This window comes from Ovis canadensis, chromosome 3 (genome assembly GCF_042477335.2).
Source record: "Ovis canadensis isolate MfBH-ARS-UI-01 breed Bighorn chromosome 3, ARS-UI_OviCan_v2, whole genome shotgun sequence".
Lineage (NCBI taxonomy): Eukaryota > Metazoa > Chordata > Mammalia > Artiodactyla > Bovidae > Ovis > Ovis canadensis.
Genome location: NC_091247.1, coordinates 99,178,869 through 99,244,839, shown reverse-complemented (window position 1 = coordinate 99,244,839; position 65,971 = coordinate 99,178,869). Strand labels below are relative to the sequence as shown.

Here is a 65,971-nt window from a genome sequence, read left to right as displayed (position 1 = left end):
TTTTGTGTAGCATTTCGTGATCATCTTTTCATGTGTTTATGGGTTATTTGCATATCTTCTCTGAAGAAATGTCTGTTCAGACACTTTGCCCATTTCTAAACTGGTTGTTTATCTTTTTATTACTGAGTTGTTAGACCACTTTGTATATTCTGGATACAAGTCCTTTATCAGATATATAATTTGTAAATATTTCTCCCACCCTGCAGTTATCTTTTCACTTACTTGGTAGTTTCCACTGGTGAACAAAAGTTCATTTCATTATTGTCCAGTTTATCTAATTTTTGTATTGCTTGTGCTTTTCCTGGGTTATGTAAAAAAAATCATTGCCAAATTCATGGTCATGAATGTTTATACCCACGTTTACTTCTAAGAGTTACATGGTTTTTGTTCTTACATTTAGGCCAGTAGTCTGTTGTGAATTATTATTTTTTGTGTATTTTGTGAAATAAGGAGAGAGTGGGTCATGGCTAAAATGTCAAGGACACTTGGTGTGCTTATAAAAATCTAAGTAGTCTTTTTTTTTTTTGACTAATGTTCTATTTGTCTTTAGGACAATTTCCTTAGACTTTAAATGTTCAGATGTTTGAAATAGATTTCATGAGTTACAGAAGTTTCACTGGGGAATGGATCCATGGAGCTGCCCAAGCTACCATTCTGGAAATAGAGCTCAAGCTGGTTTTTCTTGCTTTTTACATGTCCCGTGGTATTTTGTTGAAAGTTTGGCATGCTGTAGAGGACAGTAGGTAGTGAAGTGATGCTATTAAATACTACACGCACACACACACACACACTCACACACACACACACACACAATTTTCCTTCGGCTAGTCATTCAGTGTGAGGGAGGTATGTGTTAATCGGGTCCAGGGTAGTGTGAGGGTGGTTTGTTGCCGTGGTTACCCCATTGCACCATAGGACTGACGTTTCTCTAGCTAAGTGCTTCTCACCTGAGGGTGACTTTGCTTCCTAGGGATATTTGGCACTGCCTGGGGCATGTTGGAATTCGCGGTGTGCTTCTGACATCTAGTGAGTAGAGGCTACAGGTGCTGCTGAATATCCTGCGACTCACAGGGCAGCACCCCAGCTTCCGCAGCAGAGTGATCCAGGGTCTGACGTCCGTGGTGCCGAAGGTGGGAGGCACTGCCCTGGTGCTACCTCATGTTTAAGGTGCGGGCCAGTTTGCTTCACCTTTTACTTGCAGGAAAGGTGGCAGAGTGCTCTTTCCAGCTTTCTAAATTTCAAGATGGAAATGGAAGTCTTACTGATTTTGTCACATTGTGTGATTTATTTGCCAACTGATACTGAGCTGAGCTATGCCCAGACATCTCACTCCTGACTTTGTTTCCCTGTTCCGGGGTGATACATTAGGGCTCCTTCCTTATGACTTCGTTTAACCTTAATTACCTCTTCCACAAGTCCTAAGTCCATGGAGGTTCATGGATCAATAAACCCAAGGCTCCTAGACTAGTGTCTCGGACAAAGAGTGCTCTGTGTGTGCCCGAGGGGTCACTGTTTTGTTGCTGTGGTCACTGTTGTTATTTAGCTTTTGTGCTACTTGAGTATCCTGGTAGGTTCTGACTTTATCCCGTTGGCATGCATGCCAGTTACTCAGGCATGTCTAACTCAGTCCATGGCGACCCCGTGGACTGTAGCCCGCCAGGCTCCTCTGTCAGTGGGATTCTCCAGGCAAGAATGCTGGAGTGGGTTGTTGTTTCCTCTTCCAGGGGATCTTCCTGACGCAAGGATCGAATCTGTGTCTGCTGCATCGATAGGCAGACAGATACTTTTACTGCTGGGCCACATGGGAAGCCAGCTTTATCCCTTAGCACATGTGTGGTCAAATTAAATAGGACTTAAACAGGGACTTGGCTGAGCAGGACATGAAGAGAAGGCTGAAATACCTGCAGCAGTTCTGACTGTGTTCATGTCAATACACCGCCAGCTGTTTCCCCAGCAGAGACCTGGGGACTCTAAGGTAACAGGGTTGTGTCTCCCCACCCTGCCACTCTCTCCTGAACTGGACTGTCTTTCCTCTGTGGGTCAACTTGAACTGGCTCACAGACCCTGGACTCATCTGAGCCTTCTATAAGTCTCTTCTTGGAAAAGTCTTTGGAATGGAAATTTTAAAAGTCCATCTTCATCTTGATAGGTAAAGAATGACCCAGTGACAAAGGTTTTTAAGGGGAAGGCAACATACCCCAGAGGCAAGGATAAATAAAAATGTCTTTCTCGAAGTTAAGACCCAAATCGTGTATACAAGATTCATGCAAGGCGCTTTCACAGCGTAGGGACCAGAGAGGGGAATCTTCTCATTCACAAGGCTTCTGGTATAGGGAGTATAATGTATTCCTTCAGAAAGAAATACAAGGAAAGAAAGGGATGGGTAAGTTAAAATCAAAATTGCCATCATCAAATCTGTATTTGTTTATATAATACATGCATTCCTATAAGTTACATTTTTTTTCATTTCTGCTTTCATATATCAAAAAATTTCTCCTTTGGTCCCCAGTTTTATTTCTGAAGTGGGGTGTGTGTGTGTGTGTGTGTGTGTGTATGTGTGTGTGTGTGTGTGTTGATTTTAATCAAAAGCAGGTTTTAAGAAAAATAAGTTCCAAGTTTTTTTCCCCTTTCAAGAGTTAATGCACTTCAGCATACTAATGGAGTTCTTTGGGGAACTCAGCGTGGAGCTGGGCATCAGACCCTTTTTCAAAGTGGAAGATAGTTGTGTAATATAACTCCCTTTGTGTGAGTTCCTTGTGTAAGTAGCTCTCAATTCAGTGGAGTGTAAACTGCCCACATGAATGAGTTAATGAGCCTGTAGATGGATCCTGATTCGCTTACAATCAACGTAAGCTATTTATCAGAGCCTTAGTACTTGGATGGCACCATCTTAGTTAAGGCTGGTCAGCATCAAACTCTGAAAACAGCAAATCCTCGCATTGCAGTGTCTGTGTGATAAAAATCCCAAAGGACCTTGTGTACTGTGGAATGCAAACTTTACGTGCGGCCAGCAGATGGCACTGTTCAACCCAATTTAATTCAACTCTATCAGATGGATCTTTGGTCAGCCACGTTTTTACTGGGAAAGTGAAAGTTGCTCAGTCCTGTCCAACTCTTTGAGATCCCATAGACTATACAGTCCATGGAATTCTCCAGGCCAGAATACTGGAGTGGGTAGCCATTCCCTTCTCCAGAGGATCTTCCCAACCCAGGGATTGAACACAAATATCCCACATTGCAGTCGGCTTCTTTACCAGCTGAGCTACCAGGGAAGCCCAAGAATACTGGAGTGGCTAGTAGTTTATTCCTTCTCCAATGAATCTTCCCGACCCAGGAATTGAACCAGGGTCTGCTGCATTGCAGGCAGATTCCTTACCAGCTGAGCTACCTACTAAGAACCTACATAAAGCATTGTGCTAGAGTTAGGGATGTAGCAGTAAACAAAGACAGAACCTCTATCACTCCCCCCCCCCCCAGAGTTTATTTGTTGTTCCTATATTATGTGCCTGCCCTCTGATGCCCTCTTGCAACACCTACCATCTTACTTGGGTTTCCCTTACCTTGGGCCTGGGGTATCTCTTCACGGCTGCTCCAGCAAAGCACAGCCGCTGCTCCTTACCTTGGATGAGGGGTATATCCTCCCGCCGCCCTTCCTGACCTTCAATGTAGGATGGCTCCTTTAGTCATTCCCGCGCCCACACAGCCACCACTCCTTGGACGTGGGGTTGTCTAACTCAATGAAACTAAGCCATGCCCGCAGGCCAACCCGAGATGGGCGGGTCATGGTGCAGAGGTCTGACAGAATGTGGTCCACTGGAGAAGGGAATGGCAAACCACTTCAGTATTCTTGCCTTGAGGACCCCATGAACAGTATGAAAAGGCAAAATGATAGGATACTGAAACAGAAACTCCCCAGCTCAGTAGGTGCCCAGTATGCTACTGGAGGTCAGTGGAGAAATAACTCCAGAAAGGATGAAGGGATGGAGCCAAAGCAAAAACAATACCCAGCTGTGGATGTGCCTGGTGATAGAAGCAAGGTCCGATGCTGTAAAGAGCAATATTGCATAGGAACCTGGAATGTCAGGTCCATGAATCAAGGCAAATTGGAAGTGGTCAAACAGGAGATGGCAAGAGTGAACGTCGACATTCTAGGAATCAGCGAACTAAAATGGACTGGAATGGGTGAATTTAACTCAGATGACCATTATATCTACTACTGCAGGCAGGAATCCCTCAGAAGAAATGGAGTAGCCATCATGATCAAAAAAAGAGTCCAAAATGCAGTACTTGGATGCATCTCAAAAACGACAGAATGATCTCTGTTTGTTTCCAAGGCAAACCATTCAATATTATAGTAATCCAAGTCTATGCCCCAACCAGTAATGCTGAAGAAGCTGAAGTTGAACAGTTCTATGAAGACCTACAAGACCTTTTAGAACTAACACCCAAAAAGGATGTCCTTTTCATTATAGGGGACTGGAATGCAAAAGTAGGAAGTCAAGAAAAACCTGGAGTAACAGGCAAATTTGGCCTTGGAATGCAGAATGAAGCAGGGCAAAGAGTAATAGAGTTTTGCCAAGAAAATGCACTGGTCATAGCAAACACCCTCTTCCAACAACACAAGAGAAGACTCTACACATGGACATCACCAGATGGTCAACACCGAAATCAGATTGATTATATTCTCTGCAGCAAAAGTTGGAGAAGCTCTATATAGTCAATAAAAACAAGACCGGGAGCTGACTGTGGCTCAGATCATGAACTCCTTATTACCAAATTCAGACTGAAATTGAAGAAAGTAGGGAAAACCACTAGACCATTCAGGTATGACCTAAATCAAATCCCTTATGATTATACAGTGAAAGTGAGAAATAGATTTAAGGGCCTAGATCTGATAGATAGAGTGCCTGATGAACTATGGAATGAGGTTTGTGACATTGTACAGGAGACAGGGATCAAGACCATCCCCATGGAAAAGAAATGCAAAAAAGCAAAATGGCTGTCTGAGGAGGCCTTACAAATAGCTATGAAAAGAAGAGAGGTGAAAAGCAAAGGAGAAAAGGAAAGATATAAGCATCTGAATGCAGAGTTCCAAAGAATAGCAAGAAGAGATAAGAAAGCCTTCTTCAGCGATCAGTGCAAAGAAATAGAGGAAAAGAACAGAATGGGAAAGACTAGACATCTCTTCAAGAAAATTAGAGATACCAAGGGAACATTTCATGCAAAGATGGGCTCAATAAAGGACAGAAATGGTATGGACCTAACAGAAGCAGAAGATATTAAGAAGAGGTGGCAAGAATACACAGAAGAACTGTACAAAAAAGATCTTCACGACCCAGATAATCATGATGGTGTGATCACTAATCTAGAGCCAGACATCCTGGAATGTGAAGTCAAGTGGGCCTTAGAAAGCATCACTACGAACAAAGCTAGTGGAGGTGATGGAATTCCAGTTGAGCTGTTTCAAATCCTGAAAAATGATGCTGTGAAAGTGCTGCACTCAATATGCCAGCAAATGTGGAAAATGCAGCAGTGGTCACAGGACTGGAAAAGGTCAGTTTTCATTCCAATCCCAAAGAAAGGCAGTGCCAAAGAATGCTCAAACTACCACACAATTGCACTCATCTCACACACTAGTAAAGTAATGCTCAAAATTCTCCAAGCCAGGCTTCAGCAATAAGTGAAATGTGAACTTCCAGATGTTCAAGCTGGTTTTAGAAAAGGCAGAGAAACCAGAGATCAAGTTGCCAACATCCACTGGATCATGGAAAAAGCAAGAGAGTTCCAGAAAAACATCTATTTCTGCTTTATTGACTATGCCAAAGCCTTTGACTGTGTGGATCACAATAAACTGGAAAATTCTGAAAGAGATGGGAATACCAGACCACCTGACTTGCCTCTTGAGAAACCTATATGCAGGCCAGGAAGCAACAGTTAGAACTGGACATGAAACAACAGACTGGTTCCAAATAGGAAAAGGAGTACATCAAGGCTGTATATTGTCACCCTGCTTATTTAACTTATATGCAGAGTACATCATGAGAAATGCTGACCTGGAAGAAACACAAGCTGGAATCAAGATTGCCAGGAGAAATATCAATAACCTCAGATATGCAGATGACACCACCCTTATGGCAGAAAGTGAAGAGGAACTAAAAAGCCTCTTAATGAAAGTAAAGGAGGAGAGTGAAAAAGTTGGCTTAAAGCTCAACATTCAGAAAATGAGGATCATGGCATCTGGTCGCATCACTTCATGGGAAATAGATGGGGAAACAGTAGAAACAGTGTCAGACTTTATTTTGGGGGGCTCCAAAATCACTGCAGATAGTGATTGCAGCCTTGCAATTAAAAGACGCTTACTCGTTGGAAGAAAAGTTATGAGCAGCCTAGATAGCATATTCAGAAGCAGAGATATTACTTTGCCAACTAAGGTCCATCTAGTCTAGGCTATGGTTTTTCCAGTAGTCATGTATGGATGTGAGAGTTGGACTGTGAAGAAGGCTGAACGCCAAAGAATTGATGCTTTTGAACTGTGGTGTTGGAGAAGACTCTTGAGAGTTCCTTGGACTGCAAGGACATCCAACCAGTCCATTCTGAAGGAGATCAACCCTGGTATTTCTTTGGAAGGAATGATGCTAAAGCTGAAACTCCAGTACTTTGGCCACCTCAAGCGAAGAGTTGACTCATTGGAAAAGACTCTGATGCTGGGAGGGATTAGGGGCAGGAGAAGAAGAGAACGACCGAGGATGAGATGGCTGGATGGCATCACTGACTCGATGGATGCAAATCTGAGTGAACTCCAGGAGTTGGTGATGGACAGGGAGGCCTGGCGTGCTGCGATTCATGGGGTCGCAGAGTCAGACACAACTCAGCAACTGAACTGATACTATGTACAGGATGAGAATGCTTATAAAAATAATCTCATGAGATTACAGACTGTGGTCCTGTTGTCATAGTGTTGGATGGGGGAGGGAGCAGGGAGGAGGACATACAAGAGACTCAAGAACCACAGCACAAAACAGAGACTTAAAGAGGTCCTTAGAGCCACAGAGACCGGCAGTGACGGTTCATGGGCAGTAAAAATCTGTCTCAGTAGTGATCAAAGGGGAACAATTGATTGTAGGGTCATCACTCAGCCTATTGTCTGTGTCTAGGACTTGGGACCACAAACCTTTATATAGAACCTTTAGGGCCAGGTGTGTTTAGAACTCAGAATTTGGGGGATTTTGAAAAAGTAGCAATATGTGTGTGCTGTACATTACCTGCCACCCCCACCACCACACCCCCGTGGAACCTGGTGAGCACTGTAACCAAACACGTTTGTTCTCGTGCAGTCAAATGTATAAGAACTCACAGTATCGTTTATTTGCATCCTCGTGCCAGTCAGATTTGGTTTGCTAAAAGCTTTTGTTTTTCAGAAATTTTGAATGTTGGAATGGCAGATAAAGATTGTGGATCTATAACACAATATTCCAGGACAGAAATGAATTTACCCTCAAATCTGCACAGAACCACTTTGGTTTCTGAAAGTTAGACTTCTTTTTTTATTTACACATTTGTTTGCACTTTTGGATGTTAAGCATTGTCATTCCTGTATTTTTTAAGAATAAAGTAAACCAGAATTAATTTTTTTTGTAGAATGTTTAGATAGCTTCAGTAGATATGTTGAGATAATTAAGACTATTGCAATATCAAGATTGGAAACTATGACCTTAAAAAAAATGTTTTGCTCCTTATCACTCACAAACTAAACATGACTTGGGATTTCTGCTAAGTTGTAGTGTGTTTACTGATTTAAAAAAAACACAGTTAAGTAAATAAGAAGACATTTAAACCAGTTAAATAGCTCAGGCTGTGTACTTACATTACAGCCAAGAGTCATAATACAAGTAGATTTTTATTTTACTTTGGTGCTCCATGTATGTCAACCACCATGATAAACACTGAGGATAACGATAACTGAGCTAAAGGAGTTAAGTTTTATGAAATCAGAACTAGTCTCTAGTATTTTTCTCAAATAGTTGCCCATGAATGAATGGTTGAAAACAATTAGATTGGTTAATTAGTAGCTGCTTTGATATACATATACACACTCACACGTGTGTGTGTGTATATATATATACATTTTTATAATGATGCTTATTCACTTTTGGATAAACCAAAAATGGTGAAAAAAATATTAGTTGATGAACCTCTTCCAGAAAGGTGATGTTTTGTGTGTGACAGAGACAAAAATTGAGATGAATTGTAGCAATAACAAAATCCTACACTCTTTTTATACTTATTTTAAAAAATCTAGTTGTTTGTATATATATGTGTGTTTGTGAATGCATATGCTAAAGATTTGGTATTAATGCATAGGTTTTTTATCATAAGCCATTACAATATTAATAAAATAAAGTAAACTTTTCCTATAAAGATTCCTTTTCCTTTCCAAATAACAACATCGTCACCTACAACAAAACTGCATGACCACAACTACTGTTACCTTGGGAGGGGGTGTGGGGTGACCAGAAGCTTATTACTACAACCTCTATGTACCTCATTCCAATGAATCATTTTTTCCCCACTAGCTCATGAACTCCTCATGGTCAAGGCCTGTGTATCTAATAAAATGCCTGGACAGTCACAAGCTCCCAATAAGCACTTCTTGAAGATGCGTTCTTCCTAGCCATCCCCCAAGAAAAACCCCTTAATTTGATCTTACATTGCATTAACTATAGAACAGCATCTTTAATAGTTTCCTACTGCTGCCGTAAAAATGTGACAATACAACGTTAGTGGCTTGAAACAATAAGATTTTCCTCTTCTGCCGTTGCAGAGGTCAGAAATCCCCAAAGTCAAGGTGTTGGTAGGCAGCATTCCTTCTTGAAGGCTCTTGGGGAGAATCTGGTTTTTTGTTTGTTTTTTGTTTTTACCTCTTCCATGCTCTACAAGCTGCCCACATTCCTTGGCTTGTAGCCTCTCTCCTCCGTCTTGAAACTGGCAAGTCTCTAACTCTTTCTGGAGTCACATTTCTTTCTCTGACCACTGTCAGGAAGGATTCTCTACTTTTCTTTTAAGGGTTCATGTGTGTAGATTGGGTCAACCTGTATAATCTAGGTCATTGCTGTGTAAGGTAATGTATTCATAGATTATGTGGTTATGTTTAGGATTAGGGTGTGGACATCTTTGGGAACCCATTATTCTGCCTGTCGGGGGCTTCTCAAGGGGCTCAGTGGTAAAGAATCCACCTAGGAGACACAGGAGACGCAGGTTCGATCCCTGGGCCAGGAAGATGAGTAGAGGAGGAAATGGCTACCTGTTCCAATATTCATGCCTGAAAAATTCCATGGACAAAGGAGCCTGGTGGGCTATAGTCCATGGGATTGCAAAGAGTCAGACACAACTGAGTGACTGAATGTGCACACAGACACACACACATGCAGACACACACACACACACACACACACACAATTTCGTTTCTAAGGATCCATCCCATGTCAAACAAAAGTGGTGAAGGAAGCTGGCAGAGGTCAGATGCCTCTTCAGAAGATGCAGAAACCCATGTTACAACTGAATACAAAAGACAGTAATCACTAGAGACAGTGAAAGTTTTCAAATATTGCACAAATACTTAAAAAATTCTCTCTGGCATATTTAGACATGGAGTGAAAACAAAGAAATGAGCCAGAGATGCTAGACATGAAGAATGTGTAGATACATTGCTATTCGGTGACTTCTATGGGTGTCAAGTAAGACCCCCTGTTTTAAGGAGGTTGAATATTTAAAATGAAAGAAACAAAAGAAAATGTGGGCTGTATTTTCTTATTTTAATCTAGAAAATAATATACTTTTGAGACTTTTTTCGTGAGTCTACTTTGGGGATGATCATTTGGAATACCTTGTATAGCATCTGGGAACTGCAATTTATGTCATAGCATGTGCTACGTAAAAGTATTTTGTTCTACTTTAAGAGTTTATGTTACCATATTCTTGATCTTTTAAATATACTTATGAATTTCTAGGTTATGAACCTGAACTGTACTTGGTGTTATGTTAGATCAATTGACCCACTATTTTATATTCCAAAAATATCCAAAAAAAACTAATTGCGATCCTCAGAGGACCTCACCAGGCTCCGCTGTCCCTGGGATTCTCCAGTCAAGAACAGTGACTGGAGTGGGTGGCCATTTCCTTCTCCAATGCATGAAAGTGAAAAGTGAAAGTGAAGTCGCTCAGTCCTATCCGACTCTCAGCGACCGCATGGACTGCAGCCTACCAGGCTCCTCCATCCACGGGCTTTTCCAGGCAAGAGTGCTGGAGTGGGGTGCCATTGCCTTCTCCGGTGATTGAACTACTCACACCTTTCTTCCAGTTAAATCCAAGAGAGGTCTTTGTGGTTCTTTACACCTGTGATTTATCTACCCTTGTAGCGGGTCTTCAGTGTCTCCAGGGTTGTCTTGGTCATTCGGGATCAAGGGGAGCCTGTTCAGACACTTAAGACTTTGGGCCAGTGTGGCCGTGACCTCACACCATTCTGTCATCTTTCCACTCCTCTGGATTGCCCCACAGCAATAAGGATGATTCTGGCCAGTTCCTGATACTACCCCCTCCACCGTCAGGGGAAGGTCAGCTATTTTTTGATCCCCTGGGGAGAGAGGCAACTCCTCAGTCAGTGTCCTAAAATAGCCTGCCATTCTCAGCTGCCGGACTGGAGGCCCTCCAGGGGAACGCAGAGGCAACACGAATCCACTGCCCGTGTGAGTGGGACTCCACTGAAACACCAGCTAAGGGCCGCTTCTCAAGAAGATCCTGCCTGCTCAGAAGTCTTTATTCTTTTTTTTTAACTGAGGATCTGGGTGTCCGCTCTCATTTATTTTCTTATTTTAGTTCAACAGAAACCAGTGAACTGAAAATGAGACTAAATATTGCCATCTTCTTTGGGGCTCTCTTTGGTGCTCTGGGGGTTTTACTCTTTCTGGTGGCTTTTGGATCAGATTACTGGCTTCTCGCGACTGAAGTAGCAAAGTGTTCAGGTGAACAAAATGTGCGTTTCTGCTTCAAAATATTGTTGTACTTGGTGGTAATGAGGATAGCCTCATGTATCTTCTGAGAATCCAAAAATAGGAGTGGAATGTCTATTTCTTCTCAGAAGAGAGATGTAGAAAGCTAATGATCATCATTATTTGGGAAACAATACGTTGCTTAAAAAATTTCCCAGATGTAATTATTCAGATTGTGTTCCTTGTGTTGATACCAGTTACTTCATTTGTGTTCTGTACAGGTAGAAAACGTCACTTTCCACCATGAAGGATTCTTCTGGAGATGTTGGTTTAATGGGGTTGTGGAAGAGAATGATTCCAATATCTGGCAGTTCTGGTACAGTAAGTACAATTCAGCCTTATATCCCCCCCACCCCGACCCCTGGCTTGTCAATAAAAAAGAACAGTTTCTTATTTTGGTGCACGTCACTTACAAAACAAGATTGGATTCTTAGCTGTGGAATCTCAATGGGGTATCTTTCAAAGGTTCCTTTCAAAGGTTCCTGATTCTTTTTCAGTAAACAGAATTGGCTATAGAAATAACTATTTAATTTTCTAACATAAAAATGTAGTCCATATTTACGGCAGAATTGGACAATCCACTGTTTCCTTGCTCACATTTAAAATACATCATCCTTAACAAACAAATATTCTCTATAGTGTGTTTTTGGAATGTCTAATTATTGCTATGTTGCAAATAAATGTTTTTATTTTGGGAGCTATGAATCCTTGAAGTCACAAATTTAAAAATTCGGAATTAGAGATGTATTATTTTATAGTAATAGCTTCAAATTTTAAAAAAATCTTTTTTTATAATGGAACAGTTATGAGCAGTGACAGATGAAAGCTTGCTCTATTAAGGCTTAAACCAAGTTTGTGGGCAATATCAAGAAATGCTTTGCTTTTGATGTTTCCATTCTCTCACAGAAACTTTAAAGTTCTTTTTTGAAATAAAATAGCTCCTTAAAAATAGAGTTGCATTCTTTCAACTGTATTTTCTATATTGTTATTAATCTTTGAAAATCAATTCACTGAAAATAGCTAGCCTTTATCTTATTGCATCCAACAATGAAAGAACTGTTTATTACCTTCTGACTTACTGTGGGTTGAAATTATTAGTCTTCTTCTCAAAACTACTCCTGTGATAAATCAAAGTATGGCACTTAAGTCAAGATTATGGAGTATATCGTAAAAATTTGAGATCACAGAAGATAGGCCAATAGTAAATTGGCATATGTTAAAGGAACAAAGTTAAGATGAAATGGCATTTTGAGAGAAATATTTCATAGAGTTTCTGATTGTCATTTGAGGGAGGAGAATAAGCATGTGATCTGCCGATGAAAATTATCTAGGCTTTGCTAAAGTGAAGTAAGTCAGACTTTGCAAGAGGAAGAGTTTGCCAAGACTTAGAGAAGGAAAAAATATTTTACTCCTTAAAGGGTATATGATGAAATCATCAAGATTTCAAACAACATTAAAGTTCTTTCTTGTGGTTTCTTCAAATACTAAAAATAAACTTTAATCATTAACTTGTATGGTCTATCATCTACATCTTTTCCCTGAAAGTAGAATATAGAAGAAAATTTGCATTAGTTAGAACCAATCATAGTTAGATCTAAATTTATTAGATTTTTAAACAACAACATTGTGTGTGTGTGTGTGTGTCTGTGTCGGGCATTATGTTAGGAACTGGAGAATACTGTTGTGAAAATGAATGAAATCTGGTGATTTCAACTGTAGGTGATATTAAGGGCATTCTCTCCACTGGATTAGGTCATGAGCTAGATGTTTTAGATGAATCCACTTTCCAGGTCTCCTGTGCTATTCCATGTGAGACTTTTAAGGAAGTTCCTCCCTATTCAATAATTCTCTGAGTTTGTTGATCTGTAGTTTTATTTTGCTTGTATACCCCCCACAGCCTGTATTTCTCTTCTACTGGGAACAAATCTTCAGGCAGCCTCTCAGTAACAAATACGTCTGTCTTGCTTTCCTTCCCAGCCAATCAGCCCCTGTGGAAGAACTGCACCCACGCTTACCTGTCGCCATACCCCTTCCTGAGAGGCGAGCACAACTCCACCTCCTACGACTCTGCAGTCAGTAAGTACTCAGTCCTCAGGGTGCCTCCGGAAGGGTGGTCTTTCTGAAACACTCCCCCCATAGCAGCTTTGTGGGCAATCAAAAAATAATTTATAATTTCAATGTGTTTTTTAATATCAGTCATGTATAAAATAGTAAATAAGATGTCATTTTTATTTATTTATTTATCTTTGATATGGACTTAAAAAAAATCTTTATTGGATTTGTTGCAGTAGTGCTTCTGTTGTATGTTTGTTTGGCCATGGGGCATGTGGGATCTTAGTTCCCTGACCAGGGATTGAACCCACATCCCCTGCATTGAAAGGTGAAGTATTCTCCCTTGGACTGCCAGGGAATTCCCAAAATGTCATTTTTTAAAATACCATTTATAATCTTAATAAAATACAACTTTGGTCCAAAATCAAAGCCCATTTGCTTGTTGCTTATCATGATAATTTTTTACAAGTGTGTTTGTTTTCTGATATGAAAATAATGGTATTCATCAGGAAGATGGGTTTCCCGGGTAGTCCAAATGGTAAAGAATCTGCCTGCAATGCGGGAGACCCAGGTTCAGTCCCTGGGTTGGGGAGAACCCCTGGAGAAGGGCATGGCAATCCACTTCAGTATTCTTGCCTGCAGGCTACAATCCATGGGGTTGCTAAGAGTCGGACACGACTGAGACACGCATCAGGAAGAACTGCTGTGGAAGATGTAAAACTTGTCCTACAATGGAAACCACTGTAATATACACCCTGATTTTAGAACATTTTTGCCATTGTCATACATAAGAACATGATTGCGTGCTAAGTCATTTCAGTCATGTCCGACTTTGTGACCCTGTAGACTGTGGCCCACCAGGCTCTTCTGTCCATGGGGATTCTCCAGGCAAGAGCACTGGAGTGGATTGCCATGCCCTGCTCCAGGGCATCTTCCTGACCCAGGGATTGAACCCACGTCTCTTATGTCTCCTGCATTGGCAGGCAGGTTCTTGACCACCAATGCTGCTATTGCTGCTAAGTCGCTTCAGTCGTGTCCAACTCTGTGCGACCCCATAAACGGCAGCCCACCAGGCTCCCCCGTCCCTGGGATTCTCCAGGCAAGAACACTGGAGTGGGTTGCCATTTCCTTCTCCAATGCATGAAAGTGAAAAGTGAAAGTGAAGTCGCTCAGTCAGGTCCGACCCTCAGCGACCCCATGGACTGCAGCCTACCAGGCTCCTCCGTCCATGGGGTTTTCCAGGCAAGAGTACTGGAGTGAGGTGCCATTGCCTTCTCCGATGCTGCTATTAGGTTACTGTATTTCTACCAAGTGATGAAACTTCATTGTGTGTGATATTCCGCAGAAGAAGGAGAGCCCTGTGCTGTTAACTAGGAATCATGATTGCCCAGCTTCTTTCGTGTTTTCATACTACTTTTTCTATAGAAACTGTATAAACTTAGTTTCTGTAGAAAGTATACAATATTTAGCACATAAATCTAATTTTTAAAAGTATATAAGCTCAGTATGTCAACTCTATTCTCAGCTGGTTTCATGAAGTTTTTCATAAGAGAGTGCTTATCCTAAGCTTAAAACTAAGGGTTGGTACAGAATTTAGTGGTGTCATTAACAGGGCCAAAAAAAAAAAATCTGTTTTTCAAAGAGAATACGTAACATTTAATATTCTGGATAAATGTGTATTAGTCAGGATTCTCCAGAGAATCAATAGGAATTGTATGTGTGTGTACAGAGAGGGAGACTGAGGTTAACTGATTGATTGACTGAGGGAGGGATTTTAAGGAATTGGCTCATGCTGTTGTTTGAAAGGCTGTTACGTTTGAAATCTGTGGGGCAAGGCTGCAGCTGGAGTTTCAAATAACAGCTGATGTTGAGGCCTTGACTCTGAGTGCTAGAGACTTGGGTAGAATTTCTATGGTGCAGTCCAGAGGAGGGTTCTTTCTTCTTCAGGAAGCCCTTTTCTGTTCTTTAAATCCTTCAGCTGATTGCACGAGGCCCAGCCCCTCATGCCGTGGGATAATCTACCTTACTGATAGTCTGCTGATTGTAAACACTGACACATCAGAATGCCTTTATAGCTGTTTTTAGGCTACTGTTTGATCAAGCAGCTGGGCGCCATCGTCTAGACACATAAAATTAACAACCACAGGACTCAATGAATTTTTACATCTGTCATCCATTTTTTCGTCTTTATGTACAATATGAATTTCCATACATTTTAATTTTGTTTTGAGTTTGTCAGAGGGGATAGCAGCTGCTTATATCACATTATTAACATGACGTGTTATGGAGCAGGTGTGGATCCAGGTAGGAAAAGGGGTGAAGCTGTGCTTGTCCACCAGACTTGCCTGGGCTCAGAGGGCCTGTGGCTGCTGGTCTTGATAATGAGTGTGGTGCAGATGCTCTTTCCCGTAAAAATCTGCTTGGCTGCAACCAAAAATAGATAAGTACAGTTCCCCCATCGCTTCATCATTGTTTTAAAAAACAGTCGTCTCAGTCACACTTGCCAAACCTCCTCTACACCATTTACGATGTGGACCTTCTCACTGATGATAGAGGACGTGGCTTGGGGAACAGGCAGATACACTGCTTTATGTTATAAAAAGTTACATTACAGAGAGTTACGGAAACGCTATCCCTTGCTTGTCATTCTTTCTAGGACATTAGCTATTTGCATAAATATTTGCATATTGCTGTTGCTGATACTCGTGTGTTGGGGTCCTGTGATAAGATAGGTGCGGTAGGCTCCATATACTTAAAAGTGAATCTGCATATTTGAAAAATTTGCACCTCAAAGAGATAGTGTGTGTGTGCTAAGTTGCTTCAGTTGTGTCGGACTCTTTGCGAGCCCATGGACTGTAGCCTGCCAGGCTCCTCTCTCCATAGGATTTTCCAGGCAAGAATACTGCAGTGGGTTGCCATTTTCTCCTCCAGGGGATCTCCCCAACCCAGGGATCAAACCCAAGTCTCTTAGTCTTCTGCATTGACAGGTGGATTCTTTGCCATTAGCGCCACCTGGGAAGCCCTAAGGAGATGGTGGCGAACTTGCAAAGCAGGGTAATGCTATCTGTGCATAATAATGATGGGGAAGGGGTGAGTGCATGTCAGCGAAATTGCGCTGCAATTATGTTTAGAATTATGCTGCGTTACGTATAATTACTGTGTCACTTTTTGGATCAAGTGACAAACCGTGTTCCATTTTTTTTAAGTTGTCACACTCCTCTTTGGCATACATATTGCAACTTCTTACTTTAAGCAAAAACACTAAGGAAAAATGACTGAGGTGAGAAGAGGTACGTCCTATAACAGAAATAGTATATGCAGGTGATACCTGACATTATATTTGGGTGATTATTTTATTGTTTCTTTTATCCAAGAGAAAGATACAGACTTCATCAAAAAGATTCAATCTGGTTGAAAGTGTGTGTTTCCTACTTGATAAAGCCACGAGATTTCACTAGACTCCAGAACTATCTGTCAACTTCATAGCTTAATAATTATCAGGCATTATACATTTGCTGGGATTTCCTGATGGCTCAGATGGTAAAGAATCCACCTACCGATGTAGGAGTCACAGGTTTGATACCTGAGTTGAGAAGATCCCCTGGAGAAGGAATTGGCACTCCTGTATTCTTCCCTGGGAAACCCCATGGACAGAGGAGCCTGCTGGGCTACAGCCCATGGGGTTGCCAAGAGTCGGACACGACTTAGAAACTAAACAACAACAGCGGTGCCTTTGTCAGCTTATCTTGGGAAAATTCAAAGTATTGTTTGTGAAATCTGATGTATTGTGGCCAGGCAAATTATTGGCAGAATTGCCATTAGCTAGCTACAGTTAGCTAATATTGAAATCACTGAAAATGATACAGTGGTGGATAGCTTTCTGGAAAGACTATTTTAGAATTATTGGACATTACTGATGAAATTATTTTATTTCACGATAAGGGGGCTGAGACTCAGAGAGACCGTGTGATTTCTGTCTTCACACAGTTGATCACTGGCAGAACTAACCTAAGGTCCAAGCCTCTGGGTTTTGTTTATTGATGATCTTATCAACTACAGTGAATGAAAAAAGGCTGAATGAAAAAAGTTCTTATTATTAAATCTTTTAAAGTAAAGTCTTTTAGTTGGATCTCAATAAAAGAACAAAGTAAACTTATGTTGGCTTTTTTTACCTTTCTGTTTGATCCTGACTTGTATGTATGTACAGTCTGGTCTAATTCACTGTTTCCTTTATTTTTCTTTTAATCTGAAATGCATATTCTAAAATCCATTTATGTTCAAATCTTGTTATTTGGATGGTTGCCCAAGCTTAGAGGGGCTGATCTAATTCTCAGAATTGTTTTCTGAAGTAGGACTGTGTACTTCGAAGTCCATTAAACAATTTCATTACCTCTCGATATCTGTCAGAATTCAGATTTTCTGGTTTGTTTCATGCTTAAATTTAGTCATAGTCCATTAATTTGCTAACATGGGGTGATGGTGTACTGAACGTAGATTAATTTTCAAGGTAACTCAACCCTTGAGCGACTCAGTCATTTCTGTATGGCGTCCCCTTGGCCTGTAACCACACCCACCAAGGTGCTCCTTGTACCTAACTGCAGCTGTTCATGAATACTCAGCTCTTTCATTGTTTATTGCAGTTCCCCGAAGGCACAGACTGTGACCTAGTCATGTTTGTATCACCAGCACTTAGCATAGTGCTGGATACTTAGAAGATCCTTCAGCGTTTGTATGACATGACAGTGCCAAATTGCAGTTTGTATTTTCAGCGATAAACTATTTTAACTTTATTACTTCCAAGTGGAAAGGGCTTCCTTATGAAGTAGAATATATTGAACATAATTTGTTTTTCCCTGATGAGTTGGAACAAATGTGCGGACACAGGCCGGCCACACGGCCTTCTTTGCGCTGCTCAGAACCAGCATTTGCGCTCTCACTGCAGGGCCCCAAGGGTGTCCACCCTTCTCCCCAGGTGCTCCTCCCTTCTCCCACGCCCTCCTCCCCATTTCCTTGATGAAGCAGGATCACCCACCGAGCCAGTTCAGACTTCAGCTCCTAAGGAAGACGTCCTTGCTGCCCTTGCCCCCTCTAACACGGAGGCTAGACCAGGCTCTCCTTTATAAAACCCAGGCTTTCATTTGATAATTTATAGCGCAGAGTTTAAATATTTACTGCAGAATTATTTTGTTCATATATCCCTTCCCGATTTAACTCTAGGCTCCACAACTGTAAGGTCTTTTATGTTTGACTCACCGCTGTTTCCACTCTTGACTGAATATTTTTGTAGAATTAGTTATTTCTTGAGAGTCTGCACTAACTAGACTGGACTGTGTGCTGACACTGATGCCTTGAATAACTACTGACGTGTGTAGGAATTTTTAAACCTTTACTCAGTGGACCTCGTTTACTCTGAAAATGGTTTTTTCATACTTCTGGTAAATTTTTTAGGTCTACACCATTGTTTTCATGAGTCAGCTCTCTTTTACCTTTATTGCCAATATTTATTTACTACTCTTTTCTGGTCTGCTCATTCTTCAGTCTTATAGAAAAAAGGTAGGGTGCTGTGAATGATACAAGACTAGAAGCAGGAAGGCAACTAGGCAAGGTGTTAGTCAGCAGCTCATGAAGCTGGAAGTAGCCAAAAACAAATAGCAACTGGAGAATGAGGGTTACTTTTGTCCCACAGTAAGAAGGTCAGAAGCAGCTGCTGTCGTGATGCTATCAGGGACCCTGGCCTTTCAAAGCCTTTTCTTCCACATCCTTGGCAGATGGACAGCCCCTGTCATCTTCTCCCATCTTTAGGAGAACAGGCGTGTCCCTGGAATTCTCCAGTAGATTGCTGCCGATGCTTCCCTTGTCAGAACCATGTCACATGGCTTTGCTGGGCTGGGGCTTGGGGTTGCTTGCTTTCCAGGCTCTGTGGCAGGGGAGGAGAGGAAGAGGAGAAGGGGAAGGGGGAGAAGAGTTCAGAGGGTTGATGGACCAACCTACAGGATCCTCCTCACAGACCAGCATCTTGGTCCTCCCTGGATATTATCAGGGCAGGACAAGGGATGGGGCAACAAAGGGCAAGAGGAACTTGGGCATAAAGGATATTAAAGAGTTAACATGTAAGTTAAAGAGTTAACATGTAAATTTCAGAACCAAACAGAAGAAATCTAGGGGCATCTAGGCTGATAAAGAATCTAGGGGCATTTAGGCTGCTCTCTAAATAAGATGTAATTCAGTTTATATAACATCAGTTCAGTTCAGTCCCTCAGTCGTGTTTGACTCTTTGTGACCCCATGGACTGCAGCACCCCAGGCCTGCCTGTCCATCACCAACTCCGGAGTTTACTCAAACTCATGCCCATTGAGTTGGTGATACCATCCAACCATCTCATCCTCTGTCATCCCCTTCTCCCACCTTCAATCTTTCCCAGCATCAGGGTCTTTTCCAGTGAGTCAATTCTTCCCATCAGGTGGCTAAAGTTTTGGAGTTTCAGCTTCAGCATCTGTCCTTCCAATGAATATTCAGGGCTAATTGCCTTTAGGATGGACTGGTTGGATCTCCTTGCAGTCCAAGGGACTCTCAAGAGTCTTCTACAACACCACAGTTCAAAGGCATCAATTCTTCTGTGCTCAGCTTTCTTTATAGTCCAACTCTCACATCCATACATGACTACTGGGAAAACCATAGCTTTGACTAGACTGACCTTTGTTGGCAAAGTAATGTCTCTGCTTTTTAATATGCTGTTTAGATTGGTCATAACTTTTCTTCCAAGGAGCAAGTGTCTTTTAATTTCATGGCTGCAGTCACCATCTGCAGTGAGATTGGAGCCCAAGAAAATAAAATCCGTCACCGTTTCCACTATTTCCTCATCTATTTGTATGAAGTGATGGGACCAGATGCCATGATCTTTGTTTTCTGAATGTTAAGTTTTAAGCCAACTTTTTCACTCTCCTCTTTCACTTTCACTAAGAGGCTCTTCAGTTCCTCTTCACTTTCTGCCGTAAGAGTGGTGTCATTTGCATACCTGAGGTTATTGACATTTCTCCTGGCAATCTTGATTCCAGCTTGTGCTTCATCCAGTCCAGCATTTCTCATGATGTACTCTGCCTGTAAGTTAAATAAGCAGGGTGACAATATACAGCCTTGATGTACTCCTTTCCTGATTTGGAACCAGTCTGTTGTTCCACGTCTGGTTCTGTCTGTTGCTTCTTGACCTGCATACAGGTTTCTCAGGAGGCAGGTCAGGTGGTCTGGTATTCCTATCTGTTTAAGAATTTTTCACAGTTTGTTGTGATCCATACAGTCAAAGGCTTTGACGTAGTCAATAAAGCAGAAGTAGATGTTTTTCTGGAACTCTCTTGCTTTTTCAATGATTCAGTGGATGTTGGCAATTGGTGTCTGGCTCCTGTGCCTTTTCTAAATCCAGCTTGAATATCTGGCAGTTCATGGTTCACGTACTGTTGAAGCCTAGCTTGGAGAATTTTGAGAATTACTTTGCTAGCATGTGAGATGAGTGCAATCGTGTGGTAGTTTGAGCATTCTTTGGCATTGCCTTTCTTTGGGATTTTTAGAATGAAAACTGACCTTTTCTAGTCCTGTGGCCACTGCTGAGTTTTCCAAATTTGCTGGTATATTGAGTGCAGCACTTTCACAGTATCATCTTTTAGGATTTGATATAGCTTAGCTGGAATTCCATCACCTCCACTAGCTTTGTTCATAGTGATGCTTCCTAAGGCCCATTTGACTTTGCATTCCAGGATGTCTGGCTCTAGGTGAGTGATCACACCATCTTGATTATCTGGGTTATGAAGATCTTTTTTGTATAGTTCCTCTGTGTATTCTTGCCACCACTTCTTAATATCTTCTGCTTCTGTTAGGTCCATACCATTTCTGTGCTTTATTGTGCCCATCTTTGCATGAAGTGTTCCCTTGGTATCTCTAATTTTCTTGAAGAGATCTCTAGTCTTTCCCATTCTATTGTTTTCCTCTATTTCTTTGCACTGATCACTGAGGAAGGCTTTCTTATCTCTCCTTGCTCTTCTTTGGAACTCTCCATTCAGATGGGTATATCTTTCCTTTTTTCCCTCGCCTTTTGCTTCTCTCCCTTTCATAGCTATTTGTAAGGCCTCCTCAGACAACCATTTTGCCTTTTTGCATTGGTTTTCCTCGGGGATGGTCTTGATCACTGCCTCCCGTATAATGTCACAAGCCTCTATCCGTAGTTCTTCAGGCACTCAGTCTATCAGATCTGATTCCTTGAACCTATTTGTCACTTCCACTGTATAATCATAAGGAATTTGATTTAGGTCATACCTGAATGGTCTAGTGGTTTTCTCCACCTTCTTCAATTTAAGTCTGAATTTGGCAATAAGGAGTTCATGATCCTAGCCACAGTCAGCTCCCAGTCTTGTTTTTGCTGACTGTATAGAGCTTCTCCATCTTTGGCTGCAAAGAATATAATCAATCTGATCTCGCTGTCAACCATCTGGTGATGTCCATGTGTAGAGTCTTCTCTTGTGTTGCTGGAAGAGGGTGTTTGCTATGACCAGTGTGTTCTCTTGGCAAAACTCTATTAGCCTTTGCCCTGCTTCATTCTGTAATCCAAGGCCAACGTTGCCTGTTACTCCAGGTGTTTGCTGACTTGCTACTTTTACATTCCAGTCCCCTATAATAAAAAGGACATCTTTTTTGGGTGTCAGTTCTAGAAAGTCTTGTAGGTCTTCATAGAACTATTCAACTTCAGCTTCTTCAGCATTACTGGTTGGAGCATAGACTTGGATTACTGTGATACTGAATGGTTTGCCTTGGAAACGAACAGAGATCATTCTGTCATTTTTCAGATTGCCTCCAAGTACTGCATTTAGGACTCTTTTGTTGACTATGATGGCTACTCCATTTCTTCTAAGGGATTCTTGCCCACAGTAGTAGATATAGCTACTAAATAACATACAGTCAAGGTAAAATGGTCACTTTCCTCCAGACAATAAATATTATTTTAGTGTATTTCTTTCCAGTCCTTTTTACATGCATATTGTACTTTGTTTTGATCCTTCTAAATAAAAACGTATATCTCACTTTTTAATTTTTAAGTTAGCTAATATTTCTCCATGTTTGTGCCTAATAGTTTCTCAGATTTTAAATGTTAGCTGCCACCTCCACATTAAAAATACTTTTATGTGTATAACATTTGTCATAATTTGTGTTAGTTCTTTGGATTATATTTGCATAAATGTGAATCAAAAGGTAGGAATAAAATTGCATTTTTATTATTTTGCCAAGGTGCCAAATTGCTTGCCAACCAGTACTGTACCGTGAAGTATTTCAACTAAGAACATGTGGTAGGAAGATGGAAATATGAGAATCAGGAGGAGAGGGCCTGTTTTGGAATGAAGACTGGGAATTTAGTTTGGATTTAGACACATTAAATTTGGGTTGAGAGTGGAATACCAATTTGAAAGAATTCAGCCAGTAGCTTGATGTGCAGGACTGATTTAAAAGACTTTAATTAGCATAACAGATACCAAGAATTGCAGAGATGGTTTTTGATACAATATGATCTTTAAGAGAGGTCATAGTAAAGAAGGTGGTAAAATATCAGTTATCTTTAGAAGGAAAGAAGCAAAGGCAGTCCAGGAAGGAGAAAGAGAGAGAAGCAGGGAGAGGCGAGGCGATGGCTGGCTGGTGTGCTGTCAGAGGGGTCTGCACAGGCAGCAGTCTTGGGAAGGACAATGCTGACCTCAGTGCAGGCATGGAGTGAATGAGGATGAGAACAGGCAAGAGGGGTTGGCAATACCCTGGTGGTGCAGAGGTTCTGCTGAGCTCTGGCAGCTCCCTCGCCACCAAGGTGAGGCCCGTGAAGCCAGCTCCTTGGAAGTCTAGACCTGTAGGTGCTGCTGGCTTGGCCTGAGACCCCAGCCCTTCTGCTCTGTGTCCTCCTTTCTGTGCACGGGCCATCCCTTGGGGCTGAGCCCAGGCCCAGCTCTCTCTCCCTGGCAGTGCTTTTTCTCCATCATTTTCCTGCACATTCTGACACCGGATCCTCCTGGGAGCCAAGCCCTGCCCCAGGCTTCTCCTCCTCTTCTCCCGAGAGAGAGGTCAGAAGGCAGTGATCCTCCTCATGGGGCAGGGCAGCAGAAGGACGGAACGTGAAACCTCACACCGGGTGTCCGGGGAGCCCGGCAGCGAGGAAGTGGAGAGCTTTGCCGTTAGCCAACCCTGGGCCTTGAGAGAGCAACTCAAAGAGCACAGCCTTTTAGAAAGCTGCTGCTGCTAAGTTGCTTCAGTCATGTCCGACTCTGTGCGACCCCATAGACGGCAGCCCATCAGGCTCCGCTGTTCCTGGGATTCTCCAGGCAAGAACACTGGAGTGGGTTGCCATTTCCTTCTCCAGTGCATGAAAGTGAAAAGTGAAAGTGAAGTCGCTCAGTCATGCCTGACTCTTTGTGACCCCATGAACTGCAGCCTACCAGGCTCCTCCATCCATGGGATTTTCCAGGCAAGAGTACTGGAGTGGGATGCCATTGCTTTCTCCTTAGAAAGCTGCAGGTCCCCACAAAACAGCCCCATGCTTTACTCTGCAGGGCAAACTAAACCATAAAAATGCATGCCCTTGTACTGGACAGCTTGAAGCAGTGAACAACTGAATTAAGGTTTCAGTCTAGGGTCAATATAAACGCTTAAACAATTGAGGAGACAGATCAACATGTCAGAGGAAACTAATCTCATTGGAATGTCTCACCGCCCCCCCCTCAATTCTACTTGGAGTTCCAGTATGCTAGTGTAGCGTATCTTATTTGCCAATTCTTTTGTTTGCATACAATGATTCTGGACATTGTCATAAATTTACAAGATAGTTTTAAATACTTCTGCTCTGTGTTAGTTATGTAGGGGAAAAAAAGCATGCTCTGCAAAGTTTAATAGAAAATACAATTCAGTCTTTCTCTCTTTTTTTCCTTTTCTGGTCACAAATGTGAAGCACCTAGTTATTTGGAAATACGTTCTGTGCTCAGTTGCTCGGTCATGTCTGTCTCTCTGTTACCCCATGGACTACAGCCCGCCAGGCTCCTCTGTCCATGGGATTCTCCAGGCAAGAATACTGGAGTGGGTTGCCATGCCCTCCTCCAGGGGATCTTCCCACCCCAGGGATCCAACCCAGCGATAGAATCCGCATCTCCTGCATCGGCAGGTGCGTTCTTCGCCACTGCGCCATGTGGGAGGCCCCTATTAAACAGGACTGCTGGTCATTTACATCAGTGTACCTTGGCCTCCCTTCCCAGAGGACACGCTGCATGCAACCTGGACAGAGGGTGTCGGTCATATCTGTGACGCTGTCAGCTACACGCACAAGTAGAAACCCCCTCTAATGAAAGGGCACCTCCTGGCACCATGGACCAGGGTTTCTCAGCCTTGGCACGTAGACACTGGGGCCAGATGACTGCGGTGGGAGGACGGACCTGTGCATTGTAGGACATTTAGCAGCATCTCTGGTCTGTACCCACTAGATGTCAGAGGTACCTCTTGGTGTGACCATCAAAAACATCTCCAACCATTGCCAAATGTCCTGGGGTATCTGGATGAGCACAGAACCACCTCAGTGAGAACTACTAGGACACTTTAGACATTCATCCCCAAGATTCCGACCCAGGGCCCAAGCTCCTCTTCAGAATTATACCTGTATTATCCACACTCTGTGTCCAATTCCAAGTCTGGACCCCAGATAACGCTTAGTTTCCTCTGTCTTCTTTTGTATTGGATATTTAAGCCAGAAAGGAGCAAGAAGACCACCTTGGCCTCAATTTCATCTTTAACTAGCATCGCTTCTGCCTCAGGCTTCAGACCTTTTTTGAGAAAACAGTATTAAGTAGATTTGATGAAAAAAAATTTATTGAGTGTTTGCTGTATGTTGGGCACTGTTCTGAGTGCTCTAGAGCCAGCCCTAAATTTTTGCCCTCATGGGGCTTTCATTGCAGTGGGAGGCAAAAAATAAAGTAGTCACATACTCGGAGAGAAATAGAAGGAGAAAGAGTGTGTGTGGAGGGGACCTCAGTATTAACTACAGTGACGGGGAGTCTGCACAGAAAAGGTGATGTCTGTTTTGAGTTGACAGCTCAGAGTTGGATGGGGCTGCCACCAGCTAAACTGTCAGTTTCCTGACCCCTCTTTTGGGACCTAGGTAAATGCTGTTTGGAGTGCTCAGCACAGGGACTGGCTCTTGGCACAGGGTCTGTGGGCGTTACAAGCTGGGCTTTCGGTCAGCAAGTCTGTGCTCACTGTCTGGAGCCATGACTTCCTGTCTCTGGTCTCCCCCAGATTCACCTCACTTGTCTGTGAAAGGAAGATAAGCTTAATATCAATCTCATGCTGTGGTTAAAATAGAAAGAGAGAATAGTACAAATGCTTAGCATAACGGTTGCCATGTCTTTGGTATTCAATAAATGTCAGTCATTCTTAATATGCTATACTAACTTACAAGACCCTAAAGAAGTCATCCCCAAGGCATGTCAGTTCATCCTAGCTTCTCCCTAGTGGAATGCTCTCTGCTCTCTGAGTGCATGCGTGTGTGTGTGTGTGTGTGTTTGTGACCACATCAAGCATTTGGTACAGTTTCTGGTCAAGAATAAGAACTTCATAAATAAAGCTCATTATTAATGTCATGATCCCCATCATCCTAGTACATGAGAGTTAATATTACCACATGTACTGGCCAAGATTGGCTACTATTTATGTGACAATGTTGATTAAAATGGACTCAACAAACACTGTGTATTGACTGTTCTAAGTTCTGGGAAACAACAGTGAACAAAAGAGTTGGAAATCCCTGCCCTCATGGGGTTGCCATTCCAGTGAGGGGAGGCAGAAAAAGTGGCATAAAGGGAACCAATTTTGTAGTATGTTGGGAGATGACAGGTGTCCAGAGAAATGCAAGATAGGGAAGGAACCTGGAGACTAAGGAGCCTGGGGTTGCAGAGGTGGAGGAGATATGAGCTCTGTTATGTGAGGTGTCTATCAAGGTCTTTGGACCATTTTTTTTAATGTGTTTGTTTTCTTATTGTTGAGTTTTAACAGTTCATAATCTACTTCAGATCAATCAGTGTTTTTATCAGTTGTCTTGTGCAAATATTTTATTCCAAGCTGTAGCTTGTCTTTTCATTCTCTTGCCATTGTCTTTTCCAGAGCAGATGCTTTTAATTTTAATGAAGTCCAGCTTATCAATTATTTCTTTCATGGATTGTTTCTTTGGTGTTGTGTCTAAAAAGTCACCACTATACTCAAGGACATCTAAAAAGTCATCACCATACCCAAGGTTCTCCCTGTAATATCTTTTAAAGATTTTATAGTTTTACATTTTACTTTTAGGTCTGTGACCCATTTTTAGTTAATTTTTGTGAAGAGTGTAAAGTCTGATCCTAGATTCCTTTTTTCCTGCATGTAGATGTCCACTTGTTTCAGGAGCATTTTCTCTGCTCTGCTCCTTTGCCGGCTGTCAGGTGGTTATACTTCTGTGGGTCTATTTCTAGGCTCTCTGTTTTGTCGTTGATCTGTGTATGTCTACGCCTTTGCCAGTACCACGCTATCTTGATTACTGTAGCTTCACGGTAAGTCTTGAAGCCGGGTAGTGTCAGTCCTCCCACGGTGATTTCCTTCTTCAGTGTTGTATTATTCTAGGTCTTTTGCTTCTCCGTATAAACTTTAGTATCAATTGTCTATATCTACAAAATAACCTGCTGGAATTTTGATTGGAGTTGTACTGAATGTCTGCTGCTGCTGCTGCTAAGTCGCTTCAGTCGTGTCCGACTCTGTGCGACCCCATAGACGGCAGCCCACCAGGCTCCCCCGTCCCTGGGATTCTCCAGGCAAGAACACTGGAGTGGGTTGCCATTTCCTTCTCCAATGCATGAAAGTGAAAAGTGAAAGTGAAGTCGCTCAGTCGTGTCCGACTCTTCGCGACCCCATGGACTGCAGCCCACCAGGCTCCTCTGTCCATGGGGCTTTCCAGGCAAGAGTACTGGAGTGGGGCACCTGAATGTCTAGATCAAGTCAAAAAGAACTGACAGCCTGATAATGTTATCTTACTACTCTAGACATGGAGCATCTCTCCATTTATTTAATTCTTTTCTTTTGTTCATCAGATTTATAGTTTTCTTCATATAAATCTGATATATATTTTGTTAGATTTAAACCTAAATATTTATTTTGGAGGGCTCTAATGTAAATGATAAGGTTTTAATTTCAAGTTCCACTTGTTTATTGCTAGAATAAAAAAAATTTTTTTTGTATATTAACCTTATATCCTGCAACCTTGTTATAATCACTCCAACAGTTTTTTTTTTAATGGATTCTTTCAGATTTTCTTCATAGACAATCATATCATCTACAAAGACAGCTTTATTTCTTCCTTCTCCATGTTTACCTTTTGTTTCCTTTTCTTATCTAATAGCATAATTAGGATTTTCAGGGCAGTTGAAATGAGTGGTGAGAGGAGACATCCTTGTCTTATTGCCGAAGTTAGTGGGAAACTTTCCAGTTTCTCGTCATTAAGAATGATATCAGCTGTCTGTGTGTGCTTATAGGGTTTCCTAAATATACATTATCAACTTGAAGAATTTCCCCCTCGTTCCTAGTTCACTGAGAGTTTTTATCATGAACTGGTGTTGGATTTTGTCAAATATTTGTTCTACGTCTACTGATATGATCATGTGGTTTTTCTTTCTTAGCCTTGTTGATGTGGTGGGTGATGGGTCATAGTAACTGATTTCTGTATGGTGAAGGTGTCTTGAATACCTGGGATAAAGTCTACCTGGTCATCATGTATAATCATGCATTGCTGGATTCAGTTAGCTAATATTTTATTGATGATTTATGAGAGATAATGAGTGTAGTTTTCTGCCGGAGCCAGCACAAGGAGTCCCGCCCGTGGCAAAGGTCATGAGGTTAAGGGGCCTGACAGGCAAAGGCGAGTCGGGCCTTAAGGGAGCCTTGCTGGATCTGCTTCTGCATCTGCCCCAAAACCAGAGTCTGCCTGCCTTACTCCATTGTGCTTTTCGCCCACTCTTCTGACATTATAAGGGGGGCTATTCCCCACCACCTCTCACTGAAAAGGAGTTAACTTAGGACTCCAGTTATTAAACCTCCTAGGCGTGACAAGGGCGTTTCAGTCCAAAAACCTCTCTGCTGGCAGACTAGCTTGTGTGACAGGATTATCCACACTCTTGCTACTTCTTACATGATTGTTTACAACCTCTCAACCATAAACAGCACAGAGAGTTTGGAGTATTTTGAAAGTCTTAGTTAGCATAGGGTTTCTCTAAAGATAAAAATCATGTTGATGAAGGGTTTCATTGCTGAGTTAATGATTGCTGCCAGGCCTCCATATCCTTAGGCACCTGGGAGTATGTTAATCGATGTAATTGGAATGTAGAAAAAGAAATATAGTAGTTTTGATGTTAGCAATACTAGACTTTTGAGTTAATGAATTTTCTCTTTTGTTATAGATCACTGTACTCCTCTTTCTTTGTTATAAATCATTGTGTCCTTGCTATGTAAAAATGTAACTTGATCACTATCTTAAGACTAAAATAGATCTTAAGGGGAAACAAGTTTTCTGATCAATTAACCTTTATCAATAGAAAGAAAGGTGGGGCCATAAAATGTTAATCGGTCTCCAGACCAGAAGGTATCGTAAAACAAATGTAAGACCCTTGTAAGAACAAAGATCTGCTGAGAACACTGTCTTTAGATAAAGGTCGGAGCAGCTGACCCTGCGGGACTCTGTTTCTTACATTTATCTCTATGTATAACTAAAAGTATAAAAGTGGACCTGAAAAATAAAGAAACAGATCAGTTCCTGGAATGACTGGTCTCCTCATGTTGTTCTTTCTCTCACCTTCTGGCTGAATTCCCATCTGGAGCGTGGAAGCTTGCCAAGCCTACTAATTTTGCCGGGGCTTCTAAGATCTGACCAGGGAGGCCTTTGTGTCTCCTCTCCTTCAGGAGAACGGGAAGACGCCTGTGGCCTACGTAGGTGGTGCAAACTCCTTGTCTCGGAGTTTTATTGGTTTTCCACGTAAACCAAGTTATTCAGCCTCTTGTCTCCACTAATATTTCCTACTACACTGTCCTTTTCTAATCTCTCTTTATATATGTAATCAAATAAGTTCTTTCCTAGGACGCCGACTCTGTCCCCGCTTCGAATTCCCTGGATCCACTGGGGCTGGACCCCAGTGGTTTTCTTTCCCTATAAATGTCTGGTTTTGATATTAGGATAACACTGGCCTCATAGAATGAGTTAGAAAGTATGACATCTGCTTCTTTCCCTCTGGGATATTGTAGAGAGAGAACTGGCATAATTTCTTCTTTAAATATTTGGTAGAACTTAACAGTAAACCCATCTGGATTGAATCCATGGATGTGGACCTGATGGCTTAGGAGGGACAACTGCATATTTATTGAAAAATTCCACGTATCAGTGGACCCATGCAGTTCCAACCCATGTTGTTCCAGGTTTCAACTGTGTATCCGGTTGACTGATGACCTTGTTGAGCCTGGCTGTGTCCTCTCTGATTTTCTGCCAGATGGATCTGTCCACTCTGATAGAGAGGTGTTGAAGTCTCCCAATTTAACAGTGTATCCTTCTTATCCTCTTCTAAGTTCTCTCAGTTTTTGCCCCACATGGTTTAATACTCTGTTGTTAGGTACATACACATTAAGGCAAAGTCTACACTCAACAGTGTACGGAGCTTCCCTGGTGGCTCACATGGTAAAGAATCTGCCTGCAACTTAGGAGACCCAGGTTTGATCCCTGGATCGGGAAGATCCACTAGAGAAGGGAATGGCAACCCACCCCAGTATCCTTGCCTGGAGAATTCCATGGACAGAGGAGCCTGGCGGGCTAGTCCATGGGGCTGCAAGAGTTAGAGTGACTGAGCGGCTAACACTTCTACTGTTTTTCATGCTGTTTATACTTAACATTCTTACTGATCTTAACCCTGCCATTTCAATTTTCATTTTCTGTTTGTTCTCTCTGTTTTTCATTTCTCTTTTCTTTATCCTGCCTTTCTAAGGGTGACTTGGATTTTTAAAAATTTCATTCCATTTGAATTATCTGAAGTTTTTTTTAGAGTATCTCTCTTCTCTGCGCCATTTGACTGTCTAGATCATCCACTGCATTTTTATTTGGGGCTACTATATTTTTCATTTCTAGATTTTCCTTTTGGTTCTTTTTTATATCTTTCATTTATTTGCCAGTAACTTTTGTTTTCTCTTCAATTTGGTTCAAGCATGTACATCTTTACTCTTTGAGACGTTTTTATCATGACTCACTCAAAGTCCTTCTTAGATAATTCTAACATCTCTATCTTCTTTGCCATCTATTGAGTGATCTTTTCCATTGAAGTTGAAATTTTTCTGGTTCTTGGTATTACCTCATTTAAAAATGAAGCCAGATCTTTGACTTAACCATTGAAAACCTCAATAAAGTTAGAAGACTGAAAAAACACAGAGGGTGATTGCAGAGAAGAAAGCATTTAAATGAGAGATTAACATCAAAGATACTTTTAAAAAATCCCATGTATTTGGAAATTAAATGTCTGCTGCACCTGGTCTTAAGTCTCTGGATATATTCCAGTGTCTCCCAGTTTAAAGTCTATGGGAAGTTGAATAGAATTTGTGTCCTACTGTTGTGTGAAAATTGTATAAATCTTAATTATGTCAAATTGGTTCATAATGCTCTTCAGGTCTACTATATTCTTCTACTTATCTGTACATTCATTCAGTTAACTTCTGAGAGTTTGATATTGAAACTCCAACTAAGAAATCTTAATTTATCTACTTAAAACAATTGTAATATATAGTGAAACTATATGTAACTTTGTTCTGTATTTTCCAAATCTCCTGTAAATGTGTCATCATATTTCACAATTTAAAAAATAAAAAAGAACGATAAAAAAAATGAAGCCAAGGATTTGGACATATTATGTTAGTAAACACGAGATCGTCTGTTTTTTTTTTTTTTTTTTTTTTTTTGCTTTTTTGACACTGCTCCTGCAGGAGAAGGGTGGGCATTGCCTCAATAAAATCAGGTGGGATGGAATTCCAGGTTCCCCATTTAGACTGTGTTGACATAAGGAGGAGCCCTCTTTGGTACTTCTGGGGCATAGTGAAAGTTCCATTGATGAAAGTTCCGTTCCATATGCTTCCGTTGATGCCATCCTGACCAGGAGGGGCAGGACTGAATCATTACAACTTTAACTATGATTTCCACTTACATGATAGATTTGCAAAGGAGTCCTCATTACTATGGTTGGTGGGGAAACTCCTAAATCTTCACTGGCCTCCTCTCATATCGCCCCAGGGGGAGGGATGTCTAACTTCCACGTTGCAGGGGTGGAAGTCCAGGGTCTCCACTGTTAGGGACCAAACGACGGTCTCTAGGACCTGAGTCATGTTTACCAGAAAGAGACAGGATATGCACTCATCCTGCCTGGCCAATCATGTAATGCCAGCTACTCCTGTAACTGAGACAAAGAACTGCCTGTATATAAGCCGCCATACCGCTTTGTTCGGGGCTCTTGTCAGATTCCCTTGTGTGGGATGAGACTTGGGCCCTAGCGTGCTAGGAATAAACATACTCCCTTCTTGGGTTTGCAATACTGTGGTGGACTTGCTCTCTCGGTTGGTTCGGAGATACGGGCTCGGAGCATAACACCCACGTGGTCTCCACTTTCACTGTGAATGGTGGCCCCGTTACTCTGTGAAAATCAAAGTCTTGACCCCACATTCAGCTTTGTCTTCTGCATCCTTGCGTGTGAGTGGAGAGGGGAGGGCACCTTACTACAGCCTCTCAGGAATCAAAGACTAGGCTCCCCTCTTGGTCTTTGCTGATCAGAGTGGGGTTGGGGCCAGCATTTATTCTCTGTGGTTTTTTTTTAAATTATCTTATTTTTGACTGCATTGGGTCTTCATTGCTGCGCTTGGGCTTTCTCTAGTTGCCTCAAGCGGACAGCTATTTTCTAGTTGTGAGGTGCAGGCTTCTCACTGTGGTGGCTTCTCTTATTGCAGAGCACGGGCTTCAGGGTGTGTGGGCTTTAATAGTTGCAGCACACGGGATCAGTACTTGTGGCTTGTGGGTTCTGGGGTGCACACTCAGTAGTGGTGGTAAAAGGGCACCATGTGGAATCTTCCTGGACCAGGAACTGAACCCGTGTCCCCTACATTGGCAGGAGGATCCTTAACCACTGAACCATCAGCGAAGCCCTCTGTGGTGTTTGACTTGTGTCAAGTGGTTATTTTCTAAAAGTTTCTTGCTTTAATAGGCAGTCCCTTACCTGGTTCTTTGGTGATGGTGGTGGTTTAGTTGCTCAGTCGTGTCCCACTCTTTTGTGGCCCCCAGGACTGTAGCCCACCAGGCTCCTCTGTCAACGGGATTTCCTTCTCCAGGGGATCTTCCCGACCCAGGGATCAAAGCAAACTGTTTTTGTTGGAAAGTGTTTTGACTGTGAATGTTGGCATTTCTGGATTGCTTGCTTTTGCATATGCGCTGAACGTTAGTGCCTGGTGGTGATAAAAGCCTCGCCTCCCTTCCCTCTTTTTTTTTTTTTTTTTAAATTTATTTATTTATTTATTTATTTATTTATTTATTTTTTTTTTTAGCTTTTTATTTTTTAAATTTTAAAATCTTTAATTCTTACATGCATTAACAAACATTAACCCCCCTCCCACCTCCCTCCCCATAACATCTTTCTGGGTCATCCCCATGCACCAGCCCCAAGCATGCTGCATCCTGCGTCAGACATAGACTGGGGATTCAATTCACATGATAGTATACATGTTAGAATGTCATTCTCCCAAATCATCCCACCCTCTCCCTCTCCCTCTGAGTCCAAAAGTCCGTTATACACATCTGTGTCTCTTTCCCTGTCTTGCATACAGGGTCGTCATTGCCATCTTCCTAAATTCCATATATATGTGTTAGTATACTGTATTGGTGTTTTTCTTTCTGGCTTACTTCACTCTGTATAATCGGCTCCAGTTTCATCCATCTCATCAGAACTGATTCAAATGAATTCTTTTTAACGGCTGAGTAATACTCCATTGTGTATATGTACCACAGCTTTCTTATCCATTCATCTGCTGATGGACATCTAGGTTGTTTCCATGTCCTGGCTATTATAAACAGTGCTGCGATGAACATTGGGGTACATGTGTCTCTTTCAATTCTGGTTTCCTCGGTGTGTATGCCCAGCAGTGGGATTGCTGGGTCATAAGGTAGTTCTATTTGCAATTTTTTAAGGAATCTCCATACTGTTCTCCATAGTGGCTGTACTAGTTTGCATTCCCACCAACAGTGTAGGAGGGTTCCCTTTTCTCCACACCCTCTCCAGCATTTATTGCTTGCAGATTTTTGGATCGCAGCCATTCTGACTGGTGTGAAGTGGTACCTCATTGTGGTTTTGATTTGCATTTCTCTAATAATGAGTGATGTTGAGCATCTTTTCATGTGTTTGTTAGCCATCCGTATGTCTTCTTTGGAGAAATGTCTATTTAGTTCTTTGGCCCATTTTTTGATTGGGTCATTTATTTTTCTGGAGTTGAGCTGCATAAGTTGCTTGTATATTTTTGAGATTAGTTGTTTGTCAGTTGCTTCATTTGCTAGCAGGGGGCTGGTCTGCTGTGGCCCTTGCTGTTTCCCAGTTGTTGGCTCCCTGTGCTCTAAGTATTGGATGAATGAGTGAAAATAAAACCTGAACTCACTATCACATCATTCCTTGGACTCCAGGTTTCCCAGTCGGCCTTCTTCTCTCCCGTCTTTCGGCCTCTTCTGTTTGTTTCATAGATGATCACCAGGGATTTTCGTGGTGACTAAAAGAAGCAATAGGGGAAGGTACGTGTGCTTCATCTTCCTGGAAGCAGAAGTTCACTTTATCTAGTTACATTCTGAAGGCACAGCTGACTGGATTCACGGATGGCCTGGTGTGAGGTGTGAGGGAAAGAGCAGAGTAAATGAGGACACTTTCTTAGCAACTGGAGGGATGAAGCTGTTATTTTTAGTGACGGGGAAGGCTGAGATAGATTGCTAAGAAGAAGCTTGGGTAGTTTTCGGACATGTTGAGTTCAGGACACCTAGTGGAGATATTATGTAGGCTTTGGGGTCCCAGAGTTTGGAGTTAAAGTGGCCCTTTGGGCAGAAAGTGTGCATTTGGGAGACATTGCTTGGGGGTGTATTTAAACCATGAAGAAAAATAAGACCATTTGGAGAGTGAGATAGAGAGAAAGGAGGTCGGTCCAAAGTCAGAGCCCTAAGATGATCTGTTGTTCAGAAGTCAGGAAGAAGAGGAGAGACCCACAGAGGAGACTGGGGATGAGCAGCGAGGGAAGAGGGAAGAAAACCAGGAGAGCGTGGTGTTCTGCAAACCAGAAAGGGAGTGCTTTCTAAGAGAAGAGAGTGATACGCTTGGCCAAATGCTACCTGGAAGTAGAGTGAGGCGTGGATGGAGGTCTGACCCTTGAATTGAGCAGGCTGTCCACAATAACTTGACCTCGTGCTTTGCAATCTAGATTTATTTCTTCTCAGGCTCACTACCCCTATATCCCCTTTAACACATACATCACATTTTGTGTAATCTCTCTTTTCTTTCTTTTACCTTTAAATGAGAGTATATGAATGATGCATGTAAGTCTTGCTTGATAAATTTCAGTGCTGACATGAGGGATTAATTAGATCCAGTGAGTTTATCAATTATTGCAGCTGTTAATTGCTCAAAGACACCATCATCATTGCTTCAGAGTTGTTCACTGATATCCATATTTCTTGTTTCTGCGTATTAAAACCTACTAATCTGCTGACAAATATATAGGAAAAAAAGTTATAAAAATCTTTAATATCACAACAAAATGACTTATTCCATTTCCTGTGACAGGCTCCTATTATGTGCAGTCATTGAACAAACCCACCTACTTTATTTTACAAATACTGCCTCCCTGAATCTTGACCATACTGTCAAGTAGAATTCATTGCTGCCTTTTCAAAGCCAAGGAAACCTAGAGCATTTGGGTTTCTCAACTCAGAGTTCAGCTCTGCAGTGAGCTGCTTCCATTTCCATAGTCGCCTTCTTGATAACATTGTAAGGGAAATTATGCCTTATTTTTCTAACAAGCAATATATAGTTTAAAACAAAATCTATTTGTTATTTAGGAGAGAATTGGTGAGTTCTACTATATTTAGTTTTGGTATGGTGACTCAATGTGAGTTTTTTTCTTTTCTTTTTTACTCTTTATTGCTCTTTACAAACAAGTTTGGGGTTATAGAAATAAAACTCAAGTGATTTTTAAATGTAGTTATTTTAAAACATGACTGATTTTTATAAAGTGCTTTTTCCAGGACTCAGATCCATTGTTCCAGGACTGCCTGTGGCCGTGATAGAGCATTGATCTAGTGTTGTTAAGGGAAGTGTCACGTCTTGTGGAAAGCCAAGTGTTAACTTGTTCCCAAAGCAACAGCTGTTGCGACACACTGTGAAGGGCATTTGCCCTAATAGCTTGTTGTGTTGAGGAGCTCCAGAGGGAAGTCTTCCAAAGATATATCTTATCACTGCAAATAAATAAATAAAACCAGATCCCCCACTACATCATGTACAAAGTAGCTATGGGAATGCTGTGTTTGATCTTTTCAATGGTTTCCTGCCTAAAATGTGCAGTTTCAGCAGGCTGGTCTTCTCTAGTGGAGAGTTGGAAGTTCAGTCTATGCAGTTCATTATCAAAGGGAAATATTGACTATTCACTTGTTGAAACTCTAACCAGGGAAGTTGGAAGTGACTCCTGAGACTGCTCTACCTTTTCTTTTTAATCAGGAAACACACAGAAAACCAGGGAAGCTGGATAGTGATCACTTCTCAAAGCAAGCAGCAAATAGAAGATAAGTTGGTGAAGACTCAGGGGTGCCGATAGACATATCTGCCCTGTTCCTTCAGACTGAGCCCCAGAAGAGGCCTAGTCAGTGAGAGACGGGGAGAGGGGTTTAGGTCCTTAGTGAATGCTGACTTTGAACAGCAACGACCAGTGGAGAAATTGTGACTCTGCTGGTGAATAAGCAGTGTGAGAGTTTGTTTTGGAGTGAATGAGGCAGGCTTGCCCTGCTAGGGACACAAGCCATCTTGTCTGTCCCCAGGAGACAGTCATTTCACACCTGCGAGCTAGCACTCCTCCCTTGGGGGTTCACATCCCAAACCGTGCAGGTCTGGGTTCCAAGCTGGCCAGCTACTCTTCCAAGGTGTTCGCTGATGGGGACCAGCCCCCGCTTGCCTGCAGGGCCCTCGCACCACAGTAGCCAACGGGCACTCTCAACTCTATTCCTTTATTTTCTTCCTAGAAACTTTTAAACTCCCTTTTGTTATTACAAGTCCTTGATAAGGTCTCTTGCCATTACATTATACCCATAAGACAGGCTAGTTTCCATGAAGGATTGTTAGATCTTTTGAGGTGCCTTTATCTCTAAGTATTTTACCCTTTAAAAAAAATCAAGAAAATGTAAATGTATAAAATAAAGAGAAGGGAGTATGTGTTTTACTTCCTTTGTTTCTCTTTCTCTCTGAACAACGACACCCCCCCACCCAAAACCAGACTGCAAACCTTCTGCCAATGGTGTGATTATTGATAGATTAAAGCTCTATGTGGATAAAACACCTGTTTTAATTTATCAATGATTTTTTGTATAGTTTGTAGGGAAAGTTTCATGTAATGTGGGCCGAAGTGTTCTCCTGGTGAACAGCTGTATTCTACAAGGACCCTTGTGACGTCCCTCCTGCCTCTCTCTCTCTCACCACTTCCCCAGCACCAAAGCTTTCCCTCTCTGTGCTCTCACACTAAGCTCCCTGCACACAGCTCTTTCTTCCTTGATTTTTGTTGATGCTTTCTGCTCTCTGCCTCCATTTCCTGTATTCCTGCGCTCCCGTTTAAGAAGCAATTCCTCCAAGGAACCTTCTGTCATACGCCAAGACTGGGTCACGTGCCCTTCTTTATTGGGCCCTGTACCACGGGATCCTGCCCTGGCACTTGGCATAGCTGCAGTCATCTGACTGTGGCTTTCCCTCCCAGTAGACTGCTTGGTAGCACATGTTGGACAGTCTTCATGGCATATCACCAGTTTGTACTTATCTAGCACAGTGCCTGGTACACAGTAGATTTCTCAGTCCATGTTTGAGTGTGGGTGAAGGAAAAAGTGGAATTTAATTCAGTTGTTAATCGCTTCTTTTGTTGGTGTTTTATGAGAAAAATAGAGGAGAAATATCAAATCATTTTAGTGCTGTGCAATTCCTAAACTAACTTTTCTGAGAAAGAAGTAGAGAAACTACTTTTGAGTCAACTCCCTTAGAGAAAGATTCCTGGATGTACAGTTGTGACAAAAACCCATAAAATTCCTCAGAGAAATTTGTGTCTAGGGTATTACAGATTTTTGGAGGCAAATCATCTGAAAGATATGGGCTCAGGGGTCCTAAGAAACTTCCAACAGAATATTCACCATCAAATAAACAAGGATTTGCTATTTTCAATTGTCTGCCCAAAGATTTGGGTAAACAGGTTCATATTTAATGTTTAAAAAGTATGTGAATAAAGGGATCTTAAGATTGTTCCTTTTCTGGCTCAATATGAAGGACAGCAGGTCGTCTCAGGAATAGACCTGACTTTTTAAGAGGGACTCCATTAATGAGGAAATCTGTCTCTCTGCTAGCATTGTTGGAGTTCGGCAGGGCCACCTACAGAAGTTCCCAGTGTTCTTGGTCATTTCTGTGCACTGGGTGTTGAGTGTAGGAAGGACAGTGACACAGTCCTTGGTGCTCCCAGCATCTAGCTGTTCACATCTCCCCACTTGATTGCTCAGCTCTTCTCTTCCTGTGCCCGCTTCTCCCTAGGAGTGATTCCAGTGATAATGGCCCCCTCCAGTCATCGTGATCAGAGGCCAAGACCATCGAGGGGTTGCCATTGTGAATGAGTGTGCTTTGTTCTTTCCCATGGTCATTAAACATCTCAGCAACCTTGACTGTATATGTTGAGATTTCAGTGGGGACTGAGTGATAAGTTAGCAATCATCCACTTATTCACATTTTGTTGAGCATCCGTTGCATGTCAGGGATAAAGCTTTCCCTAGAGTAGGAAAGATGGGCCAGACTGCGTCTTTGCCCTGCAGGAGGGCTCCGGCCAGAAGTGGATGTGGGAATGTCAAGGACAGTGCAGAGTGCTGTCCAGTGATGGGCAGGCTTCGGGAACTCTGACAGAGTGTGAGGCCAGGCTCCACTCCATGCTGACCTGCATCTGCTCTTTCAGTCTTCTTAAGGGCGTGGTAGGATGGCTGTCAGCATTATCACAGTATACAGACAGAAGAGACGGACTGACAGAGGAAAGCTTGACGATTATGTGTGCGCACGGAGGCCTTCGTAGAAAGGCGAGACCTGAAGAAGATGATAGGCCTGGGAACTTACATATCTTTTAGCAGAGTGATGAACATGGAGGTGTGGCAAGACAAAGGAAGAAGAAATTTGAGCCTGGGTTGTAAATTGTGGGAAAGTGACCAGGAGAAATATATGAGAGAAACTCACAGAAGACATGGTTTGTTTTGGTAGGTTTGTTTGGTAGGTTTGAAGACCCATCCTTATGCTGACTTGCTGTCTTTTTCATGGCTGTAAAACTCCTCCTCTGGAGGTCCTCATTTCTCTGAAGTTTCTCCTTCCTCCCGTCAGACAATAAAAACTACAAGCGTGTGTTGATTCTGTGTGCATTGGTCCCCATTTGACCCCAGCTCACAGTAACCCTGGTACCAGCCTGGCATGTGTCGGGTGGCCTGTTCTGATGTCCTTCACCTGGCTTCTGAGAACCTTGCCTTCCTCCCTGCCACGACCTTGAGGAAGCCAGAAGGGCAGCCCAGACAGTGACTAACGACCGTGGGTGTGCCCCTGCTCGACCGGTGAGAGAAGCCACGCTCCTCGGCGTCGGGGCCTTTCCCAAGGTCACAGCCGCAGGCCGGTGGCAGGGGCCCCGCCCTCCGAGGCACCTTCTGCCTCAGCTGTTCCTTCGCAGCCAGGCTTACAAGAGGAGAGTAAATGGTTCTCTTTGTGCTGAAAATCCACGGCCTGGGCAGAGCACGTGACTTGGCACGTCCTCTGCTGTGGCGCTCAGACACGGCCGCGCCGGGCAGCCTGTCTTTCCGCTCCGGTGCCGGCATCTCTGTATTTTTAGACCCGACGTCGCCACGGCAAGCGGTGTGTGGAGATGCAGGGCCGGCTCGCTGGCCTGAGCAGCAGAAGCCGCTTGCCCGAAGCTACCGCAGCATATGCCGCGGGCCCTCGTTTGCTGACGAGCACAGGGGAGGGGGTGGCAGTGCTTTGTTTGGGCTTCATTTTAGAATGGCTTATAGCACTCCACACTGTCTGTGCTCCAGGATGTGTCGAAACACAGGACCGGCTTTCTGAACTAGCTTCGTGAGGTGTCTGAGGCAAGATCGCAAGCTTTGAAAAAGGAACACCACCGAAGTTTATCTTGAAACTGCAAAGACAATATTTACATTTTTATAGACACAACAGAGTAATTAATCAAAACAGTATAGATTTGGAATCGTCATTTGGATTGACTTTTCCGTCTCTGCGCTCTGTATGAAAGAGGGTTTGTTGTGTAAATTAAAGTATTACAAAAGCCAGTCCAGGTGTCTTGGTACCTTAACGGAACAGCCTGTGCAGCGTACAGACCGCAGCCATGAAGACAGCCTTTGTCCTGCTGGACTCTCACCGCCCCAACAGCAGAATCACTAAAGCTCAGGGTACTTCTGCTGCCCGCCCCTCTCCCCACCCAGCCGCAGCCCCCCGCCCGGAGGGTGTAGTAACTGCTTCACTTGTTTGCCTTGGTCTGTCCTTTCTCCTGCCAGTTCATTCTCTGTCCATCTACAGGAATGATGTGTGTGTTAAGTTGCCCAGTCGTGTCCGACTTTGCGGCCCAAAGGACTGTAGCCCGCCAGGCTCCTCTGTCCATGGGATTGTCCAGGCAAGCATACTGGAGTGGGTTGCCATTTCCTTCTCCAGGGGATCTTCCCGACCCAGGGATTAAACCTGAGTCTCCTGCACTAGCAGGTGGATTCTTTACCATCTGAACCACCAGGGAAGCCCGTGAAAGTAATACTGTAAGGGTGAAAGTTTAATCGATTTAGGAAAATAAACTGAGTACTTCAGGAGAACCATTTCGTCTGTTGTTATTTAACAACAACGTCTATTGTTATTATTCATCCTCCTCCTCATTACAACAGCCAACCAAGGACCACTTTGTTAGGTTAGTTCACCAATTATTTAGAATTAACAGAACTTCATTTCTTTGAAAACAGTAGTTAATTCTGGCCTCTCAGAGAGTGATTCAGATGAAGCTTTCCTTTAATTAATCCAATTGTGGTGATGTAGATCACATGTAAATCTATTCATATTGTATATCTTCTAAGTTCTAAGGAATTAATAGAAATTCAATATTATTTAAGTTGAGCTTTGGGTTGTATTTAATGGTAGAAGTGGATTTTTAGAGATGTTTTCACTTGGCACAGTTCAGAGCTTTCAGAGACAGAACTTGCAGTTTTCATGGACTCATATTAAGAACAAGGAAACAGATCGAGTATTCTCAGAGATACATTCAAGATCCGGGAGTCTTAAATCACTAACCAAACAAGAACATACTTTAAACTTTTTAGTGTCTATGTGCTAGAACTGAAAGCTTGCCCTATCCTAGACCCATGAGGTTAATAGATATCTTTTAAATATTGACTACATTGTTGACAAGAGCATTTTATTACAAAGCATGTAAAAATAATAGTAGTAACAGATATTTTTGATTCTTTATTGCATGCAACTACTGTCCATGTATGTTTTCAATCCTTCCTATAAACTTATTTTAAGGATAGTGCTTTCTGGTTTAAGAAAACTGTTCTATCGGAGTCACACAGTAATCTCTCAAAACACATGCAACGTAATTCACTTCATGTTGAAAATTCTCGGATCGCCTCAGTTTTACTTCAGACAGTGAAGGAACTACCCAATTCCGAGACAATTCTTCATTACAACCGAACATTTCCATTCTGGAATCGAAGAGTGCCACATATGCAAACTAGGTAATATAATTAGCTAAGAAACAGGAAGTTCCAAGAAATTCTGAAATAGGCTGAGAGTTGCGCACTTTGGAACGCCGAAGCGCGGGCAGAAATAAAGACTGTGGTGACTGCCGTAAGGAAGTTCACTTGGAAGCTGTGTCTGTATGGCCACAACTCTCCAGGCAGCCAGGACCCCCTCCAAGAAGCACCAGGCTGTTGCTCCTGCCTTTTCCCAGGGACTGAGAATCCAAAGTCAGGCGGTTGTGCTAGAGCAAACCAGGGCAGGAAGTAGCAGGTCTCAGGGTCAGCAGTTCTTGGGGGCGTTTACCCCCCATTTCCCTCTGGCTCTCTTTTGCTCTCACCCTCACTGGATACTTTCTCTCTCTGGCAGTCCCTCTGATATGGTTAGGAGTCATTTTAAGGGCTCCAAAGAGCTCCGGTACCCAGAGCCGTCAGTCCCAGTGCAGAAAAGAATCCAGCAAGAGGCAAAGGGATAGATAAGAAGTGATCTCTTAGAATAAGGTTAGTTGTGAGGTTTATAAGCAGACAAGTGAGAAATGCAGTACCCTGGAACTTACTGGGCTACAGTTTCATAATCAAAGGAGAGAAGTGGGGAGGGGGAGAAGAGCTTCTTTGTTTTTCTCGAATGGATGTCATGCTTCCATTAGCAGTTACTCCTCGAGGTTGAGCAGGCGAGTATTCTTGTCTCTGCATGGTCAAGCTAGGTGCACAAATTATTGGTTTTTTGTGTGTACAGAAGGTGTCCTAACGGGTCGCTAACTTCCTGAGCTCACTGGACAGGATGTGGGGTGACTAACACCTAAGTTTAAGTAACTGTCAGTGGTGAATACTCAGGTCACTCTGATTCCAAAAGCTGTGTTTCTCTACTGTACTATGCTTTATAATTTGTCATGCCCCACTTTCCCCGGACCACTGCTTATTGACATTTACACCCCGCTTGCCACCAAACCACCTCCTAATAGTGCAGTGAATGAGGTGCATGAAAGTGTAAGCTGTGAGGCTCCTCTGTCACCTAGTAACTCTGGTTGGACAGGGAAGGCAAAGGTTTGTCTCAAAGCCTTCCCTCTTACTTCCCACAGTCAAGTCGACCAGTACTTTCCTGCCCTGTGCCCTGCGGAGCTGGAATACAACCACAGAGAGCCTCCTTACACAGTCAACCCAGCAGCCATGCCCCACGAGGCACATTGGCGTGTGAGGTGAAAGCCTGCCCTTGTGTTCTTGCCTTCAAAACCCAGTTACACAAAACGTAAACTTCCTCTCCTATTTAACTACAGTGGCTCCTCTGCTCAATATTCCATCTTCCCATCCTCTTTCCTCTTAGAGATTCCAGCTGATTTATATATATTTTGCCAGGTGGACTTGTTGAGAAAAATCATTCTTTACTTTCTTATGAAGTTTCTGTATTTTCATAAAAAAGTATAATTTCCCCAGTATGTTGTGCTACGCTTCCCCTCATTTACACATGTAGGAATTTGTTTTTGTGTTTTAGCGTTTGGGAAATGACAAATTTGTTTAGTGGGTCAGTAATTATCCCACTCAAAAATGGTCATTAGAATTCCTCTTTATTCGATTACTATATGTCACCAAATCTACTATTTATTTATCACCAGCTGCATCCATTAATTCAGACTTACTGACCCTTGACTAAGAGATCACTATAACTTTTCAAATCTTTCTAAGAACAAATATTAATAGAAAGTAGTAAGTCTTAAAAATTTCTTATTTTAAGTCTCAGTCTATACAAACCTTTTTTTTTTTTTTTGGCTTTGCTTGTCGTTTTTATTACCTTAAGACTATTTTCCAATAGAGTCACAATCTAAATAAGAGCCCACTTTTTGGGTAGGAAACTTGGGGGACTGTTACCAGCTTCTCAGGGATCACTGCAGTACAAGCATCATCTGGGCAGGAAGTAAGAGGCAGTGTTTGTGGATGCGAATGCCTTTTTATGTCTTTGTCCATTTGGTGTAAACTCCTGTGTGTGACCCATCTGGGAACTTGCTCAAGAGGAGTCTTTCTAGAACTCTGAGTGTTCCCATTTCTAAATGGATAAGCTGGTCAGAAAAAGAGCTCCCAGAGTATGTTAAGCTTGCGCGTGGTGTAAATACCAAGCTTGTGTTGATAGAAGTTCAGCATCATTGAATCCAAAGTCATCTGGTGAGGCTTCGTTTCAAAGATAACTCAGGACCACAGTCTGGGAGGCTGCCCAGCAGTGCTGGGGCTGAAATTAGAAACATGGAGAAGAGAGAAACTTACTGTGAGACAGTCTGCCGTGTTCACAATCTAAGCGTGCCTTACTCTTCTCCTTTTCTCCTGGGACCTGCAGTTTACCGTGGCTTCTGGGCAGTCCTGATGCTTCTGGGGGTGGTCGCCGTAGTGACTGCAAGCTTTCTGATCATCTGCGCAGCACCCTTCACCAGCCACCTTCTCTACAAAGCCGGGGGAGGCGCCTACATCGCCGCAGGTACGTCCAGTGTGAAGGCTGTGATTTCTAGCTGTGGAATACGTCTTTGTATTTTCCAGTTCTGGTTTCAGAGGTGAGACTTCTAGGAGTTAGTAATATGCTAATATGCACATAGAGTATTTCCTGAGTACTGCCTAGGTGGCACACACATTTCCAGGGACTTTGTGTTTTCCATTTGCTCATTGTATCCAGGTTCTGTGAATGAAGACAATAGGCAGGAAAGCTCTGCTATAAGAGCCTTTTAATCTCCCTTGTCCTGTTAAAGTTCCACGTGTAAAATGGGTGTGTTGACACGTCTGTCTATAACATCTGGATGTTTGTGAAGCCTCTTGTGTGTGCCTAAGAAGATAGCCCATTACGATATTACAAACCCTCATGATTTATTTATCTCAGGTGAAAATCAATTTTTTTACAACATCATCATTCCATTTTCATAACTGTGGTTCATATGTGTTATCTAAGCACCTTCTCTGTAAAACCTGCATTTCAAATAAAATAGCTATTTTAAACTAAAATAGTCACCTTCTAAGTGAAGTCGCTCAGTTGTGTCCGACTCTTGGCGACCCCATGGACTGTAGCCTACCAGATTCCTCCATCCATGGGATTTTCCAGGCAAGAGTACTGGAGTGGGTTGCCATTTCCTTCTCCAGAGCATCTTCCAGATGCAAGGATCGAACCCGGGTCTCCTGCATTGTAGGCAGACACTTTACCATCTGAGCCACCAGGGAAGTCCACCAGTCCTTCTAAGTGCCACTGAAATTATCATAGAAATAGTACAAATAGAAAAATAACTGAATAGGTGAGTTTTGTGAATTTTAAGACTTTTTGTGATTTTTAACACTTTTTCTCTTCATCAGGAATTAAAATTCAGAGCACTAACCTGAAAACACAAGCACAATATCTTTTTGTAAACATAAGAATTCTAGGAATTTAGACAAACTTCAGCCTAAGAGCCAACTGTGGAGGAGGAAATGGCAACCCACTCCAGTACTCTTGCCTGGGAAATCCCATGGACAGAGGAGCCTGGTGGGCTACAGACCATGAGGTCAAAGTCGGACACAACTAAGCACTAACAAGACCCAGCTGGACCTGCCTTTGCTGTGTTGCAGGATCACATGAGAAGGTCCAGGGGCCTCACCTGAGACTGTAGTGGCCGTGGAGGGCGGGACAGGCTGGGCGGCTCAGCGGCCTTTGTAGTTGCTGCCAAGACAACTCATGTTGCTGCCCAGAATCACTTAACCAATGGTCAGTTAACAAAATGGCTTCTTTAAGCATTATGTTTGTATAAAAATTATACTTAATTTTGCAGAGGGAATAAGAAAAGTAATCTCTGCTCAACAAGCTTGAAAAACCCCACAAAACAACAGCAACAACAACAGCAAATGAGGCCAAAGCCCACCCTGGGGACAGGGGCCCTATGTAACCTATTCTGTCTTTCTATTCATCTCTTATTTCAACTGTTCTCTTCACTGAGTCTTCAGGGAGCCTTTATCAAGGGCCCAGATTTACCCATCTGAGCTCATGATTTTAAAAATCACTTTAAATATGTGGAATATAGTTTACATACCACAAAATGTACCATTTTGAAGTGTGTCATGCAGTGTTTTGAGTACATTTCCAGAGCTGGACAAAGATCAGCAGTATCTGATTACAGAATATTTTTTTTTCTTATCTTATTACAAAGAAACCTCATCCTCCCCTCCCCTTCTCTCCCCTCTAGCTCTGGTAACCACCAGTCCACTTTGTGTCCCTGTGAGTTTCCTCTTCTGGACATTTCGTGTCTGTGGAATCACACTGTGTCTGGCTTCTTTGACTTAGAGCTCACAACTGATAATCTCTCTATACCTCATAATTCCATTAGACCAAATCCCTTATTCAGATATTAAAAGATAATGCTGTGAAAGTGCTGCACTCAATATGCCAGCAAATTTGGAAAACCTACCAGTGGCTATAGGACTGAAAAAGGTCAGTTTTCATTCCAACCCTAAAGAAGGGCAATGCCAAAGAATGTTCAAACTCCGGCACAGTTGCACTCATCTCACACACTGGCGAAGTAATGCTCAAAATTCTCCAAGCCAGGCTTCAACAGTATGTGAACCATGAAATTCCAGATGTTCAAGCTGGATTTAGAAAAGGCAGAAAAACCAGGGATCAAATTGCCAACATCCATTGAATCATAGAAAAGGCAAGGAGAGTTCCAGAAAAACATCTATTTCTGCTTTATTGATTAGGCCAAAGCCTTTGACTGTGCGAATCACAACAAACTGTGGAAAATTCTTTAAGAGATAGGAATACCAGACCAGCTGACCTGAGAAATCTGTATGCAGAGTACATCATGTGAAATGCCAGGGTGGATGAAGCACAAGCTGGAATCAAGATTGCTGGGAGAAATATCAATAACCTCAGATATGCAGATGACACCACCCTTGTGGCAGAAAGTGAAGAGGAACTAAAGAGCCTCTTGATGAAAGTGAAAGAGGAGAATGAAAATGTTGGCTTAAAACTCAGTGTTCAAAAAACTAAGATCATGGCATCTGGTCCCATCACTTCATAAGGATGCAAATAGATGGGGAAACAATGGAAACAGTGAGAGACTTTATTTTCTTGGGCTCCAAAATCACTGCAGATGGTAACTGCAGCCATGAAGTTAAAAGACGCTTGCTCCTTGGAAGAAAAGCTATGACCAACCTAGACAGCATATTAAAAAGCAGAGACATTTCTTTGCTGGCAAAGGTCTATCTAGTCAAAGCTGTGGTTTTTCCAGTAGTCATGTATGGATTGAAAGTTGGATTATAAAGAAAGTTGAGTGCTGAAGAATTGATGCTTTTGAACTGGAGAAGACTCTTGAGAGTCCCTTGGACTGCCAGAAGATCCAACCAGTCCATCCTAAAGGAAATCAGTCCTGAATATTCATTGGAAGGACTAATGCTGAAGCTGAAACTCCAATACTTTGGCCATCTGATGGGAAGAACTGACTCATTGGAAAAGACTCTGATGCTGGGAAAGATTGAATACAGGAAGAGAAGGGAACAACAGAGGATGAGATGGTTGGATGGCATCACTGATTCAATGGACATGAGTTTGAGCAGTGTCAGGGAGTTGGTGATGGACAGGGAAGCCAGGCGTGCTGAAGTCCATGGGGTTGCAAGAATCAGACACGACTGAGCAACTGAACTGAACTGGAATCCCTTATATGCCTTAAAACTGAGCATCTTCTTCACCAAATATATTTTCTCACCCAAATCACACTCTACCCTCACTTCATTCAAAGGTCTAGTTATGGTGTATATTTCCCCATGATCCTCCCAGAAAGAATCTCCCTCTACTAAAATGTGTAAACCTTTCTTTCTTCTTTTTTTTTTTTTTGCTTTTCCATCTTCTTAAACCTTTCTGCATAAAGGGAATATGAACTAGCAGTAGTCCAATAGTTACATTATGGGCAACATGATTGTTTTAAACTCAGAGATACTGTGATCCTGGGTTTCATCTTATTAGAGAATTGTGTGTGTGTGTGTGTGTGTGTATGCAGTGCTCTTGAAAAATTGTTGGTCATTTTTTTTTTCCATTCTATAATTTGTTTGAGAAAATTGTGTATCTAAAGAATTAGTTTGGTTGAGGACTTTGAAGAAAGATGAAGCATCTGATTAATATTTGACCAGTAGGTTTTCTCTCTTCAGTGGCTCTCTGGCTGCATTGGGTATGAGGCTGAGGTCCTCTTGGCTCAGGACTTTATGCGAAAGGGAGGAGTCAGTGTGTTCCAGGAGCCCGGTCCTGAAAGCCAGTCAACCAGATAGTTACAAGAAGACTTCAAATCTGACTTGTAATTTCCTTCACAGACCAATTATTTACTGTTTGTGCATGGCCGTTTATTTCCTAAGAACACAAGGAGGTATTCCATTGGATGAGATTTTTTTTAACTACTTTTTTTTTTTTTAAATCAGTTTGGACAGTAAAAGTGATATTCTCAGGAATACCTGAAACTTACTGTCTAGTAGCAATTTCCACCATGAGACACATCTTTTAAAGCAATTATGGGGCCTTAATAAATCATCCATAAGCCTGAGTGTTAGAGACAAATTAAAAAAAATTTTCAGTTGTCTACTATTTCCACCCCCAGATATTTTAATAGGCAATTAATACTCTTAGAATTGGAAATGGAAACTTACAGACTATTCTATAGGGACATTAGGAAAAGGTGCTCTGATCACTGGGTTTTGGGGGCAGCCAGGATTTTTCTGTACTGTATTTAACATGGAACCATGCATGTAGTCATTTACTGAGTTAAACTGGATCAAATTTATCAAGCTTTCTAGTGGTTAGAGGTCACGTTTTCAAACGAAGAGTTCTCATTCCAGGGGGCAAGTATTCCAAAACTCCTCCTTTTCAGGGCTTGCTGGTCACTCCAGACCTCGCTGTCTCCCCATGCCAACTCTCCGTGCTGGGCCTGGCAGTCGGGAACAGGTGTGGCCCGGGCCCGCAGTTGCCGGAGCTACTTCATCCACACCACAAACAAGACACTCTCTTTATTTGGACAGACGGCCTTGAGAGGGCGGAACCACATTCCGACTGGGCTTGCTGGTGTGTGCACGCAGGACTCTGGCATCAGCACGCAGAGGACTCTGGCATCAGCACGCAGAGGACTCTGGCATCAGCACGCAGAGGACTCTGGCATCAGCACGCAGAGGACTCTGGCATCAGCACGCAGAGGACTCTGGCATCAGCACGCAGGCCGCGTGGGCACATCCCACGCACGGCCATGGCGTGCTGACGTCACAGCTGTCAGTGTGAGCAGGGGCGGGGTCTGCGGTCTTCCTCGCGCTCTGTCCGCGGCTCGGGCAGAGTCTGAAGGGCCTGTGTCGTCCCTTCCCGCTCTGGGCCAGATGCCTCCTCTGGCCGGGCCATGTGTTCGCCATGGAAGTTCAGTTCCGGACCAAGTGCGAGGTGGTCGTTAGGACGCGACAGCCCCCGAGTCTGCTTAAGTGAGCCTCTGCCACACCACTCCAAGGCCTGAAGAGTTGCTGAGCCGCCTTCTCTTGTGAACTCCATGGGGCAGCTATGGAGGGCTGACTCACGGCTTCTCCGCACCCTGTGATACCCGATATGATGGGAAAGATGTCGGAAGGCGTGGCATTAAAAACCATTTGAACTGTGTGGAGAAAATCATTGTGTGGCTGAGTGTTCCTGCTGCTGCTGCTAAGTCACTTCAGTCGTGTCCGACTCTGTGCGACCCCATAGACGGCAGCCCACCAGGCTCCCCCCATCCCTGGGAACGCCGGCCAAAGCGACATCAATGTAGGAATTGCTGTGCATGAGTAAAATCCCGGAGTGTACAGGAAATAATGAGGACAGGGTTTGGGATGTTTTGGGACACTGACATTGGGTGAATTTTATCACCTTATCAGGGTATAAAGAAGGCTGAGTGCCAAAGAATTGATTGTTTTTCATTGTGCTGGAGAAGACTCTTGAGAGTCCCTTGGACCGCAAGATCAAACCAGTCAATCCTAAAAGAAGTCAGCCCTGAATATTCATTAGAAGGACTGATGCTGAAGCTGAAGCTCCAGTACCTTGGCCACCTGATGCGAAGAGCCAGCCACCTATTTAGGTAGGACCCCGATGCTGGGAAAGATTGAGGGCAGGAGAAGAGGGCAGCAGAGGATGAAATGGTTGGATGGCATCATCGACTCAATGGACATGAGTTTGAGCAAACTCCTGGAGATGGTGAAGGACAGGGAAGCATGTTGTGTTGCAGTCCAGGGGGTCACAAAGAGTTGGACACAACTCAGTGACTGAACAACAGGGTAGAGAGATTTCTCTTCCGTAATTGAAATCACCTTTTCCTGAATGACAGCCTGGGATTATATTTTTTTCTGCTGGATGTAGAACTCCACAGAGTCTCAGCTGGGTCAAGAGGGCTGGGAAACTTCTGAATCTTGGCTAAATGCCTTGTTAGCATCTCATGTTAGTGAGACTGCATACTCGTCTTGTAAGTAAGAGGAACATCAAAGCCCACACTCCAGGCCCAGGGTATGTTAGCCAAAGGAAAGGACACCTTGGCAGTGCAGTGAGTCCTTTGGAAGGTGATGGAGGCCAAGTTGTGGCCTGAGTCCTGCCCCACTCAGTAACCGCAGGGCACATCCTTTCCTTGTCCAGACAGCTGTTTCACACGCTGCCGTGGCTCACCAGGGATGTGAGCGGAGTGAGTGGGGTGAGCTATACAAACCCTCTGTTACCTGCGGCAGACACCCTGAGCATGTCCTTCTAGTCTGGAGGACAGTGCCTTCTAAGAGGGTAGGGATGCGAGCCCCTTAAAACGGGTCAGGGGGTAAGTAAGTGGATGTGAAGGGAATATGACATTCTTCTACAAGAGGGTAAAACTGACTCAGAAGCACATCGGGTTTGCGGTGTGTTTTCTTATTCCTTTAAAAGGTCAGTGGAATTTGTAGTAGTTCATGGTGAACCACACTCATTTCTAGAGAAAACACAGATGTGATGGATGCATACTGCAGGAGACGTTTTTTACTTTAATGCCAGAAAAAGTAGCTCATAGAATCCCAGGGACGTATGTCGGGTATTCACTCTCCTTTGGCTGAGACCAAACATGTGGCTCACAGGAGGCTTGGGGATCATGCCCGGCTCCTCACATCTTCCTCCAGATAAAGCCAAATAGTCAGAGCGGAGGAGAGTGTGGAGGAAACAGACCAAGAGCAGGAGGGCTCAGGGAAGAATTGCTGATGGCCTGGAGGCAGGCGTTCTCCACTTACAGGCACACACACCTCTCTGAGTGCCCCTGCCCTCTCCAGTCCCTGTAGTGAGAGACCCAGACTATAAATAGCCGCTGACCCAGGGGCAGCTGAGGGGACCTCCCTGTGAGGGAAACTGGCCTGGAGGGCCTGCAAGGGCTTGCCGGTGGCTTTGCTAACGCTTCTATCTTCTTAGCAGGTAAGAAGTGGGCTTTCAGAGAAAATCAAAAGCATAACTTCTCAGTATGGAACCAAATATATACCAAAGTACAGGACTTGAGCATTTTATTCAGGGCTCTGGTCTGTTGGAGGTGGGCGGTAGAGGGAAATAGTCATGAATACTAAGTAGGCACTGCTGATCTGTCAGGCGGATGTACTGTTGAAGGAGAATTAGTGTCTTGGATTTTCCGGAAATGCAGAATGGCTGCTCAGCTTTTCCTTGTGCTCAGTCCAGAGTCTCAGGTGTACAGGTCTGCCTTCTAAGTAGGAACAGAGGAACCAGAGACTCTTATGTTTCTAAAAGTACCTGTTTTTGTACACTTGCTTTGCATCTTCAGTTGTCACATTTGGGGATTTGTCTAGGAAAATCATCATGTTGGATTCTGATACTATTCTCATGTGGAATTTCAATGTCCTCAATCTGACTTTTTTTTAAATTGTTATAAATATCAAGTACCAGAGTGAGTCAACCTTGGCTGGTATTAAATAGGGAAGAGCTTAGAAGAGTTGTTATTTACAGAAGTACTTTAAAGTCATAGTGCTTTTCTTTCTCAGATGCATCTTTGAAAGTTGCTTTTTTCCTCCACATTGCTTCTCAGCTGAGATTCGTGGCACAGACTGTTAGAATCAGACTTGCCCTCTCTTGGTTTTGAATGGGAGTCAACGTGATAGACACAGGGGCACCTCACAGAGGTGGTGGGTTTGCTTCCAGACCCTTCTCTGCTGTAATCCATTAGTGTGCAATACCATTATGTCTAAAAAGCGGTTGGAATAGTGTGAGGACGGCCACGATGTGATGCAGAAACACAAAGTGAGCAAATGGCGTGTGGAAAAACGGCGCTGACAGACTTGCTCGGTGCAGGCTGCCACAGACCTTCACTTCACTACGAAATGCAGTATCTGAGATGCACAGTCAAGTGAAGGGCAGTAAAATAAGAGCTGCCTGTATGTGGCACTAAAGCGAAGGGACAAGTCCCTGGAAGAGGAGTTCAGAAAGGACGCATCACAGTCAGTTTAACCTCTGAGCCAGGTGACGGCTGCAGAGGGGAGGCGGGTGTGAGGGGGAGAGAGGAGTCACCCCCGCCCCCACCACCCCAGCCTTGGTTGCACCATCCTTGCTGGGGACCATCTGGACTGTGGTCAACTCCTGCCCAGGTGAATCGAGGATGTGAGAAGCCTGCTCAGTAATAGCTTTGGTGAAACGTTTTTGAAAAAAAGCTTTAATTTGAAACTGGGATAAGTAAATGCTCCCCACCCCCTTTTAAAAGATGTGTCTGAGCTGAGAACTAGAGTAACAGGCCTGCAAACGAATGCATTGAATAATTAACCTCCAGCCTGAGGAGTCTTAAACATGTCAGGTGACAAGGCTTTCTGGCCTATAAATAGGATCTCTGGTTTGGAGTGAATTCTGCCAAGGTGGACGGGCAGAGTGTGTTTCCATCTGCCTCCTTTTCCTCTTCCAAAGTACGTGGATTATTAACATCTACTGTTTACTCGGTACTGTGAGGGGTTTAATTTGTTTGCAAATATTCTGTTTCATTCCACACCCTTTCCCCAAACTGTCATTTGCTGGAAAATAACTAGCATTGAGTGGACAAGGCATATTGCTTTCTTCACTAGATTATGTTATGTGTTTTCTGAGGCCTTTTTCCCCTTCACATACACTTTCTTATGTAGAAGAGAAGCACGTGAGGTATAGATTTGTCTGAATAATCAGATCGACACGGGCTGGATTTTCCCAGGAGGAATCTCTGCTTCCTATGACCAAGGGGCTGCTGTGGAGGGGAAGGAGGCTTGCTTGACTGGACAGTGGAGACAGAAAACGTCCTTAATACGACTAAGCACCAGTCTGGATTCACCTGATGCGCTTTCTGAAATATCCCCTAGACGGGGGCTGTGAGGTGACGGGCGCCACCTGGTGGAGGATTCCAGCAAGGCCCGGGCAGACACGTGAAACCACCTTTTCCCTCTCTGCTTCCATGAAGTCTCAGAAAGGAGAATCCAGGGCAAGCTGCTTCTCGTGCCTCTTGGCCCGTCCTGAAATAGTCCCGTCACATGAGAAGCTCTGACGCGTCAGAAGGTTTCAGAGGATGATATTTCTAGCCACAGCAAGAGCGCAGGCCAAAGCTCAGTGTTGGCTATGTGCTCGTCCTGTCTGGGGCATCTTGCTCCTGGAGCGCTTTCCTCTGTTCCTTTCTCTTATTGCCCTCTTCGGTGGGCACTTGCGTCATCTGTATTTTACCAGTGATGAATCAGAGACACAGAGACGTTAGAAACATGCTCAGTGTTGCTCAGCTACGAAAGTTTAAACTTTCTAAGCAGTAAACCTGAACCTGGGTAGACAGATTGCAGCCCTGTGCTCTTCAACCACCAAATACTTCCTGAAACTCAGTTACCACCAGCAGACCCTTCCTTGACCTTAAATGAAACTGCTTCTCAGATCAAACCCCTCACTACTTATGAGTAGATATGGATATACGTGCACAGTCTTTCTCTCTCTATCAATCATTGTTTCACAAGAGGGTACAGAGTATTGAGACTTCCCTGGTTGCCTAGCGGTTATGACTCCATGCTTCCAGTGCAGGAGATGTGGGTTCAATCCCTAGTCAGGAAACTAAGATCCTGCATGCCAAGGGGAATGGCCAAAAAAAAAAAAAAAAAGGGAGAGGGAGAGAGAGAAAAAGTACAGAGTATTGAATATAAAGGGTGTTAGTGTCGGAAGTTATCATGCCAATCTGAAAAAGTAGTATTTGAAAAATCTGATAGATAATACCCAATACATAGGCTTCATTGACTAAAGACATTAGACCAGCAAATGACCTTTGTACAAAAAAAGTGCTCTCCAGGTCGTATTGGTGACATTTGTGACAGAAACTATGCGTAGTGATAAGCTTGAATGACTCCTCACCACACGGCCAATAAGAAACCCGCCTTGTTCGTGGTATGCCATAATTATTTGTCCGTTTATTTGTTTTATTATGATCACAAAGCTTCATGGGCTTTGGGACCATATTTTGGTTATGCCTCCAGTAAGCTCTTTTATGAATTTGTATTAGACTTCAAAAAATAGAAATTATAAAATTCAATTGGAGATAAATTACACTTTCAAAATGTATGACCTAATTTAAATATAACTTCATTTAAAACAATTATTACCTGAATATTGGCAATACTTTCTAAAATCACTGTGGCAAGTGGGTTTGAAATATTATATACTTGTCTCTCAAGACAGCTATTGCTTATGTTTTTATGAGTTTCTTTTTGTAGTTAAGATTTTTCCATAGTATTAGTGCTTCACTTGGGGGGTGGACCAAATCAATAATTGTTGTTGTTCAATCCCTAAATCGTGTCTCACTCTTTGTGACCCTATGGACTGCAGTATGCCAGGCTTCCCTGTCTTTTTACTATGTCCCGGAATTTACTAAAACTCATGTCTGTTGAGTAGGTGCTGCCATCCAGCTATCTCATTCTCTGTTGCCTGCTTCTCCTCCTGCCCCCAATCATTTCCAGCATCAGGGTCTTTCCCAAGTGTTGGCTCTTTGCATCAGGTGGCCAGAGTATTGGAGCTTCAGCTTCTGCATCAGTCCTTCCAGTGAGTATTCTGGGTTGATTTCCTTGAGGATTGACTGGTTTGATCTCGTTTCAGTCCCAGGGCCTCTCAAGAGTCTTCCCCAGCACCAGTTTGAAAGCATCAGTTCTTCATCGCTCAGTCTTCTTTATGGTCCACCTCTCACATCCATACATTCTTGATCCATACATCAATAATGCTGCTGTTCATCAACAGTCACAATATCCCACCAATAGGAGATGCATCTCTATGGCTGTGGACACACATCCTCTCCTCCCACCCACCCCCACCACATTCACTTTCCAGCACAGGTAGCTGCACACTTCCACCATACTTTTTTTTTTTTCCTCATTCATTTTGTTTCTGGTTTTGCTATTTTTTCAAACTTACAGAGAAATGGTAAGCCCCTTCACCCGGAGACTCCCTTGGGAACATTTGGTAATTTTCCCAACAATGCCTATTAAAGAAAGCGAAAGAATCAAGCCCTGGAACACGCCCTGTGTTTAGAGGTGTCATCTGAGTATCCATCAAACCAGAATAAGTCCTTCTTTGACCTTCATGAGCGGGGCTCTTTTGAAGAGTGCAGGGCTGTGGTTTTCTGGCACGTTCCTGAGTTGGTTTGCCTGATGCTTGCTCAGTACTGGACTTAGGTTCTTCCCTTTGCTGCAGCCGCATAGCCGTTACATTGTGTTCTCACTGAATCTCTTGAAGTGGTAAGTGACACCAGCCTGTCATGTCCCTGGTTTTACCAACTTTGATCCTTTGAGTAAAGTGGGATTTGCCAGGTTTCTTCAGTGTAGCGTTGATGTTATTTCTTTACGACTAATACACATTTCGTGGGAAGAGACTCTGAGCCGGTATAAACATTTATTTCCCATCTAAATTTCATCCACTAGTTTTAGTATCCATTTTTGTTTCTTGCCTGAATTAATTCTGACTTAAATGATTGCCGAGTGGTGATTTCTGATTCAGCTCTTCCTTCTGTATTTATAAGTCAGCATTCTGAATGAAAGGCATTCCCGTCTCCCTACTGAAATTTATTCACTTGCTTATTTATATCTCTGTGGACTCTTGGATCCCTCTTTTGTTTGATGAGATGTAATGGGCTTCTATCATTATTTGTTTAATAGTCAAATGTTCTTAGAACTGGCTAGGAGAAGCCCCAAGATGTGTTTTCTGAATGCCCACACTGTTCTCTGAGCACATCTGTACTTTTTTGGTATAACATGATATTCCAGATTCGTCTTATACTTTCTGTCCCAGCCTGGACTCAACTGTTTCTCAGAGATGCCCCGAACCCCTGTTTAGAAGCCAAGATCTAGATGCCCAGTGTGCTCCGTGGAACTGGGGTGGTGTTGCTCCTGGACTTCCACAGGGAACAGCCAGGAAGTGTAGCTAGGTACACACACGCACAAAGGTGTGTGCACACATTTGCCTCCGTATTCATTCATTTATCCATCTATCTAAAACCACAAATTCACACCAACACATTCAATTCTAAAAAACACCATAGGGTTCATTCTAGCTTTCCCCCCTTTTCAAATTTGTGACTCCCTTCTCAGGAGTGAAGAACTTGACTCCAGTTCGCCTGGATATATGTATGCGGACGATCAGTCCCGCTGGAAGCAATAGTCTCCTGACTCTTCTTTCAGCTACTTAACTTCATGCAGCCCCCGTCATAACTTTTTGCTGCCGTATTAGCTAATCTGTTGGCCTTTGGTGTAAATACTGATAGTTTCCCCATGTTTGTTTGTTAATTTGCCTTCTGTTTTGTCTGTCTGCGTGCAAGCACACACACACACACACACACACACGACACTGGCGGTGTAATGGGTTATGAAGAGTAGGGAAGCACTGTTTTACCCCAGGGGTATAATCATAAGCTGATCTGTTATGAAGTAAATGGACTATTTCTCCAACCAGTGAACAAGACTGTATTGATAGAAACCACTGTTATTTGTTGGTTTCAGGATGTAATTGCTCTTCAAAGAACAGCAATGATTAAATGTAACTGAATTCTTCCTTATTATGGATCGTCTGCATGATGTCCTACAATACTTTTTAATAATTTTATTTATTTATTTGTTTATTATTCTTGGCCATGCTGGGTCGTCACTGCTGCCTGGACCTTTTCTCTAGTTGCGGCAAGCGGGAGCTACTCTCTAGTAACGTGCGAGAGCTTCTCATTGCTAGGGTCCTCTCTGGTTGCAGAGGACTGGCTCTGGGGCACGCGGGCCTCCATAGTTGCAGCTCCCAGGCTCTAAAGCACAGGTTCTGTAGCTGTGGCGCACAGGCTGCGCTGCTCCACAGCGTGTGGAAGCCACCTGGCCCAGGGATCGAAACCATGTCTCCTGCATTGGCAGGCAGGTTCTTTACCACTGAGCCACCTGGGAGGCCCTACAATACTTTAAAAAATATGGTCTAAATTCAGTAAGTTTACAATTCTTGAAGAAAAGATGTATAAAGCTACTAGTTTTTCACCAAGGAAATTTTTTTAAATAAAAATACCTGAAAGCAAAAGAGATCATGTGATGCAAGGAAAATTAAAAAATATATATATATTAACAAATAATAAAAAATGGTTTGCAATGTCTTTGCATAAGGCAAAGGGTATGCAGATGACCAAGCCACACTTTTACGTTAGCAGAGCACACTGTCTGTGTATTTGCTGAAAAAAATGCATTGAGAGGCGCAGAGTTGCTGGACAGCACATGGCCTCACCATACTGTTGTCACAGTCTGAGGCGTGGCTCTGCGAGAAGCTTGCTGAACGGATCTGGCTTCACTGCCGCTTTGTGATCAGCTGTCGTGCAGTGATTAGACTGCTCTATTCTGTGCTGCAATGTTTACGTTCACGTTCAGAAGGCAGCGTGAAGGATGGTTCTTATTAGTGAAGCCCTTGTGTTGGAGCTTGTATCACAATCAGGGTAAAGTTTCAGCTCTGGTGATGATATACTTTGACGTAACGTGTGGGCCCTTCTTCTCAAGATTCTTTATGAAATTGATGAGCCAGGAGGGTGAGGACACCTAAATACTTTAGGAACATGGTTAACTCCACAAGAGCGATGGATGGCTAGGCTTGTAACCCACGTTAAAAGCTCTCTTCTCTCCATGTTTCCCAGCCTCTGCTCCTGATCACAAGGTGGTGCTTACCTTCCAGACAGACTAGCAATTAGAATGTGGAGCTTTTATACCCGATAGTTCAGTTCATTCATTCAAAGGGTACAGTAGATCCTTAACAAGTTTAGATTGAACTTTTGGAGAAACAACAAGTGACCTCAGGTATATTCTTGTTGTTCAGTTGCTGAGTTGTGTCTGACTCTTTGCGACCCTGTGAACTGCAACATGTCAGGATTCCCTGTCCTTCACTGTCTCCCAGGGTTTGCTCAAACTCATGTCCTTTGAGTCAGTGTTGCCATCCAACCATCTCATCCTCTGCCACCCCCTTCTCCTCTTGCCCTTAATCTTTCCCAGTGTGAGGGTCTTTTGCAGTGAGCCGGCTCTTCGCATCAGGTGGGCAAGAGATTGGAGCTTCAGCTTCAGCATCAGCCCTTCCAGTGAATATTCAGGATTGATTTCCTTTAGGATTGACTGGTTTGATCTTCTTGCTGTCCAAAGGACTCTCGAGAGTCTTATCTTACTTGGCTTCTGTTTTCACTGTCACATTTAACTGCAGCACCAGTTAGCTGTAATTATAAATGTTACATTGTTATAACAATAGTCAAAAAGACTTTGAACTAAAAATCAGCTAGGAAAGCTACCAGCTGAGTTTGCATAAACTTGAAACTGGGGGTTCAGAGTACCTGTTTCATGAGTATGTTGTATGTGTTGAAAGAAATAACATATAACAGTGCTCATCACAAACGAGACATAAAATAGACGGATAAATGTTGGAAAGTAAATTCTGCTAGGCAGGGCTTCCCTGGTGGCTCAGGCAGCAAAGAATCTGCCAGCCTTTCAGGAGACCTGGGTTCAATCCCTGAAGATTCCCTGGAGAAGGGAATGGCAGCCCACTCCAGATTTTTTGCCTGGAGAATCCCATGGACAGAGGGATTCCTGCCTGGCGGGCTGCAGGCCACGGGGTCCCACAGAGCTGGACACGACTAAGCGGCTTCCACGATAGCGCAAGGGGCCTTTGACTCTAGGGTTGGCCAGCACCTGATGCAGGCCCTGGCACACGGTACGCGCTCGGTCAGCGCAGGTCAGCCACCGTCCTCGTTCTTCTGCAGCTCTCGCCCCCAGGGCCCTGGACACTGAAGATAAGTGATGTGCCTGGGAAGGTGCAGCAGCAGGTCTGGCACCAAGTAGGCAGCTTAGCTAAAACTGCCCTCTCACAGTTTTATCACCGGGCGTGTGATTGGTCTGCTAGCACGCTCGGGCAGACATCTTCAGAAAGGCTAAAGGTGTCTTGTTTTGTCCCCTCAGGCGTCCTGTTTTCCCTGGTGGTGATGCTGTACGTCATCTGGGTCCAGGCGGTGGCTGACATGGAAAGCTACAGACACATGAAAATGAGAGACTGCTTGGATTTCAGCCCCATCGTGCTGTACGGCTGGTCGTTTTTCCTGGCCCCGGCGGGGATTGTTTTCTCCCTGCTAGCGGGATTACTGTTTCTGATTGTTGGACGGCACATTCAGATACATCACTAGTCAGACTGCTGCCTCCAGTGTCTCCCTGAATGATTTTAAAACAGAGCTTTTTTTTTTTTTTTCATTTTGTCTCCATGATCCCGGCATAGAATGAGTTGATGTAACTTGTTAGTTGCTATTTGAATTAGCCGTTGTGATTTTCTGTCATAAGAGGGTCCCAGGTGCTTCAGTCTTGTCTAAGTGCCCTCAGGAACCTAGTTTGCAGGTAACATGGGCCTCATCCCTTTCACCATACTTGTTGGAGTTTGCAGGTAACAAAGGCCTGAAAGTGCAAAATACCATCACCAGGGGCAAATCATGATTTGGTTTAAGCCTCCTTTGCATTCACTTCTGCTGCTCTTAAGAAAAACTCTTGGGAGAGTAGTTATGAACAACAAACAAATGTTGTCAGAGAATTAACTCTGCTTCTTTTCTCTGTACGTAAATACCCATGTACACAGGTACCAGTTCCTGTGAGCAGATTATTCACCACTTAAAGATAGATCAAAGTTGCTCCCTTAGCAGGAGCCACACAAACTCATCAGTTAGAATGGGCCCCCATAAAACCAACGTGTATTTATTCTGCTTTCTTAACCAAAATTAAGTTTGGTTATGTTAAGTTATTCACTTAATTGTGCATGCTTATATAAATCTTAGGCTATATTTAAAAGAAGCAAATCTCTATACCAAATCACAGATAATGCAGATTGGATTTTTTATGAACTGAAAGTGGCTTAATTGTATATGGAATATGGTTGAAAGTATGTAAAAACCAAGCGCCTGTGCTTTGTACATAATTCTGTTTGATATTTTAAAATTTCCAGCTAAAAATTATATTGCTAATCTGTCCAGCATGTGAAGATTTACTGATGAAATGTGTTTTTAATATGCACTCACTATAAATGCCCAAAATGCTTCCAGATGAGGGTGATAATAGTCTTGCTTTATTAAAGACTATGGAATGTTAACTTTCCCCAAGATCTTATGGGTCGTGGCTCTTCCCATCATTTGATGCCCTTCACTGTTGTCCCTCCCTGACTTCAGCTTTACAGCAAGTACATTAGCATTTACGGATCTGCTATTTGCTTTAACCTCTTGGAGGAAAACCTGGGGGGGTGGGCATGTAGGAATGATTATATTCACTAGAGTAGACATTTTGCATATCAAAGATGTTTGTTTGGCACTAGTTTTGATGGAAACCGCATCCATCTGAGAAGCCTAGGTCTAATTTGCATTTTGGAAGCCCCCTGGCAGAGGACTCGCCTAGTGAAGGCACAGAGGCCCTGCGTGGTGTGCAGACTGACGTGTTCCAGACATAGCACTTTACTCCGCAGCTGCTGCGGACACCAAGGGCTTGAGTCGGAGGCAGGCAGAAGGGTGACCCCTTAGGAGACGAGCCTGGGGTGGAGCAGAGGCTCTGGTCCCCCGGTGCCTCACCCCAGTCCCTAGATTGTCTCTTCTGTGCACACCTTGTACTTTCCATTAAACCTGGTTTACTGAGAGGGTGCTCTGGGGGAAAAAATGAAGGTCTGAGGTGTGTGCAGATCACGGGGCATTTTAGGGGTTACCTACCGACCGGATTTTCCTGTTAAAAAAATAAAGAAAAGACTTCAGGGCCTTAAACTGGTTTCCCAGGCGGTTTCAGTTTTATCATACATGTTTTCCTGGTACTTTCCTTTGTGTTCTTCTGTTTCATTTTTATATTGCTTCATTTATTTCTTTGCTTTTGGCCTGATTATTACAAAAATAATTATGGGTTCTGTTATGCATGTTGACTGTGATATTAAGTTGTGGCATGCTATTAAGTTTTCCAGACGATGCTGGATGTATTTGATTAACTCGTGGCATCTGTAAAAACAATTCCTTTTGGTAGAACTTTGGAATGGAGCCTTCTTCTAGTGTATTATACGTCATTCAAATTCCATGTGCAAGCTGTTTTTTTTTTTTTTTTTTTAGTAAAGGTTTGACTATTTGTAGTTTTCAGATGGTTAGTCTTACTTTCTAATATTTGTGTGACTACCATATATTTATCTTACGGCAACTGGCTGAATATCTGATCCACACTTTGGAAGTAATGGTTGTAATGCACTGATCCCATTAGTTCAAGCATATTGCCTGATCTATTTCAGCAACAATCCGTGGAGGAAAGGTGAGTTGTATTCACTATGTCAACGAGTAAAATACACTTATATATTCTTGTAACAGTCTTATATCTGCTTTGGGATAGTATGCTTCGTTTTATTTCTCTTATTTAGTGTATTGATTTATTTCCAAATCTTTCGAAGTTTTAAAAATCTTTTTTAAGAGGATTGACTTTGCGTCTTGAAGTTGCAGTTCAGTGAATAAGGTAGCTTCTTGGTGACACTTGCAGAAAGAGTGAGGTAAGAGGACAGTGAGGTGTGACCTTGGACTCTGGTGGAGACTGTGTTCTCTCCTTCTCCTCTTGGCCCAAGCAGTTTAGTTCAGTCCTGCGACAGGAAACATAGGAAACTGCTGGACAAACCCTGCAAAGGTGCTGAATGAAGGTGTTTAATTTGGGGTTGAAGGTATGCTGTTAGCTAATACTGTTACGTGTGCTGTTACTGGACACTGACTGCTTTTATGACTAATCTATGAAATGTATTTACTGAATTTGAAGATTAAATCCACTTATAAGAGTATATTTATATGATGGGAGAGGTGTCGGTGCTTGGTAATTATAGATTATCTGTGTGTGTGTGTGTGTGTGTGTGTGTTACGTTTATAAGTTTGTCTTTGTGTTTGTTTTTTCTTTCTACTGCTCTCTCTCCACTTGACCTGACTGACTACCAGCACAATTGGCAGACCATCTCAAGGCTGCTGGGAATAGGGGCCACATCATATGCTTGTAGATACTTAGTTTTTGATCGATTGATCGATATAGCATCATCAGTACAGTTTGTGATTTCTGATACTTTTGCCTGTCCACATGATAGCATGACGTTTCTAATTAATGCAGTTGCTTCATAATGTTGCTGTCTTAGTCATAAAATGGTGAACCCTAAAGCCTACCAGTTTACCACTTACCCAACTTCCAGAAAAACATGATTTCCAAGGTCTGTTACTTCCTATTCACAGACACAATAAGACAGAAAAAAAAAAGACATTAAAATTTGTTTACCTCTCCAAATTGTTTTTCTTTGTAAAAGTTATGAATATTCATTAAACCATTCAGAAAGTATAAATGAGTAGAAAGAAAGAAACTTCATCCATAACTCCACCAGTAGAGTCAAGCAGTACATAAATAGTTCTAGTAGGTCACTTAAAGTTCTCAGTCGCTCAGTCACGTCCAGCTCTTTGTGACCCCATGGACTGTAGCCTGCCAGGCTCCTCTGTCCAGGGGATTCTCCAGGCGAGAATACGGGAGTGAGTTGCCATGCCCTCCTCCAGGGCATCTTCCCCACCCAGGGATCGAGCCCACCCACCTTTCTTCTGTGGGCTCCACTTGCAGGTGGGTTCTTTACCACTAGGGCCACCTGGGGACATTAGACAACTTAAAGGGTCATACAGAAAAGTGCTTTGTAAACTTAGATTTTTTACCGAATATGGCAGCCTGAACAATTCTGTGTCATTCGATATTTCAGAGATTATCTGCACTCTCAATAGCAGCCAAGCCCGCGCATCTCAGAGATGGGCCCGCCTGGTCTGTGTTAGTCTCTGATTCTAGAGATCCTGCTGTTTCTGAGTCACTTTGCTCTTCTTCATGTGGACATATTTTAAAATGGAGAAATAACAAGGCATGTCCACCCTAGGTTATGGGCTTCCCAGGTGGCTCAGTGGTAAAGAATCCACCTGCCAATGTAGGAGGTGCAAGAGGTGGGTTTGATCCCTGGGTCAGGAAGATCCCCTGGAGGAGGAAATGACAACTCACTCCAGTATTCTTGCAGGGGAAATCCCGTGGACAGAGGAGCCTGGTGGGCTACAGTCCCTGGGGTTGCAGAGAGTTGGATGCAGGTGAGCGACTGAGCACATCCCCTAGGTTATTGAGTTAAATGACTGTGGACAATTGCAAATCGTGTTAATACTTTCTAGACTTCCACTGGACGAGAGTCCAGACAAGATCAAGAACAGGCTGACTCCGATTCTTGAGCACTTCCTGGGTGCCACTACCCATTCCTACGCCATTTGGTGGTGTCACTCCCTTGGGGAGCTGAGGGACTGAAATTGAGAAGGTGCGGAAGTCGCCCAAGGCCACACAGTGAGGAAGGATTGGAGATGGTTCTCTAGGTGTTTGAACTCCATGCTCTTTCTATGACACCTCTTGGCTTCTCCCTAATAGGGGAGGAAAATATTTTGGACATATTTGAATGAAAACAGAAAGATTTCTGTGAATGATTAGGGTCGCATGTTGGTTTGTTGCATGAATGAAGAAGCACGAAGTGAGCTACTTCCAAATCCTCCACTGACCAGCCCCTCTGCTGCAGGCTTTGGGCTCCAAACATTAAACGGAGTGGTTCAGAGTTCAAGGATCCCAGGGCATACTCAGTGACATCAGTGACCTAAAATATGTGTGAGGCTATAGGAGTCTGAAGCCACTTGAATGGCTTATTGCCACCCTGAGTGCAAACTAGACAGCCCAGTATTAGAAAGCAGATGCCGCCTTGCAGAAGTGTCCTTCTGGCCTTATCTTTAGCGGCCATTGATCATGGTGGGGCTTTCCTGGTGGCTCAGCTGGTAAAGAATCAGCCTGCCACTGCAGGAGACACAAGAGATACAGGTTTGATCCCTGGATCAGGAAGGTCCCTCGGAGTGGAAAGTGGCAACCCACTCCAGTATTCTTACCTGGACAATTCCATGGACAGAAGAGCCTGGCAGGCTACTGTCTGTGGGGTTGCAAAAGATTCGGACACAGCTTAGTGACTAAACAACAGCAACAGAGAAAATAGGACTGCCAAAGAAGAGAAGTTATCTCAGAAGTTCCTGGGGTGGGTGGATTTCTATATCTGGTGGGCTAACCAAAGGGGAAACACACACACACACACACACACACACAAACACATATATATACAAATTGAATTAGTGCCCATATATATATATATATATATATATATATATATATATAAAGGAAAGCACAGAATGATAATGAAAAATGCCTCTCCTGAACATCAGCCCTACTTGCCCCCTTGTTATGTGACTTCACTTTGAATCAGATCGGTCTCCTCGCAACCCTAGCCTGCTGCCAGCCCCCACATGGCTATTTGGCAGCTATTTAAAGCATAGCTCATGTTACTGCACTGCAGGTCTGGGCACCCATGTTCCAACTGGGGCACAACTGATCTAAACAGACATCAACCTCAGGTCTTCTCTGAAATTAAATGTGAAGGTGTGATCTCTATGATCCTCTTTTTCCTTTCTTTTGCATTATTTCTTTTTCAAACCATGTCTTACTTGCACCACAGGGGAACTTCTGTTTGATTGTCAGTCTGATCAACTGAATCATCAGAAACGTTAGCTTTCCTCCCTTCTCCATTTGCTTAAGAGCTCTGGAACTCAAAGATAAAAAGTGGTAAATGGGATGAACTGACCTGTCAAGGGTAGATCCAGCATCTGTGAATGATTTCAGAGAATCCCCCAGCTTCGAGACTTTCCAGCCTGAGCCCTTTTTATTTGGCTTTCCTCTCCTCTCCTCTTCTCAAACTGAAGTGCTTTGTGCATCATGGGATCTTGGAAGCTTGTTTCTTGAAAAGAAACCATTTTCCCCGAGCCTGAGAAGCCTCAGACAAGATTTGGAAGTGTGTGGTGGAGTGCTGAGCATTAGAGGAGCAGTGTAAAGCCTCACCTTCAATATCATACAGTGTATTTCACAGAATGGTCAAGAAAGACAAGCAACTTCCAAAAGGTTTGGCTGATGCATACACAGAGGAGCAGTGACCTGTGGTTTCAGGATGAGACAAATAAAATTATTCTGGAATGTGACTTGGTTAGGAGACACCACTCTGTGCAGCTGTTAATCAGAAAGGAGAAATCCAGTCCCCGCCCAAAGGTGATCAAAGGGTGTTAACCTCTCAGGTCACTCATGATAGAAAGCTACCCTTAGTGGAAAGAAATAGTAAAACTGCTAGTGAAACGGGCAGGGTGTAACCTTTAAAAGGGTGACACAGCCCGAGGACATGACATAAATTGATTCGAACCAAATATGTCCAATATGGCAGACAAGTCAACTTCCACTAGACCTTGAGCCTCAGTTTAGCTCATTGTAACACATCAGCAAGCTAAACGACACGCCCACAGACTCCATGACAGTTCCAAGTTGGTTGGTTAGTGTTAGTAGTCACTCAGTTCTGTCCGACTCTTTGCAACCCCATGGACTGTAGCCCACCAGGCTCCTCTGTCCATGGGATTTCCAAGGCAAGAATACTTGAGTGGGTTGCCATTTCCTTCTCCATGGAATCTTCCTGACCCAGGGATCGAACCCAGGTTTCCTGCATTGCAGGTGGATATTTTACCATCTCAGCCACTGGGGAAGCTCTAAAAAAAGAGTGGTGAAGAATTTCAAACACAGAACTACGGTTCTTTGGATATGCTTTTTTTTTTTTTTCTTCAAGACTTAAAAAATAATCACTTTAATTTTGTCTGCTGGTCTTCACTGCTGCGCTTGGGCTTTCTCTAGTTGTGGTGAGTGGGGGCTACCGTCCGCGTGCAGTGCCTGAACTTCCCATTGTGGTGGCTTCTCCTGCAGAGCACAGGCTCCAGCTGCGCAGGCTTCAGCAGTTGCAGAGCATGGGCCCAGTAGTTGAGGCACAGGAGCTCAGTTGCCCTGCAGCATGTGGAATCTTCCCAGACCAGGGATGAAACCTGTGTCCCCTGAATTGGCAGGCAGATTCTTACCCACTGGACCACCAGGGAAGTCCCTTGGGATAGGCCTCTTATGTAAGTTTCCACCGTGACTTATGACAGACATGATGTGCCCAACCCACACGGTACTTGTAAGGAAAGGCCAGGCATGGTTTTTGCTATGGGTATTTTTTCCCCATAGGCTACACACCTACATTTTCTTATGTATTGTATGTATAAAGGTGAATGTATGTGCCAAGTAGAGAACGCTTAAGAAAAATGGAAAACGTGGACGTATTTAGTGTTTGCCTGCTCCTGTTTCCCTGTGCCCAGCATAGCAGAGTGACTGGGAG

At 43.2% G+C, this 65,971-nt stretch overlaps 1 protein-coding gene across 1 annotated transcript; it reads left to right on the top strand.

Annotated features, from left to right (window-relative positions):
* The first annotated feature begins 10,532 nt into the window (after window positions 1-10,532).
* Window positions 10,533-60,809, top strand: TMEM182 (transmembrane protein 182). Its single transcript, XM_069583733.1, has 5 exons — window positions 10,533-11,029; window positions 11,267-11,366; window positions 13,023-13,121; window positions 43,538-43,675; window positions 58,627-60,809. Exons 1-5 carry the CDS (start codon window positions 10,898-10,900, stop codon window positions 58,845-58,847), a joined length of 690 nt encoding a protein of 229 aa, XP_069439834.1. The 5' UTR covers window positions 10,533-10,897; the 3' UTR covers window positions 58,848-60,809.
* The last annotated feature ends 5,162 nt before the right edge of the window (window positions 60,810-65,971 follow it).

What these genes read in the sequence shown, in the direction of transcription:
- TMEM182 (XM_069583733.1), top strand. Translation starts at nt 10,898, where the DNA reads ATGAGACTAAATATTGCCATCTTCTTTGGGGCTCTCTTTGGTGCTCTG. An exon ending in AGTGTTCAGGTGAACAAAAT is followed by an intron (nt 11,030 to 11,266) that starts GTGCGTTTCTGC and finishes TGTTCTGTACAG; the next exon opens with GTAGAAAACGTCACTTTCCA. An exon ending in TATCTGGCAGTTCTGGTACA is followed by an intron (nt 11,367 to 13,022) that starts GTAAGTACAATT and finishes TTTCCTTCCCAG; the next exon opens with CCAATCAGCCCCTGTGGAAG.